Source organism: Colius striatus, chromosome 1, assembly GCF_028858725.1.
Source record: "Colius striatus isolate bColStr4 chromosome 1, bColStr4.1.hap1, whole genome shotgun sequence".
NCBI lineage: Eukaryota > Metazoa > Chordata > Aves > Coliiformes > Coliidae > Colius > Colius striatus.
Window position 1 is genome coordinate 160,736,198 of NC_084759.1, and position 72,089 is coordinate 160,808,286.

General features: G+C 35.1%; 2 protein-coding genes across 2 annotated transcripts; both read left to right on the forward strand.

Moving 5' to 3' along the window:
• The first annotated feature begins 4,716 nt into the window (after window positions 1–4,716).
• On the forward strand, window positions 4,717–12,432 carry KERA (keratocan). The gene is made up of 3 exons (XM_010203299.2): window positions 4,717–4,761; window positions 6,220–7,112; window positions 12,260–12,432. Exons 2-3 carry the CDS (start codon window positions 6,227–6,229, stop codon window positions 12,430–12,432), a joined length of 1,059 nt encoding a protein of 352 aa, XP_010201601.1. The 5' UTR covers window positions 4,717–4,761; window positions 6,220–6,226.
• A 22,059-nt stretch (window positions 12,433–34,491) lies between these two features.
• EPYC (epiphycan) lies at window positions 34,492–58,390 on the forward strand. Its single transcript, XM_061991685.1, has 7 exons — window positions 34,492–34,554; window positions 36,638–36,818; window positions 50,614–50,767; window positions 53,147–53,305; window positions 54,780–54,982; window positions 56,414–56,509; window positions 58,100–58,390. Exons 2-7 carry the CDS (start codon window positions 36,651–36,653, stop codon window positions 58,268–58,270), a joined length of 951 nt encoding a protein of 316 aa, XP_061847669.1. The 5' UTR covers window positions 34,492–34,554; window positions 36,638–36,650; the 3' UTR covers window positions 58,271–58,390.
• Window positions 58,391–72,089: the final 13,699 nt, after the last annotated feature.

The window sequence follows — 72,089 nt, forward strand, 5'->3', positions numbered from 1 at the left end:
TGTTGTTTAAATAGCCACATGTAGACACAGGTACTCAATGTATGTGTGTCATTGCTAAATGCATATTAGGTATATAATTTAAGATACATGTAGCATATATGGCTGTACATCTATGATTTTTAAAAATTGGATCTCTGAATAAGATTTTTTGATAGATTTGTTTCAGAGTTCAAGTTGTTGAAAGCATGAAAACAAATTAAGGTAAGAAACTGACAGCCACATATATATGGTAGGTAAACTAAAGTTAGATAGCCAAGAGAAATGGCAGATCTTGGTATTATGTTGTGGAATGTTTATGCTGTCACTATGCTAAAGATCTCAAATTAGAGAAGGAAAGGGAATAGACATCCAAAAAATTCATTAATAAACCATATTCAGGAGAGCACCATATTTTCTGTAGAAGCTGAACCCTTTTCCATAGCTAATCTGTTCTGAAATGTGTTGCTCTTCAAGGATCAATTTAAGCTGAGCTACTCAATTCTTGCTGTGGTTTTTACAAGGGAACAAAGGTGTGCAGAAAGCAAACTGCTAGAATTTTGTTTCTGGAATATTAGGATAGGATTTCATCTTCCCAAATCTTATAACAAGTGGTCAGATTATATTTACATTTCACAAATTAAGCCAGCCCAACTACTTTCCAGGCTTTCTTTAAACAATGTCTACTAATCTAACCTCAAAGCTCCCCAGGTAAACTTTCTATACTTTAGCTGCCTGTATATGCACAGAAATGTGTATTTAAAGAAGTACAGTTTCTCTAATTGAGAGGTCTAGTCAGGCAATTCTAGGCTTCTGAGAGAGAGGTTCAGAGTTTCTGCTACTATGCCCATTTCAGTTTTGTTTTATTTTCACCAAAAATTATGTAGAGTAAAATGTGCCCATAGGAACAGGGCCTGGAACATCTGTGCTGGCCCCTTTGATCTCTCTGCAGTGTTCCTTAGGCTATCTTGAAGGGCTCACTCATCCGGTTTATTTTAGACCTTGGTCTTGCCAACCTAGTGTGGCTGTTTTCTGAAAGGAAAAGCAGATCTTCTTAGTTGGATATATAATTGTCTGGTGATTAGGGAACAGTTTGGAAATAGATTTGTCTTTCTGATTCTATGTAAAACTCAGAGCTTCCTAATCTCTATTCCAGGCAGCAATGAAAAAAAGAGAGATCACCCTTACATGCCAATCTTCAGAAGTGGTAGAGGCAGACTGAAACCTGAGTAAATGTAAACACCTGCCTGAAGTGGTCTGCATGGCTGTCCGAAGCCACCAACACCTTGTAAGGTGCATAAACTGCACTTATTGCCTTCTTCAGGTTTTGAAGCACCACTTTTCTCTAGTTATCATGAAGGGAATTTAAGGGTATGTTTCAGATAAAGTGATTGTCTTTTGGAACAAGACAACTAGCATTTTAGTAAAGTAATACCCAAATTGGGCATACTGGATTGCTGCTTTTGCTAAGTGAAGCAATCCAGACAGCTGGTGAATTAGCTCTTTTTGCAGGACACTCCTGGGTTTTGCTGGTGATGAACTGTACACATGCTTGATGGTTAACAGACCTTGCTTCCTATTAAATATGAGACATATGGCAGCCATTACTAAAAGAAATCAATGCATTTTTTCACTCTCAGGAACTTGGATGCTGAAATAGAACAACATCTCTTACAGTACTCTGAGTTGTCCATATCTTCTCCCAATGGGTCTTTCTAGATCATCTTTTTAGCTCTTGTAGACTTTCTGAAGCTTGTGGGCTATTCTAGTCTGCATGTACATCAAGGAGTGTTTGTTGGTGCTCCTCACTTTTGGTTGGTTTTTTTTTTGTTGTTGTTTTTAATACAATTTCTCTTGTTACATTCAGTATCAATGTGGATTACCAGGAGATACAATGGAGTAAAGTTTGAGATATCTTCCTCAAGCTAGAATGCTCTCAACAGTATCTTTTTAGAGGTCTCAAAAAATTCACAGAGGGGGCATTCACCATATTTTTACTGTAATAGCTTTTCCACTTCCTTTTATTTTCATGCTTTTTTCTTGCATACTGTTACTTTTTGGGATATGATCTCTGGAGCAGTTTGTGTTTCATTGATATTTGCCTTTGAATACTCAACTTCACAAGTTTAAAATATCCTCATTAACACAAAATTCTTAGCCCCCTCTTACTGAAAGTAAGGCCCTGGAAAGTGTCTCAGATTGGATACTCAAAATAAAAAGCCTCCTAAACCATTAGTAATTTTTTTAGAATCTTGGCCATGGCCTTTTATTAGTCTGTAAAACTTTATCGCCATATATTGCACCCTTTAAATTGTAAAATAGTAACACCAGATGATGGAGGACTGAACAAAACAAATGCATGACAGAGAATAAGTACGTAATCTTAAAGGTTTCATGGAGAGCCTTTCTGCAAAGTCTGCATGGGCACTCAAACAACTACTTCTTCCTGCAGAGATCTTTCAAAAATTTTTAAGTACACATGACAATACATATTACAGTTATCATAGTCTTATTTCTGAATTTGAGGATGTTTCTTGTCATATTTTTCTATTCCTTGTTTGAGTCAGAAGAAATGAAAATTAATGTTATTGAGAAAATCTTAGCAAATGTTTTCCTAGTGAAGAACTGCTTCTTTGAATGGATGGCAGCATATATCTTTGATAAGATTCAAATACCTGTCCTCCAAATCTAAAAAGGGCAGACTCTTTCTTCTTTGCTAAACAGTAGTTCACACATAGTCCAATGGTCTGTCACAAGGTAACCAGCAAGTCCCTCTACCAGTGACTTCTGTGATGACATAATTAACATCTGTACATGATTATCAGGTCAAAGGGTAAATTCATACCCTCTTGAAGAATAACATAAATCAATCTTTTATTTTTAAATGTTCTGAATCTAGCAAGTTGCATTTAAGTGTGTCACAACAGATATCTCTACCGGGACTCATTACTTTAAACCCTTCAGTTTAACATTCATGAAGGTCTTGGTTTGTTCAATGGTGAATGGCATCTTCAATGTCTCCCTATCCTCTCTACACATTGTGAAGATTTAGCACAAATGCAAACAACTTTCTTGTTGCACTGGTTTTTACAAGAATTACAGATGTACTTTTTATAGTGAAGCCTCCTTAAATCATTTCCAAATGAACAAATAACTATTTTAACCTGCATTCAGTGGTGCCTCTTCCTCTCCTCACCTCTCTTCCGTGGACTCTAGCTGATAAACCTCCTTGTCATTGATGTATGGTACCATGTCTGCTGCAGGATGTTGAAATATTTTAATGCCTTGGTGTTTAAAGTGACACTCATAATCAACACATCTAAATTTGTGCCTATACTTAGTACATTTGCTTAAATATAGAACTTTTCTTTTAGGTTTAGATGTAATTTAATGTTATCTAATTTAACCCTTTGAAGAAAACAGCTTAGTATACATAAAGGAATCAATTTTATACCTGTCTTGTAAGAAAGCTATAAACATCTGTAAGAGATGTTGAAGGGTCTGGCGTTCTATCAGACTGAAATACTTAAGCACTTGAGGGGTTTTTTTAGGCACACACTTAAGCCATCTAAAATTTACTGAGAGTAATTTTTTTTTCCTAAGCAAAAAACAAAGTAGTACACACATGCCTATGAAAAAAAATTATGACATGTTTAACATTAACTTAGCTGAAGTCAGTGGAAGCTGCCCATTTATTTAAGAGATGTTTGGCCTTTTTTTATTTGCTTTTTGTCTGCTTCTAAACTTCTTTTGAGACATTCTTAGTTTAGGAAGCAAAGTGTTAAACATTATGAATTAAGTGATTAGAGACTTTATTGTTAAAACTAATTAAACAAAATGGAATTAAAACAATTATATAAATGAGTTTTAAAACTAATATAAATTTACAAAAAGGTATCAGAATATATTTTATGTTTTCAATGTTTTCATTATCTCCTCGCTTAAAATACTTATGACATTGTTCTGTCACTGAACATGGTTAGTTTGTCTGATATTAAGTTGTTACTTTAAATTTGGACTACAAAAGAAAACAAAACCTTCCAAAATACTTAATGTGAGAAATATGTCTCTATGCCTTGGATAGCAAATTGGCTACAAAGTGTTTACTTTAAGTCAATGATAAAACAAGATAATTATTTGGTGACTTGATAATTGAAACCAGACTTCTCTGCAGGAGACACTGGAGAGTACGATAACTTTGAAGAAATATATGTAAATATCTCTTTGAACAAAAAGAAAAAGGTATGGTTCAATGTCTAAAGAAATGAAAATATGTTATTAAAAAATTCTTTTCAAATGCTTTAGCTCTTTTCTTCTTCTAATCAGGAATTATATCTTTAAATGTCATGGCAGCATCTGCATTTGATAAAAATCAAATAAAATATTTCCTTAGAAACAGATGGCACTGTTTTTAATTTTTTGTGGTTAGTCCAGGTATTATGAGAATGAATTATGATGTAAGTGAGCTTTGCATGTAAAGTATCTACTAGCAAAAAATTTGAATAAAGGTATCTTTTCTATTACCTGTTTCATCTAGACCAACTCTCCTCATCTGCTAAAATGTAAAAATCAAATGTCTTCAGCTCTGTTACTGTATATATTAGTCAGGATTTCTTGCCTTTTCTTGCCTAGGTGCTGAGGTGCCTTAGCTATTTTAGGGGTTAAAAGCTGTAGCCACTGATGCGTATATATTAGGCTGTATTCATAGAACACGGCTTGTAGCCTGACTCAAGCTATTACAGTCTAACAGGGACCAATAGAAAGAGAAGATCCAAGAAAGCTGAGGTAAGTCCAAACTCTGAAGCAGTGTTAAATTAGAAACAATAGCTAATAAGGTGTGTATGGTGATACATTTAGGAATACTAGCATATGCTTTAAGTTTTATATGCTGTTGATTCTTAGGAAGACAGGAAGAAAAAACAGTAGTTTGCAGCCAAAGGCTGTGAATTTACAGTGATTTTTAACTGGTTTCAGATAGCTCCAAGAACTTGACTAAAAAGGTAAATTACTTTCTATTTCTTTTTTAAAATGTTATTAAGTTTATGAATATTTACATAATGAGAAGGCGCCATTTCACTGTGTAAATTAGAGATCTTATTTTCTAGAATTATTTAATCATTTTTTGGAATGATTCCAGATAGCAGTTTCTGAAGCTGGAAGTTCTATAGTGTACTGCACTTGCTAGTGCTAATAACATTACTAAAAGACTACGTATCATGTAAAACAACCTGTCTGAACTCTTAACTTCTGGTGCGTTAACCCTAAGACAGAATTTACTTTCTATTTAAATACTAGTTTTGCCAAAACTAATCTCCTAATTTTGACCAGAAAATTCTGCTATCAATCTCCTGTCTCTGCATTGTAAAACGCTTGCTAATGTTCATCAGAACAGTATGTGAAGCACTGTTTTTGAGCTTCCTTTTGGAGTAAATCATAATGGATCATTATGTTAATTGTTCCACAGTGGAAAAGTAAACAAAGTAAATGATTGACTAGGTAAAACAGATACAGGATGCAGAGTGTGTATTATATAATTTGGTTTGGATTTATGGTTTTGTGTCTTTTAAATCAGGCATTTGTTTTGTCTATTTGCTTTAGAGAAGGAAATTCGTATCTTTGTATATGAGAGAGTGAATGAGGGGAATGTATTACTCAAACATATTCCCTCCAAGCTCTTTAAGAACATGCCCAACAAACAGCTGTTAAAACACTCTTTGATCTTTAACTATTCCGTGATGAGAAAAGATCCTGGAAAATCAGATCCAGATGCCATTATAATTTGAGAGAGAGCAAAAATAGAAAACAGGGTATGATTAATTTTAAAAGGAGGAACATGGAGTATTTATATGGTCATGGTATTGATAGCTTACTGAAGATGGTACATTATATAGTTTATAGCTCTGCACAGGGAAATTTAAACAAATTTGTTAAAGTTTATAAGAAGCACTCATTTAATGCCTGCATTTTCAGATTCTTTGCACTGACACTTGCACGAATGTCATTTAAACTAGTAGCCAATGTAGAGTCCAAGTTGAATCAGGAAATTGCTCTTCAACATATACCTCTGAATTGTTTATAACTCTTATATTATTGTTTATTTTTTAGCATGCCATAGGTAATAAAACAGAGAAGAGAATATTGCTGTTTAAAAAGGAAATATTATTTTCTATGTAATACTTTGTTGATCTAATACGCTGTTATCGAGTTCTGTTGAGAGAGCTAATTGTTTTTCTCCCCTCTAAGGCAAACAATGACTCTAAAAGTCTATACAAGCCTTTTGCTCTTATTCTTGGTCAATTCTGTGTGGACTCGAACTGTGAGACAAGTTTATGATGAGCTGGATCCTGAGCATTGGTCTCACTACACTTCTGAGTGTCCACAAGAGTGCTTTTGTCCTCCTAGTTTCCCCAATGCATTATACTGCGATAACAAAGGACTTAAAGAAATACCTGCAATCCCAGCAAGAATTTGGTATCTCTATCTTCAAAACAATCTAATTGAAACAGTTTCAGAGAAGCCTTTTGTGAATGCCACACATCTGAGATGGATAAATCTGAACAAAAACAAGATCACCAACAGCGGAATTGAGGCTGGTGTGCTGAGCAAGCTGAAAAGGCTGCTTTACTTATTCCTTGAAGATAACGAATTGGAAGAGGTACCTGCTCCATTACCAGTGGGCCTGGAACAACTAAGATTGGCTAGAAACAAAATCTCCAGAATCCCAGAAGGAGTCTTCAGCAACTTGGAGAACCTTACTATGTTAGATCTGCACCAGAACAGCTTGCTGGACAGCGCTCTTCAAAGTGACACCTTCCAAGGGCTCAACAATCTTATGCAACTGAACATAGCAAAAAATTCACTCAAGAAAATGCCTTTAAGCATTCCAGCTAACACATTGCAGCTGTTTTTGGACAACAACTCCATTGAAGTGATACCAGAAAACTACTTCAGTGCAATTCCGAAAGTGACTTTCCTCAGGCTGAATTACAATAAATTATCTGATGACGGCATTCCCCCAAATGGGTTTAATGTTTCATCTATTCTAGATTTACAGCTCTCTCACAACCTGCTCACTAAAATTCCACCGATCAATGCACAACTTGAACACCTTCACCTTGACCACAACAGAATCAAAAGTAAGTGTGTACTGTCAGTGTGGGACCCTACCAAGATGTAATTATTTTAAAATGTCTGCCTAAGTACAAAAAAAAAAAGAGGTCTTTGAATTTAAAATGGGATTAAAAAATGTACTGTAGATTATATGGAGATGAGAAAGAGGACCTCCCAGAGGACAGTTTGCAAGTAAAATCTACAATCTGACAACCAAATCCATACATGAAAGCAATATCATATGTGACAAATATCCATGTGCATACAGGAAAAACACTTTGTCAGCAGATCATGAATATGAGTGTATTGAGGAGAATTTCTGCATTCCTATTTCACTGTTTATGTGCCAGTAGTCATTTTGTGGGGACTAACTAAGCTTCTGACAGAAAGATTAAGAGTAAATAAGCAGGAAACAACAATAAAAAGTGGGTACAACAAGCTAGATGTATGACTGTTGTATTTTCTAAGTTGTCATGCACCTTAGGGACTTCAATAAAGTAATGGAATTGCTGTATGCTCAGTTCTTCTGAATATCTATCTCTCTGTCCACCTAAATTATGTAGCAGAAACTTAAGGTGAGGCATAAATGGTGGCTGCACTCAACATAACTAATTTCAAATACGACTGATTTAACATGTGGATAGTGAATATTTCAGGCTCAAATATAAATCCCATTGTTTGTTTACTGTGCACAAAATGCTGACACTTGGGTTTAGTCTTCATAAAAAAATCTTTTCACATCCTGTATAGAAGATTTGTTCTACTAAGGTTTATCACCTCAAATGTCTCTAATATTTTACAGTTTGTATAAATGAGATAAGGTTTTGTACCCAAGGAAACAAAAGCTTGTTGTCATGTTGTAGCTCCACTTCAGGCCTTGTTTATCCAGATACAGCAGGGACATGACAGTTAGAGACACTGGGTAGGGTATCTGTTCATAAAGGCCTCAGACCTTAAATCCTTTGTTTCATGCCAAAAGCCAAAATAAATACTATGATTTTCTATTTCTCACTGCACAGAAGTCTCTCCATTTCTCTTCCTGTCATGATGATTTAATTAAATAAATGATTCCTCACTCCTGTTTTGTGTCTGTAGTTCACAAATGCACTTTAAAAAGTGTCTTGGCTTCTGAATGAAACAAAGACATCTCAAAAGAAGACATATATTAATAACTTAGACTCATTCACTGCATTTTCCAAAGCAATATATGTAATCTTGTAACGAAATACCAATTTTTCACAACTGGTCAGTAAGAATTGTAATAATCAAAGTTAAAGCTTATGATATATGTTGTTATTTAACGTATTTTGCTGCTCCTTAGTTACAAAGGGAATTATTTTAATTGGTTCACTACAGGGCCTAAGCTGCAGATTTTTATCTTCTGTCACTTTAAGTAGACTCTAAGTTGACATCAATGGAATGTAACCTGTTCAGTTTAAGAAGTCTTTTGTGTCTAAGTAGAGACAGCTGCCAAATTATCTTCCTTTCCAAAAAGAAGTTCAAAAAAGGTTAAAATCATTAAAATCAATCTATACAGTATTTGCACTCTCAAGTCCTATTTTCCAGTGACACGAGTACCCATGAGCTTAAATCACAGTGGTTTTCCACAAGCCTTAAATTCCTTAACGCCTTTACCACTTTTAAAAGTTCATTACTAAGTTAAGCATAACACTATTCTTAATTAAAAAAATGTTTTTTATTAACTACATATAATAGTTAAAAACATTTCAAAAGATCATCTGACCTTAAATGAAATGCAGGTATTAAGGCACATTCTACCACATAAATAACTGTTCAAGTGGTAAGTGATAATGACATAGTCTTCATGAGACATTGCTCTAATAGATAATATCTCAAGGGGCAAAGGGTATTTAGAATCACGAACAAGGAATGTAATTCTATCAGGCAGGAGTCATAAGGTGTAGAATTGATTCTGCACTCATTGTTTTCATCTTTTTAAACCCACGAAGCCAATGATCAGTCATTAAAGATGAACAACGTAAAAGATTTGAAAGAAAAAGAACTGTAAAAGTCTGAATCTGGATTTTCTACAAAATTCCCTTGAAAGTATGCTTTGAGTGCAAGTGTACAGTATATTAATATTAATATTAATATTAATTTTCAGATACCCCTGCATGCCTGCTAATTGCTGCTTCATTTTCTTTTCATGATTCACAGTTACATTGCTGGAATTGCAAGAGCACAGACATCAAAATTTCTATGTAAATATTTTTTGCCTACTTTTTATTGTATATTATGTTCTAACATCAATTCTTTATATACAAGTCCAAGAACTTATTTTTCCAGATAGCATTTATGAAGATATGACAAAATCCTAAAAGATGGTGAAGTCAATGGTAGCCTCGTTATTGGTCTCAGTGGAACCACGCTTTTGCCTGTTATCTCTTCCCCAAGGATCTCAATGCACAGAGGAAAAAGAGTACTTGAAAGTTGGAAGCAAAAATAGCCCAAATGTAAGGTATATCTGCTAGAGCAGATATACATTAAACTTGTTCCATTACATTATAAAACACCAATGTTTACATATATATTTAAGAGACAAGAGACTCTGGAGAGATGTCAAGTGATGGAAAGGGAAATATTAGAGGAAAGAAAAAGAGGAGAAGGCATGAAACAATGATGTAGGGAGTGAACCAATGTGAGTAAGTTTAAGCAAGTGGTATTGCAGTGCTATCAAAGGAGCAATAAAAGGGAGCAAACAGTAAATTCCTCTAGAGGACACCAGAAGACTGGGATACCTCCTCTGAGCAAATATTATTCCATCCTTAAAGAGAGAAGGTCTTCTGTAAGAAGGTACAGTTTTCCAGGCTAAACCATGGTCACTGCAGTTAAATATTATGTGATGAGGATAAAGGAAGTCCAGCTATTTGAGATGTACTACAATGAGTGGAGCTAAAGATTTCAAGAATAGAACAGAAATACCCTTACACTCATGTGTCAGGACATATCTATCTTCCAGATCAAGTTTCTTTTTGAATGTTTCTAAATTATGAGTTCTACTGGAAAATAAACAATATCTTCTATTGTTCTTCAGCAGACATACAGTATTAGCCATTAATGAGAACTTCTTCTGCAATTTTCTCGACAGCAGTTCCAGAGAGTGATACGCCACAATATTGTTGACAACAGGTGGAATTCATCATAGTTGAATTAAGCACTCTAGATTTTGCATGTAGTTTAGGTTAGTCACACAGATGGCCTGCCCAGTTAATAGAAAGATAAACAATTGCAGAAACAAAATAATCACATCTTAAAGGGTTATGAATCACTTTTTTGTAAATGGTCTTCTCTCTCTAAGTTAAAGTTTGTAAATAGAGTCTAAATGGTTTGTAAGGACTTACACTATACTTACTCTCTACATAGATCAGTTTAGTTAGGGTGACTAGTACTCATGTAGATGGATTTTCCTGTCCCTCCATCTTAAACAAAATTCAGAAATATACCAATGAACAGGACTATAAAAGAAGAGGATTACAATCCTCTGGGTAGGATTTAGGCTCCTGAGAAGAGAACAATAAAACACCAAATCACATCATCAGGAAATAATTTCTGCATAGGTGGTCTGTGGTTAGATAACTGCTGCTTCACTTTAAGGTTGGAGTAATTAACCTAGTGAAAACTAGTGTAGCGGGCTAATTTGTAGGTTTGTCAATACAGAGATTTAGAACACATTTGAAGCCATTTGTCTCCTATGGACAGTAGTACTGACTTGAAAAGGCAGATATTTTCTTCTACGTAATGTTGATTCACTCATAAACCTTTAAACATTTTCATAGTAAAACCTCACTCTAAAGCTTCCTGCTTCATACCTTCATATATAAAAGTATGTTGTAGTTTGTTTCCTCCAAGGATATCAAATGCTTTACAAATATTAATCAAATTTCCTAACACAAGTAAAGATATTTTGATGTCATAGATATGACACGAGTTTTAGGCCTTGGCTGACTGGATGTATTTATCTAGTTTCCATGACAAAGATAAAGTCCATTTCTAGGATATTGCAAACATCTTGGCACTTTTGCAAAGTAGGATAAGCTTTTTTCTTTATGGGAAAAATGGTTTTATTTTCATCATAGTATTTGACCAATTTGGGGGGATTCTAATCTGAAGATGTGTACATATTATCATTCCTAAATATAAGAGGAGAAAAATTTTGGTAGAAAGCTTTTCTTATTTCTTTGCTGCTAAAAAACTGTTGAAAAATCTGTTACACACAGATCCTTCATTCAACCATTTTTTGCAGATGGTTTGGGGCCAATAAGATCCTCAAGCAGTCAGACCAACCATTAAATACTGTGGTTTGGTCAAAGGAGTTTGTCATCTTTAATTAACAAGTACCGTTTTGATGTTTTCTAGAATAAAGCCTTTTGAGGTTGAAATATGGCAGGCCTCACTATTCAACAACTAAAGACAAAACATGAAAAACATTTTAGCAAAGTGATTAGAGTAGAGATAACTTAGAGGAGACAATGTAAAGAACCAAATCTATATAAATCTTATGAAAATTGGTAATAACTTTAGTTTCAAATCTTATCTGAACTGAAACAAGCTATGTGTAGTTTTCAGATAAGGAAGAAAAGTATTCCATTGCACAAGTTAAATTCCTGCAGTTAAAACCAAATGCATTGAAGAATTTGAGAGAACAGGAAAGTACAGATGTTAAAAGTTGCAGATATTATACAAAAAGCTCCTCTGATTCCATATTGCTATAACTTTGAATGCAAAAGTGTCATTGGGGAATATTATTTGTTAAAATTAATGTGTTGTCATTGCACTAAGATGTGCAAAATCCCTTAGCATTAACCTTGTTCTGCTTTCTTTGAGGGCAGAGAACTATTTCTCAATGAATATTTACCTAGTCATTTCCTAAATTTGTTTCTTCTCTGTCCAATATGAAATTACGCATCTAGTGGCCTTAATCTGTAATTGCAGTACATTAAATTCGCGATTTGCTGGTATAGATTACATATGTTAAGATGCTTCTTTATTGCATCAAAAAAGCAGTTAATTGTTAATTCAGCATTTTCCAATTCTGATGGGAGCAAGTGTATCCCATTTAACTCGAATATTGTTTCATTTGTTTTCTAAATTAATTTTAACTTCATGAACCTTTCCCATGGAAATTATCTAACATGTTGATATACATTTTCAGGTGTCAATGGTACTCAGATATGTCCAGTCTCAATTGCCATAGCAGAAGATTATGGTATTTATGGCAACACCCCTCGCCTCCGATACCTTCGCCTGGATGGAAATGAAATTCAGCCTCCAATCCCACTAGACATCATGATATGTTTTCGACTACTTCAAGCTGTTGTCATATAAAAATACTGTGAGAGTGCTAAAATACAAGTTTTGCTGGAATTAAACTTGTTCTAACTCATAAAGCAAGAGATTACAGCTCTATTTTGACTTTTAAGTATTTTCTTTTCTTGCATTTATTTTCTACATCAGAATAGATTTTTCTTCTTTCAGAAGAGATTTTGGATGGACATGAAATATGTGCCTAACACTTTACCTAAGAATTCTTAATGCAAATATATTGAAAATCATCTGAAATCTAAAGTAAATCTTGTCTAGTCTTATAAAATGCTACAATGTCTATCCTGTGAATATCATTGCTATAGACAAATTATATTTCTTTCTTTTTGTTACATAGTTACTAACACAATGCATTTGAATACATTTGGCTAAATATAAACGTTAGAAAAATCATGAGTTGCATGACTACTAGTTATCAGAACTGCCGATCTTTAAGACTGACTAATGGTGAATAACCACTTAACATGTTAATAACTCATTAATTACTGTCATCCTTTGAAGACTGATACTTTTAAGGCATGAAGTGTATAAGGCTCAGAATCCAAAGCAATATACTGCATACATATTGTATGGAGCCATTCAGTGTGTGATTTCAGAATTATAGTACACTGATCTCACTCAAATCCAGAGATAAGGGAATACGAGATGAAATCTTGGTCTCTCAAAGTGCCAGTTTTCTGCTGTTTCATTCTTCAGTATTCCATTTCTAGTTTCAACATTCTTTCTTTCTGTAACTTTGGGATACTCATTGAATATTTGATTTATTTTAATTTCCATAGAGATAAAACCAAAACCAATAATGATTACAAATTTCACAGACTAGGTACTTCACAAAAATTGGAGTGGCTAGTTAACGTAATGGTGATAAAGGGAAAATTAAGAAATTAAGAGATAAGTCTCCTCTCAGTTGTTACTGAACTAGCCAAATATCTTTGTAGGAATTGTATCAGTTTAAGCAAATATAATGAACTCATAGCAATATTTAGTATCTGCTAACTCATATACATGGACATAATACTGGATTTTGGAGAAGTCCAGGTATTTAGAACATTCACAATTTGCTAACAAGGGACATATTAGCTGACATCTTTATTTGAAATCTGGTTGATTGAAGGTTTTTTCCTACTTTTATAAAATAATATTGTGATTTTAACTTGAATATTAGAATCAACCTATTCACTGTGAGATTTTGTCTTGTTTTATTTCTGATAGCCAACACAACAGACTATCCATCAATATTATTATTTTAGTCTTATACTTGTAGATAGAAGCAATTAGTTGTTTCATAGCATTTGTTTCTAACATTTTAAGACTGACTTCAGTAACAAGCCTTTAAATTCTATGCATGTGGAATAACTTTTTCTTTGAAGATGAAGCATTTTCAAAAAGATTGAGAACTGCAATTTCTAGTGCACTTGTAGAAATAACTCAATATAGAAACACAGGATAGAAATAACCCATTCAGAAATCCTATCACAAAAACCATTTCTATTTACAGTTCTTTTCAAGTGATTGCTGAGAAACTCCTGCCCTTCCAGCAAAATGTTTTCGGTACTTCTGTGTTCTCCTTATATGAAAAAATATAGATTTAAAAATTCTTTGCAATATGTATGCATGATTATTTATGTTCTTAATAACAGCATAGTAATTTATTTTTTGAGAAAAAAGTGACAATGCTACTAATTAAATTAGAACCAGAGTTATATGTTTGTATTGAAAATTAATTTCTACTTTAAACAAAGAAAAAATATACAGACTCCAAAATGAGTATTCAAAGGCATGTATGCATATTATAATTTTTTACAGTTCTAATTGATTGTACACCAAAGCATCTTAAAGTTATAGCCAAAACTTAGATGCATTTTAGACACTATATACATTTTAACCAGAGAAGACTAATCCTTCCCCAAAGAGATATCAAGCTTACATATGAGAAGGGATGCTATGTAAAATCATACAAGGCATCTGGAGTATCAAAGTACCCAGTGTTCTTGATAGAGACATTATGTGATGAAATCAGGGACACAATCTGATGAAATAATTTTTTAACAGTTCTCCAGCAGCAGATCTAATTTTAGTCCACTTTTTCCAGTTCATTGTGGAAAGTCTTAAAAATTAGTTCTTTAATGGTCAGTATTATCTTATGGAACAATCTTTGGACACATGCAGTATAATGTTCAATACTTATCTCTGTCAAATCTTGAGTGACTAATTCCTTTTGTTGAGCTGAAGAGTTGCTGCTTCCAAGTGCTCTGTGTTCCACATCTTTGGTGTAACCTGCTGATTCTGCATCTGGGAACTGTTTAACAAAGAGAAAATCCTAAGTATCCTCATTTATATTATTCTTTTTCTATCTTGATTCCCTCTCCCAGAATCAGTAGTATAAATTAGAATTAAAAATAGTTATGTTACTGCAGTGACTTTCATAAGATAAATCAGTCCTCACTGGGGTTTGAACTGCTTTACTGCATATGTGTCTAGTCTATTTGCAATGGTCTTAATGTTCTTAAACATTCCAAAAAAGTTGGTGAAATTTCCCTCAGATTGCAACAGCAGACTTAAATTTCATTATTGTGCAGAACTGAACAATGTAGGCCTTCAGCCACACATCATTTAATCCATTCATTATGCCAAAAGACTATAAAGGAAAATGTAAAACACAGTGTCCTTTTCCTCTGAAGAGGGTCCTTAAAACAACGTAAAAAGTACCACTGTCTGAAAGTCTGATGTTAATTCTTCCTAATCTAAGACTCCTCACTGATATTTCCTGGTTCAGAAAAAATGCAATCTCTTTCACCATAAGGAGAGAGGAGCAGACCTCTCAGCTGTCCTTTCTGAACCCACAGCACCCTTCATAAAGCCAACATTTTTCTCACTTAATTGTCAGAGCACATAGCAAACAGTTGTGAATGGAACATCATGTAATAAAAGAAAGACATTTACAAGTATGAGAAGCTGAGAACAAAGCAAATAACCTTAGGCAAGCTGCAGTTTGCGGTCAATCGCTAACCAAACCACAAACACCTATGGCTTTGCCAGAAATGTGCATTATACACGAGTTAAGTTTAAAATTATGGTTAACATAGATATGCTATCACCTCAACCCAGGCTGTAGACAGCTGCTCTGTAAAGAAAAACATTAAAGAAAATGAAAGGCTCAAGAACTCTGAAATACCCAGACATTTCTGACATATCTGCCAGTGTAAGTGGAGACTGGATGCCGGGTCTATCCAAAAACTGTGTTTTTTATAATGCATTTGGCTCTGCTGGAAGAAAGTCCTTTACAGATGCTACCAGTATAGTTAAAAATTCAGCCATATGAACAAATCTCCCCATTCCATACTCTTGTCTGGAATTTTCTCTTTCATTCTCAATATTCCATTTTTTTTCCAAAAATTTTAATGAAAAACACCACCACAACAATTCTCTGCAGAGACAATGGTAACCACAGCAGCTTGTATGACACTTGAAGAAACACAAACACTAAGAGGTAAAATTTTGGAAGATAACAAGAAAGTCAATTTGCATGCTTATAATTACCAACTACCATGCAACGCCCATGTCACTGAAGGAATTTCCATTCACTGCATGCAAGTGATTTCGAAATTTGCCAAAAATACTTGCTGTCATTTTTCCAGTGTAAGAAAACTTTATTGATATTATATTGCAGATAGTTTAATTATATATCTGGAATTAGATTACTGTTTACACTTAAACTTCTGTGTTGATTGTTGAACAGCTAATATGCCATTTCTACTGTGTGTGTCAGAGAAGCTTTGGCATTGTTGTCATCAAGTAAACATCTTCCCCTTGACTGAAAGTCTCCTCCATAATTGCATTTATTTTTCCCCAGAATTTCTTATCCATTTAAACATAAAAGGTAGCTCTACAAGGCATCACACTCTCTGTGTAATGATACTCAGGAGTAGCATTAACCACCTTAGGTCAAGCGTATGAAGCAATATGCATCATTTGCATCATGTTCTGCCTTAGCTAATTTACTTTCTACCTCATTAGTAGCAGTAATACTGCTTCTCAGTCCTGTGCTTGCTCTGTCAGTGCTAGTTCAAAGTAATCTATACTGTAAGGAATTTGAACCTTTCCCAATGCAGCAGTTTCTTACATCCCTTGCACTGTTGCCAACAGCATGGGTATTACTGTTTTCATCTTGTTTCCTTTAACATGTGCATTTGACCAACAAATCTGCCTATCAGCTTGCTATAGTTTTATTTCTTCAGTGTTTTTTAGCTTAAGAATGTTTGTGCATGCTGTCTCCTGTTCAGCTGCAACTGAGTTTCTCTAGGGGAAGCACTGTCTCGACTACTGCAGACGTACTGTCGCAGAACAGCGTGCCCCATGGCCCACAGCACTCACACGTCCTCTTACGCATGTGTGTGAACCCAGGCTGATGCTGTCATGTAAGTGGAAATTTCTTCTCCAAGGCTTCCCCTCCCTGCCCCCAGTCTTTTTTTTCCTTTTTTGTCTTTTTTTTTTGTAGGAAAATTACAGAAGAAACTGGAATCACATCTTCCATAAACAAAATCTGTTCCTAATTATGGGCTGGGCAATGAAAGTTACACATGAAATCAGCAGCTCTTAGTGAAACTAGGCTTTCTCCATAAATTGTTTGCTCATTAAGATGCTCTATAACGGTTTTTAGGAATTATTGGAAAATTCAGAAAAAAAAAAATGCAAGTAGTTGCAGACACAGGAAAGAAAAAAATGTAAACAATGTTCACACTTCTCCTTTGATAATCCTGTTGCTAAAACATCCACGTAGCATGGTATGCCCTTCTCCAGGTAATGGGACCATCAAATTTGTCTAAAAAACACTCCTGCAGCTCGGAAGCCTATTTCAAGGAGAATAATCTTGTGATGCTTGGCTTTGTTTCAGGACCTGAAATTATCACTGGTGAGGACAGCCTTCATGATGTTACAGAATCTAGGTTGAAATCCTTGCCTGAGTGGAGTGTAGATTTTCTGTGAGTGGGCTGTTTTAAGCATGAGGCTAGAAATTCACACTACTTTGTGAATCTCTTATTTTAAGGATTGGAACTGTTTCAAATGTAAAAGACTGATAATAACCCATCTCAACAGTACTTAACAGGAAGGAATTGCATCAAAAATGTCTTCTCTGAGAAAGGTGTTGGGCACAGACCCTCAAATTGTCTGTCTCTGAATTGCTGGTCAAAAGGGGAAATGAAAGTTGCTGGTGAATATTTTTTTTTTATGAATGTCATGATGTTTTGGATCTTTTAAAAAGCTAGTCATGTAGGTGTTTGTTTTTGTTTGATATAAGTTCTTAACAGTCAATTTAAAATGCAACATATAAACATGGTGTGAGGTTTATTTTCCATTTCAATAAGAAAAGAAGATGAAAATATTTAATTCCTAGTGAAACAAATGTAAATATTTTCATATTGGTCTGACCATCAAAGATATAAACAAACAGAAAAGCCAATTTTCTGTTCTTGAGACAAGATTTCCATGCTTTCCTTTTTTCCTCTGTTGTTCTTTTTTTATATTTACATCCTGTCTGGGATCATGCAACAGACTTATCCGATATTGAAGAACATTGGAAATTGTTTCAGCTGCAATAATATGCATGCTTCTTATTCTTCTCAAAGCATTAATAAGACTTGTGTCTGTATATTCCTACTTTTGCAAGCTCTGTTTACAACCCCCCCTTTTTTTATGCTGTTTCAACTGCAGTTGTTGTCAATGTTTGTTTGATGCCTATACACAAAATACATCACTCCCAGGGATTCAAAGCTTTCTGTGGTGCATATTTTCCTAATATTTAGATATCCACTACCCGCCTCCTGAAGTTCTCATGCGGGCTTACTCTTAGTGGTTTAACATTATCTCAATGTTGGAATTTTTTGCAAAGTTGGTGCTGTGAAAGACAGATCAGGATCAATCCCGTTAGTGTTAGGTTGTTTCTAGCGCGGGGTATCTGGGCTGATAGAGGAATGACAACCTGTGAGCTGTGTGTCTGAAGAGCTGAAGAAGGTGACCAGCAGCTCAGGCTTATGAGGAGGTTAAATTGGGTGGTAGATATCAAGGCAAGAAGGGGATTCAAGGATTAAATAACATCTCCTGTACCACAAACATGTAGTGCAGGAAATCATCCAGCATGAGACAGATGGAGATGAGATGCAATTTGTGCAAACTGTCAGATTTACAAGTCCCTGCAAATACTTACATAGGTGAGAAACATAGAAAGAGGTAAAAATTAGCTGTGTCTGTCTGAGGATCAACAACGACGAAAAAAAAGTTTTGCAAATTTGTTTAAAGTTTGGAAGATCCTAATATGAATTGATGTCTGCACACCTACCTGATGCATTCTGCTTGGGATATTAGACCCCAAACAGAATTCTATGAAATTTAGGAAAAGCACTTAAATCCTTGCTGTATCAGCCATGGCTTCTGTCAGTTTATAAGAGGGGGTTCTTCTTAACTAACTTTTTTATTTTAAGCATTCATAGAATTTATAACTCAACTCATTGGTGTAGCTGGGAGAGAGATCATTGGAAATTCGTGTGTGAAACTTGGGCAGTTCACTACTAAGGCATAAAACCAGAGGGACTTCAAAGAGCAGAAATTATGGAAAGCTGTGAATGCAGAAATGGATTTTTTTTTCTAAAAAAATGTCTCTCTTTACCACATTGACTGACAACATTTACAGAATTTTCTGATAATGTGTAATGATTTGTTCCTTCTTCTCCAAGGTAAACAGTAGTCTATTGGCAGGGATGGGTTTGTGACCTTTTTTCCCATAATGACCATTGTGATTAGATCTAAATAGTCATTGGTCAGCTCTGGTAATCTCCAAAAACTGTTTAAACACACCAGTTCAGGCACAGTCCAGCAGTTATAAATGCGGTTGAAAGCTTATGTAAACATATCCTTTGTTTAAAAATAATAATTAAAAAAAACCCAGCTCCTTTGAAATCTGTGTATGTTTTCAGGGAGAATGTGTCAAATTCTCCTACAGTTTTCAATATTTTTTTTCATCGTTTCAGAAATCATTTCCATAACACTTTAGATAAATTCATGTACTTTATTTAAAAGAAAATAAACATTGAACAAGCCTATCTTATTGTTAGCAGACAATTTGAAATGCTTTAGATAAATCTTTTCACATTAAAGTGCTAAAAGACACAATGGGTATTGAATATTTGCATCCCATTGAAGTGAAAACATTTCACATTTCTCAATTGTCTCTACTCTCTGTGTGTGTAGGAATACATTTTTAGTTTTGCCTGGAGAACTAGAAATCATCTGAGCTGTTGACTGTAGTCTACTTGTGTGTTGAGAATGTAAATTCCTATTCTCTCAAGAGAGTAAACCTTCAGACCAAAGCCTCCTAACTTGACTAAAAATGAGTTGGACATGCTGAAGCTCTGTGCTTTCTACATCAGAAAAAAAAAAAAGAAGATGAAAGCACTGAAAATTGGCTGGCTTATACAGTCCTTCACTAAGATTAGGTGGTGTCAGTTGTGGAATTGTGTGCAAATAAAACCAATGTGGAAAAGGAAGTGATATGATAAAGTCAGATCCTACAAGCAAAAGGGAAATCAGTTCAGTAGATTAGAGTCAAAGTGCCTGTGGATGGTATTCCTTACTTAGAAAGGTGTATTAGTGTTGTCACATTGGTAGTCTTTTCCACTCTAAAAACAAATGTCTTTTTCAGTATTATAGTTGTGGAAATACTGCGGGGTAACAAACAACTCTTAGAGATCTCAAAAAAATCTGTGCAGGAGCTTCAGTTGTAGTTGGTATCAATTTTATGCAGTGCTCCCAGATACATGAAAGGCTTTTGTTCCAGTTTCAATACCTGGCCAAGTAACAAAACAACTGTATTTTCATGTATCATGTCACTAATATAATAAAAATTTTATAAGGAAGGAGACAAGGTCAAATAGTAGAAGAGATGTGAAAAAGATTAAGGAGGGGAAAGAAAGAAGGGAAAAAAAAAGGAAGAGGAAAAATGAAAGAAGGAAAATAAGACTAATTTGGAAAAAAGAAAGCTTAAGAGGTGCCTTTTTGGGCAACCCTTTGTATGAGAGTAGAAGGAGGGGGAAGGAGACACAAAAAGTTCAGATACTTTTTGGGAAGAAAACTGAGAGCCTGAAAGCTTGGAAAATACTGGTCTGTAATGTTGCAGTGTTGTCTTTCCTAAAATCTAAGGCTTATAACCCTCAGACTACTCTAGCATTACTTCTTTTGGGAACTGGCAGGACAGCAACAGCTAATGCTAAATGTTTAATATTTGTAATGCTGTCTAAAGTGCTGTGATTAATACATAATCCAACATTTGGACCCTGTCCAAATGCAAAGAATCCGTGCCAATGTGAAAATAAAACCCATGAGGACTCAAAACACTCATTACTATATTCTGCGTACTGTTTCATGCCTATGTGGAGTTGCCTTTTAGAGTGAATTTCAGAAGGAATATGGTAATATGCCATGAGTTTTGTTAAGGTTTTGTTTGAAACCACATGAAGAGGCGTCAACTCTGGCAAATCAGCTCTGCAGTGTTCTTGAGCTTAACCTTCATCCTCTAAACCATATGCTTCTCCATGTGCTTAGTTTCATCAGCTAATGTTTCAAACACCAGCTAACACAAGATCCATATCCTTCTAATTTTCAGTGACACACTAACCTTGTTGGATTTTTACAGAAGTGCTATGGTCTCTTAAATACTTTCAGGTATTTAATCATGCTTCAGATATACTACAAGCTCAAAAGCAAAGTTCTTCTTGCTAGCCTCCACTTAACACCAAACAATGAAAAAATCCTCATTTTTTCAAGAAATTTCAGGAAAAAATAATGTGTTCATTCTAGAGGAGACAAATCAACAGTGAATGGTTACAGAAACAATGTTTAAAGAGGTTCTAACTGCAATCCTGACACTGATTAATCATAAATTGACATTACTACTCTTGTCAATGGGATGTCTTTGTAAATTCATCTTATTCATGACCGATAGAATCCTGGACACTTAATCCTTATTAATATGGACTGAATTAAAATTTAAATTAATATTGCAGAATATCAGAAGTCCAACTCATAGTAATTATTTTCACTGGAGAACAGATCTCTTTCCAGACAAACATTTTTAATTTTTTTTTTATTTTTAATGGCTGATGAACATCTGATCACACATGAATTTGGTTTCTAGTGATTTGCTTGTTGCATGGTTTGATTTGGTTACTTTAGTCCCAATGGATTCCAGTGAACAGTGAAAACAGCAGCACTGTTTTGAAACAGCCATGACAGCAACAGCAACAAAATTCAGCTGTTCTCTCACCCTGGACAAAGTCAGTGAAGCAGTCATTCCCAGACAGTGAGAGTGACCTTACAGGCTCCTATTCAAAAATTAAGGGAGAAGAAAGGGGTAGAGGAAAACTGAACTTCCTTAAGTCTTTTTTCTAATTTAGTAATTATCCAGAACAGTGTAAAAGGAGACTAACGTTGAAGGCTGAATTTGAAGGGCAAACAGGAGGCAAAGCTGAGAAGTAAGGACTCAGTAGCTCTCATATCAAACCCTTCTACCCAACCCTCCTACCCACAGTATTGCTTTTTGGATCAGCTTTAACACAACAGCATTTTTATTTCAACACATAATCTAGTTAAGGAAAAAAAATGTTGTTCTGGATTATGCATTCCCTCTCCACATTTACACATCGTCTTGCCAGAATCCCACAGTGGTAAGGTTGTTTATGTCACTAGCACATGATTGAGTGATATGTATACTCATTTGATGATGTTGTTTTCCAATTAAACATACGTGTAGCACACAAAAGAAACATACTGCATACACATAAGACACAGGGTACAGGAATAAGCACAAGAGTGAATAAAAGATATAAAATTAAGACTTTTGTAAAACTGGTTTTAGTTAGAGAAAAATTAAGCTTTTAACCAATGCTTCAAGCTATTCCAGAAATAATCCAAGGGAAATGAAATGAGAATGAGTTACATGAATGTTTCTGGGTTTGAAATAGTAACAGCTGTGTCTAAAGAACCTAGGCAAGGTGATTTGTTATTGAAATATGTCTGTTTTAAAGAGTATTTTCAATTCAAGCACACATCTCTGTCCATTAAAACAAAGAAAAACATCCATGGCTAAGCACACAGGACAAACACCAAATGATCTTCACTAAACAGTCTCATAATTGAATACCATGTAATTAGTGCAAGAATTGAACACCAAAGAGATATTGTGATTCCAAGAAACGTACCCTTAAGGATTGGTGAAAAAGAATAGATATTCTAGGACGTGTGCCCATTTATCCCATTCTGTTACACATTAAAGAAATTATATTAAATCAACTGAATATCTGGAAAGAATTAAATCCTCTCTCATTGGCAAGTCTAAAGGAAAAATTCAGAAGAAAGTACAGTTTTATATAATAAAAGTTCTCATTTTTCATGGAGTAAAAGGAAAAAAATAACTGCCAAAGGGAAAGGTTTTTTTGCTTTGGTGGTTATTCTCAGACAATATATTATGGAGCTCTCCTCTACTCCCTTTGATTATCTTTATTCAATGATCTAAAATTGCAGACATAGTACACAAAGTTATTTAAATGAAGTCATTTCAAACTCTATCACTGAAAGTCCTACAAAACTTTTCTTTCCAACAGCTGATACAATGACAATCATTGGCACTACACAGCAGCAACCAAAACAGACAGATCTCCTCAGCAGGATTCTTTTTAATGATAGAATGCCTGGCTTTTTTACTGCCATCGAGTTCTGTTTAAAGTAGCATGTGGGCCAAAATCTGCCTTTGTTAATGATGCTATAGAGGTGTAAATGAAAGCAAGGGTTTTCTGCAGCAAACTAAGCTCACCATGGGCTCCAAATGACTTACCTCAGAAATGGTTTTAGTACACTAATGGAGTTTTACAAGTTATGCTGCAATTGTTCTGCAATTTATAGTTTTGGCATATCATGTTTGTTTATTAGCTATTATTAATACATAATAAAATGTTCAGGGCTCAAGTTTCATTTCTTCTGCACTGTGACATGAAAATCTGATGATTTTCAATAACTGAAACAGTGGCCCTCACTTTACTAAGCAGAAGACATAATCTATGAATAGTAGAGATAACAAATGAGATGCACATTTACATGTCTGCATAAGAGAAATAAACTGGAATTTCTATTTTTCTTCCAGAAAATCATGATGTGAGCAACTAGTGGTCCAGCATCTTATTTAGCAACAACATCTGTTCTTGAGTGTCCTTTTACATCTCAGGCTCTTACATTCTTCAGTAGGTCTTAGTCCTTCTCTCTCTTCTATGACCTGCTTGATCCTGATTGCTCATTTTCCTTAGACAGTCAATTTATTCACACTACTTGATCTTTAACCTTTGTGGAGAAAAAGATTCCTCAATCTCTAGCCGAAGGCTATAATAAAGAAATTAGAATTTAGAATGGAAAACATGGAGTTTACATTTTTTTATTCTGTAATACCTCATGATGATATCTATGTGTCTTCCTTACTGCTATGAATTTCTCAACCACTCTTCTTTCAGATCTCTCCTTCTTCCTGCTGTCATCTGGATTTTGTCACTACATGCTATACTGTTTCTTATGCCTGAGTTATTACTCGTATGCACGGCTACTGTCAGTATTTTTATAAAGCTCAGTAATTAGAATCTCTTATGTCTGGTCATTGGTATAGTAATCCTTTTTTTTTTTCCTTTTCCTTCCTCATATGTGATCATTCAGATATGAAATGCATTAAAAATTAAACAATTTAAATGATTTTCCTTGCCTAACATGTTGACAACATTAGACTGTAATTGAACATTTCCATATATTTCCTTTCCACATCTGATGAAATTCAAGCTTCCAATCTTGGTGTAGGACTTGCTCATTTGAAGCAGAATTCCGTTACTTGCTATCATATAGTTCAATTCATATCTTTCTGTGACTTTACACTAAAACTACTAAAGGTTTCTCACCATCACTGAATGTTTTTTCCAGTTTATTTCTCTTATAGCTAGAAAATTTTTAATATCCCACCTGAGTTTATGCATGGCTGATGCAGGCATTTTTGCCATGGTGCCAGCAGATTTTTATATTTTTTCTGGGTACTCACAGTGGCTCCACTGTAATCAGCAAAATCAGCAAAATAACTGTGGGCACCTTGGCAAACAGCACTATAATCACCACATTGCTCATCAAAGGACAGAAACAGGAAGAAAGCACCATTTATACAATGAAATTTAACACTGTTTCCCTTGTGCTTGGAAGGAGAATTTTCCTCTGAACCAGAGGTAGAGTAATTCCCTCAGTCTAAAGCTAGATGAAACTGGATTAATCTGCATTTCCCTATTTCAGGAAACTTTCACAAGCTGAAACGTCTCCATTAATGATTCCCTCATATTTTCATCAGTACAACTTTATGTGAAAACATGATGTTGAATATTGAAATAGCACCGAGTCACAATACATCTGCAGTTACTTTGAAGCCTAAAACATTCCTTTTCCATTCCATCTCTTTTACAGTCCTTTTGTATTTTACCAACATCTGCATTTATCTGATGCCTAAGTTTTAGTTTGTCTCTTCAGGATGATACTCAGTACTGAAATTTCACACAATTTTACCTGTATCTTAGCTATATTGACTGCGCTAGATAAAAGGTCTTTTATCAGATAATTCTGATGCTGTTTTTGTTAATGGCAACAGAGAGATGACAAGGCTCATGGAACAGAGACTACATGGTAACTCATTGCAGATGGTGAGCTGAGCTAATGCTGATCGCAATTTAATTTTAAGCAGTGAGAGTCAATGACACATTGTGCAGGCAATGAAGAAAAACAAACAAACCCACTTAAAAGACAATCTTGCTATTTAGATGTTTTAAGGTTATTTGATTACACTATCTTGAGGTTCTGTGAAGCTACCTGGATCTGTACGTGAGTCAGTGTGTATGTGCATAAGCTAGAAAAATACTTTGGAAAACACCACATACATTTCAAATAGAAACTGAAATAAATATTTTAACTCTTCAGTTCAACCAAAGCTCAAGTTACTTGCATGCATCTGTGAAGCAGGATAATCCTTCCTCTGTCACATGAACTAATGTGTGAAAGTTGTCTTGCTAGGAGGAGCAGTAAGGTAAGATACTAACACTGGTGTACATCCTCACTTCCCCTCTTCCCACTCTCTAGGGCCATGAGTCATCCCATGGGTCACAGTGCTGAAGCTGCTCAGCTCCTCTACAGCTTGTTTTAGTTTGAGGGATTTTTTTTTAATAGTTAACTTTTTAAAGTCATAAATAACTAGTTAACATAAAACAAAACTTCCTGTATAATGGAAACTATTATGAAAAAAATACCCAAAAACTTTTTCTAAAAAAAATCCAACAATTTACTCTATGTAAACATATGCAATTTCAAAAATTCACTTCCATGTCATTAAAGGGAAGAAAAAGAATTGTAGACACTCAATTGGACTGGCAACAGCAATCCTGTTGAAGTTCAGCTCAGCTCTGGATATAGTAACAGATTTATTTTGCTACAGTCATTTTCTATTATTCCTGTATCTCTATTTTATAGGATATTTACTTCAACCACATTAATTAGATAAAAAAGCTGCTTTGCAGACCTGTATGTTTTAAAAACTCAAAATGCAGTTACAATTTTTTATAAAATGCTACAAAATACATATGTTTTCTTCTTGTCTTTTGCAATGAAATAAACCCAATTTTGATTGAAAAAAGACTTCTAAGATGAACCCCCTTTTTTTTTTTTTTTAATATCTGTAAAAACAGTTAAGGAGGAAAAAAGGAGTTATTTTACTATTTGTATCCCAGCTTTATTACAGTATTTCTCTAGTTTTGGTTGTTTTGTTGTTTTTTTTTTCTTTCAGGGAAAGACACTCTATATTCAATCTTTGCTTCTGTTAAGATATTAAGGGAAAGAATATTTTTCCCAAATATCAGACCAGAGAAAAGAAGGTTAATTTCAGCAGACCTTCCCTTGAGATTAATGCCTTCAGAGTCACTCTACTTGGCTACTATTAGAAATCAAAGCAAGACAATGTATAAATGCGATTGAAGGATGCAGCTAATATTATGATAACACGAAGGCCAATTGCATTTCTGAGACACTAATGTCAGAGTAAATAGTAATAATGGCAGATTTATATCCTGCACTAATAATTCCCATATTATGTTCTGCAGATTGGTGTAATTGGAACTTCTTTGGATCACTGTAGGTGAGAATTACTTGCTAGTGACTTTTACTGACATTGTAAAAATTAGGATACTACAAGTAATTAATATTCATGCAATTTGAAATAAATTCAATGAAAGCAGTGATCATCTTTATGTTACAACTGTAGGATTACATGAAGGTATTCAAAGGTAAACAGTTGTGCTATCTTCTTTACAAGCATTTTTTAACATTTTAGAAGTTTATAAGGAAGGTATAAAATACTTCAACATATGCTGTACAAAATGTAAACAATGTATTTTTTCTATTGTAGTACCCTTTTTTCTATTGAAGCTAGCAACAGGACAAGGAGTAATGGGATGAAACTGGAACACAAGAAGTTCCACTTAAATATAAGAAAAAACTATTTTACTGTGAGGGTGACAGAGCACTGCCCAGGAAGGCTGTGGACTCTCCCTCCTTGGAGGTCTTCAAGACCTGCCTGGACATGTTCCTATGCAAATCTGATCTGCTTCTGCAGGGGGGTTGGACTAGATGATCTCTAAAGGTCCCTTCTAACCGCTACCATTCTATGATTCTATGAATGTATACAATTTAATACTCAAATGTCACAGGAAACTGGGTAAAATTTATTGCCTAATGAGGAAAAATCCTTTAATTCATGATCTCAATTTCAAATTTATTCAGGATATTGAAGACTTTATGACCCTTATTATACTACATAGAGTATTTTACAGCCTCTTTTCACGAAGCCAGTATAACCGTCTTCACCATTTCTTTTGACTAAACGAATATATCAACATACAAGACACAAGGACTGTGTACTAGTGAATTTCAAATCCTTGTCTTACTGAACCTTGTTTCTAGTTTATTTTTCCATCCCAAGATAAACATTATACATGTTTTAGTGATAACTATGATAACACAGCTCTGAACTGTACTTGTTTAGCTAAGCAAAAACGCTCTGAAGTTTTCCATCTCTAAGGCCAGGAACTGCATTTTCCTGAAAGCATCTAACATCACCAGTCCACAGACTGGGCTGAAACAGAAGACAATAACTCTGGATGTTAATAAAAACCATAAAGAGCTATTATGGCTTCTCCAGTAAAATTTTCAGGAAGTATATTTCTCCATCTCTCCTGACTTTCAGATAAAACAAGGAAAAATGTTATCCTAATCACTAACCTCAAATTAGATTATATTTAGTATTATCTGCCGGTTGTGTCCAAATCAAAATTACTAAAAAAAATATATTATATTGAGACTTTTGAATCAAACAAAAAGAAATGTAAGGAATATAATTTATTATAAAGGCTATTTATTATAAAGGTCTAGGCATGTTCCTATGTGACCTGATGTAGGTGAACCTGCTTCTGCAGGGGAGTTTGGACTAGATGATCTCTAAAGGTCCCTTCCAATCCCTATCATTCTATGATTCTATGATTCTATTTCAGAGCTGTTGTAGAAGAGTTTGAATAGTCAGAGTTTCCTGATTTTTTAACTGCAAAGGCAACTATATGGTTTATTAATATGTAATATATAGTAATAATCTGACAGGCTTTTAATCTGCTTGAAAATTTATAACAAAGAGCATTTTATGATAAATTTGGCTAATGGGCTGATTACCCGAACAAATGTTAAAGAGGTAAAAATAGAAATATATTTAAGGAAGATTTTTGAATTTTACAGGACAATCATGATAGCAAGCCTGGTTAAAGATAATCAAAATTATTAGCTTCTGGATCGTGCTTATAGTTTGTGATAAAGTTTAATTAAATTTCAGAAGCAAATATGTGTTCTAAATCATTCTTTCCAAAAGAAAAGTGGGAGACATCCATTCTTGTTACAACTATGGATTTGCTGTTTGATTTTACTTTAAATGTGCATGGTCCCTGTTAAAGATAATGCTTTATTCTTATCTAAGAAATTCCAAGTATACTGAATGCAATGATGAATCAGAGTCTAGACAGATACTGGCTTTACATATACAAGACAACAATATTCTGGGTGTTCATTTAGAAAAGCATCAGAGTTTAGTAGACCAGATTGCATAAAAATATTCTGAGATTTTACTGTTAATAATCAGTATTAAGCTGATTCAGCATACATTTGAAAAAATTTAAATAAGTTATGTTTATTTTGTGGATTTTTTAAATTTTTTTAAAAGAAGCTGGAGAAGCAGTACAAAAGAAAAATAAACTAATAATAAATTGCATGAAAAAAGTATTATACTACGAGACATTTCATTCTGCCTACATCAACCATGGAAGTAAGATGTGACAGTAAAAGTATCTAAAAGAAAAGAATAGCAGTATGTAAGAGTATGTGAATTAAAAGGGAATTCACCACTGAGAACCAAAAATCAGACAAAGTGAGGTGAGAAATAAGACACTGGATTTGATCCATACATAATGAGGTTTTAGTTCTTTCTGTGACTCATTAAAAACCCTTTTCTTACTTGCATTCACTGTTTATGGAGAAATAATTAAACCTAAACAAGACTTTACTAGTAAAAACAATTGTAGCTACCTCACATATTCTGTTTAACTCTCTTTTTGTCCTGTTTATGGTGATTTGCACAAGGGATGGAATAGTTGGAGCACTCTAAATCCTTCTTTTGTACTTTGTTTAACTTTGATGAGCAAAATGGAAATGCTAATCCCTTCTCAGACGCATGATTTCCTTCCTTTCTCCTTCTCTCTGAGACCTTTGATTTATGGCTCGCCAGTCTTTGTTCCCTAGTCCCCATGCTGTTCATATGATCCCTTTCTTTTACCAGGATCCAGGGATTCACAATCCAGCAATTCATAAAATGCAAGTGATACTAAGTCAGGAGAGAGATATATCAAAGCATCTTCCCGACACTCTATCCTCTCACTATGCCTTTAAAATAAACAAACAAACACAAGAGTTGGAGTGTTCAGTATCTCAGGAGATATTCTCAAATATTGGCCTGAATTTATGAAAACTGACTGAAGCTAATTTAAATCATTCTAGGATTTCACATCATTGTTTCTATTTGATATAATTCTGAACACATATTTAAAATTGGAAAAAAACATAATGATTAAGGATTCAGAAACCAATAATGTCACATGCTAAGAATAAGTTGAGAAAAACATTTGTTTGGATGTAACTCTGATTCTAGTACAGTATAAAATATTACCAAATTGTTCAAGGAGTCTAGCATTAAAGGACTAAGGGAATTAGGATGTCAAGAAAGATGGGTCCACATACAAAAAAGGAAAACTTTGCAATACACCTTAGTAAAGATCATCATGACCATTCTGTAGATGTTCTTAGAAATACTAAATACTACTTTTATTCAGAAAACTAAAAACTATTCACTTGGATTAGGTTGAGGTACATTTATGCAATTTAAATTTGGTACAGGTTGAAAAATCAAATTTTAAATTTTAAAATATTTTTTTTACAATTTCTTAATAACAAATGTCTTTCCAAATAGTTTAGAATTTCTACAGAAATAGTTTAATCTACTTTGTGGTCTCTTTTCTACAGTAAAGTAAAAAAAAAAACCAAGCAATTATTGGGGGCATTTTCTTAATAAAGGGTACATTTGTGCCAACAAATAATCTGAAACCTGATCTAAATAGAAAACATAGTAATTGTAAAAGGAGGAGAAATTAAAAAAAAAACAATAGTATACACAGATCAGCAATGAATGTATTACATTTTATTACTTCAACCATGAATTCTCTCTCAGTGCATTAAAAATAAACATCATATTATACAGGGCTTTTAGAGAAATGGTATCAATTTCCTTTTTATAGAAATAATCTTTACATAGATTTAACTATATAATGAATTTACCAAAAGTATATTTTTTTGAAGTTAAAAACAAAATGTTTTCTATACCCAATGAGGTGACATTCTCATACCAGATTTCTTCAGAATAGTTGGCTTTGACCCTGCTTGGTGAGTGTATCCTAAGTCTGACTTATACCCTGTGCTTTATTCAATCAATACTTTGTAAGTGCCTCACATTCACTTCCTCATACTAACAATACTAACAAGCTAATGCTAGCCTTAACATGTTATTGCTACTTGCATTTTGGTTATGAGACAGAGTATATCTTGAGAAACTGGTATATAATCAAAACACTATTGTCTCCATGACATAATGCAAGTGACCCCCTTTTTTTTCATTTAGTAGAGTCATTTCTGGTTGCAGAATGTGGGAAAGAGTTAGAGGAAAGCTGATGTATCTTTATAAGAAACTGTAGCCCAAGCAGCTGAACTTACTGTCACTAGTACTGGAACACCCATATATTTCCTCTCTCTTATGTATTCTAGTCCCTGGCACAGGAGAAAGTGAACTTTCACCTTGTTACAACTGTTTTATATGGAAATACACCAACATCTTCATTTATTGTTCTTACTCTATAGTTTCAGTCTGGGAACATCTTTTAGCCAGTTGCCAAGTAGAAAAAACCAAATGAATGACTCATTTTGGGCTCCCTGTCACCCATTTCTAGAGTTGATTCTGTAGATTAGAGATCTGCACTTCTGTTCAGGCTGACAGACTGAGAAGGTGCCAAGAGGAAAACAGTACCATACACAAACACTGTCTGAGAGAGGATTTTTCATTTTATGGCAAAACTAGTATTTTTCCCACACATTCTTTCTTATCACAAGTTTCTGTGTGAGGCCCAAAAGAAAACAAAGCAATGAAAGACTTATATTTATATCAAGTGGATGCTGACAGTCTGAATCAAAGGCTCAGTGCTTTATAATCAAAGTTTTGGAAAAACAAGAATAGGACAACACTGAGGCTCTGGCATCAAGTTCAAGAACACAGTTAGAAGTCATTGCAGCTCCAAGAACTGAGAGAACTGAAATGGAAACAAAGTCCTCTCAAAAACCAGGGGAATAAATTAATTCATTTAGCACTGCCAGCAATTATACAATGAGAATGCCTTTTAGCTAGGAATGTGTTAGTCAATGACCACAGATGGACATTTTCCATCTGAAATGCTTCAAAATCCCATGAATGTGATGGAACTATCCATCAACTTTGGTGACCTTTTAATCAAAATAATGTTAGTTAAGTCAGACAGTAAGATTTAGAGACAACTGAGGAGGTTTTCAAGATAGTAACTTCAACTGCACAAGGTTAGAGGATCTGGAAGAAAACTAATTGTCAGTGAAAGGACAAATTAGAAGACATGAAAAGTTTGCTCACAAACATCTTTTGGTCAGACTATGAAATTTCATTATATTCTGTGATAACAGGATTCAGAAACCACAAGACAGTAATCTGCATCAGTTCCTAGCTCAAGCACAACTGTTTTGCTAGCCTTAAATGTTTATCTTTCTGCTCAGCAACACAAGGGCTATAAGTATTCTTTCTTTTGTCTTTGTTTTTAATGGCATAATATTCTCAAGCTTCTTAAATGTTGGGTATCTTGTGTTTCTAGTTAGTCTAGGATTGCTAGCATCAGGACTTCCAGCATCTAAGCTCAAATAAAATGCCAAACATTAATTCTAGCATCAACTAAGCATGTCCCCTACAGATATACTACTCAATCCCAAGGTCTTGTTCTTTAAAGCAAAAATTGAGGCAACCAAATCTGTTTTCTTTCTTTTACCTTTATTGGTAAAATTTGTGTGCCATATGAAACATCACGCTCATAAGCTTGTAAAATGCTTTCTATAAAATATATCCCTTTTCACATAAATTCTAACAAAAAAAACCCCAACAACAACAAAAAAAACCTACAAAACAAAAAAAAAATAGAAGTAATTTCAATGTTTGTAAGTTAACATTTAACTTCAATTTTATTTTACTTACTTAGTATTTCTGGAAAACAAGACCAGCAAAGGACATTGTAGTCTGTCAAGATTACACTAAATCACTTAAATCGAGATTAAGATCCAGAGCCAAAGTGGTTTGAAATTCATTGTTCTTAATTAAAAAAAAATCCAAAACCCTACAGAGCAAAAGATATAAAAGTTTCAGGCCATAGGTAACAATATCTCTAAATCAATTTAGTTGTGCATAAATGAAGACAAAAACATTCATATACATATGAATACTTTGTTTTAGATAAAAGTTCTCTTTCAGTAACGAGTACAAGTGTTTTGCACAAATGAAAGCAATGAACACTGGGCCTGTCTGCAGAGAACATACTTTGCAAATAAAAAAGACATATAAGGAGTGAGGACTGAGTAGAGCAAATCTTAAAGGATCAAGCACAGCAGTAAGTAACATATTTATATATGAAAAAATGTTAGTTACTTAAACACATGAAGAAGCGTAAAAATCACCAGTAGCAATTAGAAAGTGAAATGATACTTTTTTTGCTGCAGAAGATATAGCTATTTGCTTTGTTGCCAGAAAGGAACACATGTAGGCATTGAGAGCAAATAGACCACAAACTTAAGGAGTAAACTGAGGCCAGAGCTATTGACCTGAAGAAAAAGAATGGCAACAGGACACTGTAGTGTGGTGCTCCCACTGTACTTATTGCCCTGATTCTTCGTGAAAGAAACTGTTATTACAATGGGAAGGGACTGTGAATAACGAAATTAAAAATATATGATTTGATGACTCAAAACTCCCTGTTTTCATAGAAAGAAATCTTGCTGAACCTTTCTTAGAAATAATCTGTTATTCAGGAGTAGTCATATTACTTCAAGGCATTACAGACTTGATTCTGTCACCAAAATGGCACATAATACCTAGTGCTATTTGGTATGTCCCACAATATCCTATCCTCTACCTATCCACTAACAGAAACAATGCTCATCTACCATTTGACCTATGTGTCTGTCAAATCCTTTTAAATTTCTTGGTTTATCTAGGCTAGTATTAGAAGTTTGATGTTGGACTTTCAAATTATTGAAACCTGGCTTAAAATTCTTAAATTTTTTTCAGTGCCTCTCACAAATTTTGCCTTCTAGGGTGGTCTTCTTATCTGAAAATTTTGGTGTGGAAATCAAATAAAGCAAAGAAATTCAGATTTGCTTAGCACATTGGAATTGTCTACATAAATCTTTACCTTTTCCACAGATAAGGAATGGGTTTATGTTTTCCTAATCGTTAATGTAGGACACTGAAAGTATTAGGAGGTATATTTCATTAAAGAATTTGAGGAATGATAAAAATTTCAGAGGAATTATTGCATGTTGTACAGTATACAATAGGAACTGAGAAGAAATAAAGTGCCATCAATAAGGAAAAGAGATAGTTTGATTTCTGCTTAAAATCTATTTCTGGTGTAATAAAGTACAATACTGCAGTGTATGTCTATCATTTGCATCGTGTTATAGCAATTCATATCTATTAAGGAAGTGGTATTTCCCCTTCAGAAGGAAAACATATTGGAAAGAATAAATCATATGAGTATTATCTCACAAGTAATCTCAGAAAAGTGAAGGGAAAAAAATGTATCTCTAAATATATACTAGATAATACCCACAATACATGGAAATTCATTAAACATTACATACAATGAGCACCAGAATAGAATTGTTACATACACAAAAAGATATTCATATATCATCCAATTTCCCTGATATTAGATAGTGGAAAATATGCATTTCTAGATTATCAGGATACTCAAAAGACTGTTTCCAGAATGTGACTGAGAATGTAATTGGTACATAGGTATATTGGTAGGAGCAGTAAGAAATTTGAAGGGAAGGTGTAAAAAGCTGTGACTTGAAATAAATGTCACTTGCTTATAACAAAACTTTGTTTGACCTTGCTAAAATTGTGTTAATCAGAATTAAATATGAAGGTGTTGGAAGTCCAAGATACTCCCTAGGCTGAGGTCTCCAGTAGAGAGTAGAAGCTGCACCACCTCCCACAGCCCCAGAATGCCACTGCCATTGGTCAGGGTCTAATACCACTGGCTCTGCATTCTGAGTAACACATCCCACTTGAGAGATTGGAAGCTAAAGGTAAGTTTTGATATTTCTCTATTAGAACGCTTAGTTTGATTTTAACACTGGAAATATTTTGATAGTATTTGTTTTATTTTATTGCACATAATACTGATTCAAAGACTGCAGATTGAGAAGACTATTTATTTTTCCCTGGATATATCTTATTTCCTTCCTCTGAGAGGAGTACATAATCAAAATATTTGATCTTACAGCTACTGCAGATGCCAATGTCATTACAGTGTGTTCCAGTATATTACACGTAAGGGAAGTAGATAGACATGCAAACTCTGCAAGTTACTGCAGATACTATAGTCATAAGTATTTTGTTTTTCCACAGATGTTATATTAATTATATTTACAAAATTAAATTATTATCAAGCCCTGTATGCTTTAGAAATCTTTTCTTTCTAGGCAATGTGAAATGGAAACAATTTTATGTAATGAGTATTTTTTTATTTAAGAATTGTTTATTCAGAGGAAAAATTACACCTTTTATATTAATATTACATTTTGGGTTAATATATCACATACTTTACACCGAATCTTTTGGGAAAGTGACATGCAAAAGAAAAACAAGACTAAAAACAGTCCTGTCAAAAATAAGCAATAGAAAACTTAGACACAAAACCCCAAAGCTCCAGTATACTTCAGTTTAATTACAGAGATTGGCTGCATTGATGTTTTTTCAGATTTGGGGGTCTTTTTGGTTTTGGGTTTTTTTGTTGTTTTTGTTGGGTTTTTTTAACATAGCAGATTACCTTTACTGATATTGGAAACTAACACTGAAAGATACAATTCAACTACATATTCTCAAAGACAAGAACAAGTGACTCTGGCTTCTGCCAGCAGCAGCTGAAAAGTCTTTTTGAATAAAGTAAATGAAGGAAAAATGAATACCTTGTGTTGCTAACCATCCCCAGAGGAACTTCATATTCCCATGCCTAAACTAGCTTCATAAAGGCTTCTTTTCATGAAGCTAAAATTCAGCTTGCTGCCCAGCACACACATTCAAAAAAAATTCATGCATTTCTTAAACTTAATTTATTTTAAGCAATTACAGTTTAAAAAAAAAATGAACTATTTAAATATGTATATTATGGCAGCACATCAGGAGTACAATTTATTAGACTTATGCACTGTTCATTATCACTGTGCTTTTGGTGAAATTAGTGGGAACTTTAGCAAGATTAAGGTATAAAAATGCTGAATAGAGTCTTCTGTCAGGCATCTTATACATTAAAAGTGATTATTTCACTTAAAAGGAACAGGGAATGCATAAACACTAATACTCAAGTCTAGCAAGAATTTTCTACTGTTTTACTAAAATATGGAATTTTTAAATGAGGGATAATTTGATTTTACCATTCTATTATCTGAGGAGAACAGGTGACTATATCATGTTATAATTTCTCACTACTTTAAAGATGGTGTTGACTGAATAATGAAGGAATGCAGAGTCCTGTCACTTTTAGGGCTATGGAGGACACAGACCTTTTCAGAAGTGATGGTCCAAACATGCTACACAATACAACCAATTAAAATTCTATTCTGACAAAATGATGACTGGGTGAAAAGTGTTTTGATTATTCTCATCCAGAGACAACTAATGTAGAGGTCCAAATGTTTTCCATTTTTTTTAATAGTGGAGTTCAAAGACAAAATTACATTATTGTACATTTCAAAAGATTATTTCTAGTGAGAGATGTAAATAATATAATAATTTAACTTTTGGCTAATTTTTCCAAGTCTCTTTTCTAATGATGTAGTGGAAATAGAAGTTAGAGGAAAGGTAAAAAAAAAGAATATACATTTTTCACCTTTTCATTTACTTTCTCATTGATTACAATTATTTTTATACCAATTAAACTCAATAGATCTCTCTTGAATGATTTAAAAGTTAGTATGGCCAAATCAGTCTGCATAAATTCTCAAATTCAGGGAGTCTTCATGAAGCAAAAGGAATAAACCATTGAGTCATTATTAATAAATACGATATGAATCAGAAATAGTGTTGTATATATACATTTTTATATTAATTTTTCTTAGGTTCCTTGCAAATACTAGTTATCTACATTTTTTCCATTTTCTTCTCTTTTAGAAAAGAAAGCAGAATGCAGAATTTTGTAAATTTTTTTCTGGGGTTTTTTATCTTCAAGTCTGTTGGAGCTGCATCCATCACTGATACTGTAATTTATGATTCTGAGTTCTATGACATACCACTTGGAGAGCTGCCTCAGCCATTTGTCTATGATGAAAATGAGCAGTCTGATCAACTAAAGGTAATCAGATCATCATTCATTCTACCTTTCCAAAGTACACAAATGCAGTGGCTATTGATGAGTTTTCGTTAGCTCTGAAAACATTTATCAAACAAATCTACTCATGTAATTGCTATTGCCTTGGGTTGATCAAGAGTTTTATGTAATAATAACTTCTGTGGTTCATTCACATTTTTGCTAACTACAAATGTAGCTAAAATACTTCATGCTTATCATTTTTTTGTGTGTTAATCTTTGAGAGCTAGCGAAAGATACTATGCTTCCCTCAGTTGTCCTTGCATTGCCACAAATTCTGCTGGAGATTGTCCTTATCATTTATCTGTAAGGATGAGACATGAAGGCAGTTAGATAAGATATCTATCAGTCCCCATTAAAGCAGGTTGTAAAATGCTGTTTTCTGAGATTATTTCTTACGTAATAATTATATTCAATAAACTAGTTCAGGCTTTCAATTTCTGTCAGGAAAGTGGGTAGAAGGAATTTGAAAAGGAATGCACTTGAATTGAAAAACAGGAAAGAATGATTACTGAAGAAAAAAATGTTGAAATTCTGATATAGTATGATATAGTAACATGTTTTGCCGGCATAGGTAAGAGTCTCCATTTGTTGACCTAAATACCTCTTTTGACTTCTACATTTACCTACAGTATTACTATATTTCCCTACAGTAATATTGTATTTCCCTACAGTATTAGAGGCTACATTAATTTTAATCTCGCTATGCTTGCTTAGACATGACCACAACTTCCCTGATGGTGACAAATGCACTGTGTGATTCAGTATTGAGTGCTACAGAAGTTGCATAAAAACCACAATACACATAATAACATTGGGTTTTTACTGTTACACATAGTGTTTTAGTACTTTTTCACATAACAATACATAAATCATGAAAATATGCTCATTTGAATGATTCATGATTGCAGTAGAAGGCGTAGGAAGTAGTCTTTAAGCAATGTGAGATTGAAATTGGATAGCAGCCTTGAAATCAAAGGATAGAAATAATTCAAGAATAAATATCTTGCCAAAGTGAAGAACTAAAGAAACAAAAATTGTCTCAAAGTTTGCACTAAGATTAGAATCTTACAGTTTGGAGGAAGTAAATTTTCTTATCTAAGAAGGGCTGAGAAGAACTTTTCTTAAGAAACTTCTTAAGAAATTACTTTGCCTTTGGCCTGCTCGACTGTGTCACAGAGATCCAAAGCTCTTTACATACTCATGAACTTGAGCTTTCTTCCCTGATTAAGTCGTCCTTTTTAAACACTAGATACATGTGTTCTTTCTGTTCCTAGAGAAACAACTTCCTTCCCAGAAATGGGAAAGGCTATTTCAATATGTGTCTCACCACAGAGATTTTCTCATTTGAACGATAGTAACACGCTGAATGGTAGGTGAGACTCTCCTGTGCTGTTATCTCTCTGTGAGATCATATGACACTGAAGCATGCAGTGGCTACTTTCCAAGTTCCGAAGTGAAGAAAAAGACAAGACAAAGTGCCTGTGGTTCAAGGAAATTCAGGATGATCAATATTGCACCCAACTGGAAAAGATATAAAAGACCCTATCACAGCTTACTTTTTTTAGGGAAGCACGGAATAAGCAGAGTCTCGTAATTTGCTTTTCCAGAGAAGGATAGTCTCCCACCACTGAGCTCTTCAGACAGTCTTAAAATTCACCAAGTGAAGGTCATCCATCATAGTAGTTGGAAGGAATGTTACTCTGCATATGGATGGACCTCCCTGTGTAAACATTTTTTTCCTAAATATCCAGCCAAAATATTTTTTGGCTTTCATTCCTTTTACCATGTACCACTCAAAAGAAACCTAAGCATTCACAGTTCCCCTAAACCCAGGAGAGTTGAGAGTGGTCAGTCCTGCAGAAATCAAGCAGCTTTTGTAGACATACAGATCAGTCTTGCAAGTCATGTTGCAGACACTGAATATTATTGATGTCACTCAAGTTTTAAAAAGAACACATTTGATTTCTTGATTGTGGTTATGACTTTCCTCCTTACAACCACGTTATCGTAAAGATGAGAGCTACACAGGTGACTCTGTGTGTAAAACCCAATATTTATTCAAGCTCACAAGTTAGTTTTTATTATGCATAGCCCAATTGATGTGCAAACAGTAGACCTTCATTAGATCTATCCTGTGTACAGTAACTCTTTAGGGCCCAATTTAAGGCATTAATTTCCTTTTAGAGAACTCTGAAATATATCTTTAGTCTTCTGAGTGGAGGGGAAAAAAATAGTACTTTCTGTTGTTGCTGCCTTCAATTTCAGATTTTAAAATTCATTTATGTGTAAAGATAAATCATTCTCTTTAACACATTTTCAGACTCAATGGAGAAATGCAGACTCTATCAAGGTTGTGCATCTAACTGACTTCTAGGATTTCAGGTGTGGTCAGTGTTTTACTCATGTCAATTTCAATGAGAATTAGGCACCTGTCCACCTTAAGGAATTGAAGTAAAACCCTGTGTCTGTAATTCCTTCCTAGAATGTTATCTATTGGGTACTGTAACCACTCATTTGATGTGTAACCACTAAAGTGAGGAAAGATCTAGAGGTAGTTATGCAGGGCTTCTTGCCATTCATTCTATCCATCTAAAATTATGCATTGCATTTCAAGATCATCCTCCAAGACAAGTATGAATCATTCTCTAAAGATCTATTGTAGTGAGTTGACCTTGTCTGACTACCAGACGTCCATCAGGCCACCTACTCACTCCTTATCCTCAGAGATAAGGAGTTTCTCCCCTCAGAGGGGGAGAAATTAAGATGAAAAACTAACGAGTTGTCATAAAAACAATTTAAGGAAGAAAAGAAAAGGTTGTGTAAAAAAGCAAAACCATGTAAAAGGACTTGTTCTCTACTTCCCATCAGCAAGTGATGTACAAACACTTCCCGAGAAATAGTGCCTCAACACATATAGTGGTTGCTACAGAAGGCAATAATGAAGACTGGGCCCTGCTTCTCTTCTCTTAGATTTTACTCCTGATCATGATGCTCATATGGAATGAAATCCTCTTTTGGTCAATTTGTGTCAGTTGTCCTAGCTATATCCCATCCCAACCACCTGCCCACCATCAGCCTATCAGCCTTGATGCTATGTGAACATTGCTCAGCAGTAAGCAAAGCACTGGTGTGTTATCAACACTGTTCTAGCTAAAAGTACAGCGCTATGAGGGCTGCTATGGGGTCCATCCCTGTAAGACCAAATACATCTATCTTTCTCAAATAACTTTAGATGGATCCCAGACACCTGTCTTGGGATTAGCATCAAAATAATAATAATATAATATAATAATAATAATATTAAAGAGGAACTGAATTTGAACTCATGACTTCTTGTCTACTTCTCATACTCTGAAAGTATTTTTCCTTGTCAAGTATCTGTGCCAAAGATGAAGTGTATGATTTTATATACACACACACTTCATTTGCTTGCAAACAATTTTCTGAAAATGTTTTATCTAGACAGTGGCAGTTGATATTTTTACAGTTGAAATTTGTCTAAACCTATTACCAAGTAAGAAATCCCAAGATCCTAAAGGAGAAAGAGATTATAAAGGAATGTGTTTGTAAGATAGTGTATAAACTTTGTCTTCTAAGACAGATAGTTACAACAATATAAACATGGGCTGCTGTATCGCTCCTTCTTTTCACAGAAAGTTTCATTATTATTCTCAATGACTATTTTTATCACAATAGAATCCAGAGGCTTCAGTCAAGACTGGGTCTTCATTGTCCCAGCTTCTCTACAAACATACAAAGACAGATTTCCTTCTTCAAAATGGATATAATCAAGTCAGACTGTCAAAGACGTTCTTGTGTAAGCTCACTGGTAAAACAGAAGGCTGATAGTTTTTCTTTCTTTGAAATTAAAGCTTTGTTTGGACAGTATATGAGAAAAACAGATTGTGAAGAAAGATTTATATGAATGTTGGCTACTAATGTCTAACAAAATCACATTGCTTATTTTTGACTACAATGCCTATTAAACATAACCAGTCCATTTTCCTTCAGGCAAGAAAGCTATGTTAGAAAAATAAGAAGTGAAAATATAAAGGTATCTCAAAAATATTTTGATCAATAAGACAAACTGCAAAGCAAGGGAGCTACCCAAGTACCAAATAAGAAGCCAAACAAGACAGTTGAACACTCTCAGTGTGTCAGTGTTTATGTATATGAAAGAGTTGAGCTGAAAAGTGAGATCCACAAAATAATCAGAGATAAGCACTGTAAAAACCTGTATTTGAATCTACATTAGTTTCTTGCATTTGAATCAAATTAATAAGATATTTAGGTGCCTTCACAAAGCACAGGATCAAATAATCATAGAAATATTGTGGTTGGAAAAGACCTTTATGATCATCAAGTCCAACCACCAACCTAACACTGCCAAGCCCGTCACTAAATGATGTCTCTCAGAACCTCATCTATGTGTCTTTTGAATATCTCCAGGGATGATGACTCAACCACCTCCCTGGGCAGCCTGTGCCAATGTTTAATCACCGTCTCAGTGAAAAAATTAATTCTAATCTCCAATCTAAACCTCTCCTGGTACAACTTGAGTCCATTTCCTCTTGTCTTATTATTCATTACTGGGGAGAAGAAACTGACCCCCACCTCACCAGAGTCTCCTTTCAGGTAGTTGTAGGGAGTGACCTTGTTTCCCCTCAGCCTCCTTTTCTCCAGCATCAGTTCCCTTAGTAGCTCTTCAGAAGGCTTGTTCTCCAGACCCTTCATCAGCTTTGTTGCCCATCCCTGGACAGGCTCTAGCACCTCAATGCCTTTCTTGCACTGAGGGGCCCAAATCTGGATGCAGTATTTGAGGTGCAACCTCATCATCACAGAGTTCAAGGGGACAATTACTTCCTTGGTCCTGCTGTGTACGCTATTTCTGATACAAGTCAGGATGTCATTGGCCTTCTTGGCCTTCTTGGCCATGTTTTTTTAAAAACTATGAATTGGTACAAGGAATGTGAGAGTCAGATAACTGCACAGTGTATAAGACACCTAAATTTATCATTTGAAGCTTTATCCCTGAATAGGAAATTTTCTATTTTTTCAAAAAAGCTTTGACTACAGCTCTTACAGTCACTGGACTGTTCATAACTTATACAATATGCCTCTGTACAGATGCAAATGATGAACGTTTCTGTGGATTAAAAAGCAGTCACAAAATATCTGAGTGGTTTAAAGTATTTTGTCATATAGCAAAAACAAACACCACAGACATAAAGGAAGGATGTTAGTACCTTATTTCTAGTATAGGAATCCAAGACGAGCTCGTCTCACCCACTTAGCTATCTGACATATTATAAAGACTAAGTGTACTGGCTAAGACATTGTAAAGCATCTAAAATTCTGATACTGGGTGCACCATTAGTTACCTCTGTCTCAACAGAACAGAGTAACTACATCCTTCCTCTTGCCTCAGACTGGGTGAGATTCTCTTAAGTAGCTGTGCTGTTCAGAAAACACCTAAACTGGTCCATCTAGGGCTCATTAATTAAGAGTAACTATTACCATATTTGAAATTTCTGTGAAAGTGGTGCCAGTTGAAACTCTACAGTGAGACTGCAGACACTTTTTACAGAAGATGCTTTCTACCTCAGTTTCCTTGGTCACTTAAACTTCCCTCTCTACTACTCAACTTCCAGTTTTGTGACTTCTTCCAGAAAGCAGAGTGCACCATCCTTGGTGATGTGGGATATGAAAAAAGGATACAGATATTTTAGAAAATTACTCTAAACTCCTAAATTGTAACTATGGCCATATATTTTTTTTTTCTGAACATCATTAAGTTAAATAACATGTACATTTCTATCTCATTTAAAAATCATATTAGATAAGAATCATTTTAGAGTAAATCAAAATAGAATTCCGAGAATCTTTTACCATATAGCTCAGAGGCGAGAGTGTTATATATCTGTTCTGAGTCTGCTCTGAGTCATTTCTGTCCCTGTTCACATTTAGCTATTATCTAATACATGATACATTAATAATCTTTTGAAAAATGTCCCAGGTCTCAGTTCCTTTCATATTAGCCTACATAATCATGTTTCTTTTGCCATGTTCTCTTTCTCCTGCCATGATTTTGCCTCTTTGGATGTATTTTTTGAGGTTTTTTGATGTGTCAGTCTCAACTTTTTTGCTTGGATGAATGAAGAACCAGCTGAAGTGAAATGGAATAAAGCAGTTGTGCAAATTTGGTAGATGGGTTTTGTGGATTACACAGGTTCAGGAATGCCTAATTTCCTACACAATTAGCTTTAAATGTGAGACACGTAGCAGATAGCTCAATAAATTCTTTGGAATATGCACAACTGTAAAGTACTAATGAAATTTCTGTCTGAATCCTTAGCTGCACGATATGTATCAGACATCAGAGTTATCTAAGTAAAAATTCATTGAACTTCCTTTTGTAGATTCCTCACTGCAACTTAAGATCTTATAAGATGCTTAAAGACCTGGTGACTTCCACCAGTGTCAGCAGAGCTGTTGTTTTTAATGACTTGTACTATCTCTGTTTTGTTCTGTTTAAAAAAAAAACAAACAAAAAAGGTGCAGAAATTCTATTGCAGTAATTGTAAATATTTCATAGCAACACAATCCCTATTGTGACATCACATAAATCCAGGGACTGAAAGTTTACTTTGAATGTTGTTTCTTAATAGTGGTTTTGGCTCTGGTTTTCTTTATGGGCCATCTAAGCTTAAACCAGTTTCCCATGTTCTGCTTTTCAGCTTACACTCCTGACTTTGCTCTTATTCATAGAAGGGGAAGTAGTAGCTGGGGATAAAATAGCTGGACTATCCATCCTGAACAAGATCTTGAGAAGGAGAGCAGGTCTGATATCAGATTTCAGCCTTGATGTGTGGTAAAAGTATAGTCTCTTTCACAGCCAAAGGAAGACTGACAGGCACCTCAGAGAGCTGACTCATGACATATTTGTGCTGAATCTCCCTCAGAAGATAATTTTTTCTACACTGCCTGCACCAGGAGTGGAAGGAGACTAAGCTGCTAAATAAGCCACTTAAATTCAATGTCTGAATATAACTGGAGTGAATCTAGTCCTTTTTGTTCATGTTTCTAAAGCTATTTGGCTGAAGTTTGAATTCAAAGCAAGCACAATCCATTTAGGAAAACCCAGGCTGGTGAACAAAGCATTTTCAGCTCCAGTAATACCATGTCTGCCTGGACTGCATGAAGAAATATGCTTGAGAACCTTTCTTTACAGTGAGCTCTGGAAGTCCAGCTGTGGTAGCTCCTTACCACATATCTGTGGACTGAAAATGTTTCTGGTAGATACTCTGGTTATTAGAGTGATACTTTGCCTGGCTGTGCATATCTGTTTCGTGTCTTGGATTAGCAGGAACTCCTGTGGAAATCTTAAATAGCTGGGAGCAGTTTTCAGTCCTTTTGTGCTTTGTAATAGTGCAAAGAGCTCTGTTCTGATTTCTAAACTTGGCAAAGAAAAACATCTGTTGTAGGCTAACTTAGTTATTACATAACCCTCAAAGCAGAATGTTAGAAATAAAATCTGTAATTTCAAATACAGTGCTGGAACGAGACTTTGACTTCATTTGTACTCATGAAAATACAGATTATTTACATTTACATTTAATTTCTTCATTCTTAGACAAGAGAATTAGTAAGTAATTTCTCTGTGACAATGCTGTGCAACATAGATGTTTTTACTCAGCTAAAATCAGATATGACATCGATACACCTGCTTTTGAGGCAAAAATTTTTAGGTTTTTCTGTGGTCAAGGTGCTAAAAAGACTACTTATCTTAGACTAATTTATAGAACCTCAGAGTTTACATATATTTTCAAGACAGAAGCCACAGATACTGTTTTCTACAGAACTGAATAACAACTCTAGAGCTCTGTGACTTAAATATTAAGATCAATCAGACTGTAGGGAATGTTATGCCTGTAAGTGTGTGTAAGACTCATCAGAAACAGTAAAATAATTTAAAACAATTAAAAGACTTAAAAGATTAAAAGAACTGACTGCATTGATAATGGACATAGCATCTGACTGCACCACTTCCATAAAACCATTTCTAGAAGTAAAACTGAGGAACATGTTGTTTGTGCCAAAATCAAACGTCCTGCATCATGATAACATTGCAGCACAGATGACTTCTTGGTGAAGACCCTTCATCCTACCACAAATAGACAGGAAATAGATTTATAGTCTATGATATCCACCTTTCCTTTCCATGTTAGCCATCATGAAATCACATTCCCAAGTAGGAGAAGATAATGGATAGCAACCTGGTGTAAGATTTATGGATGCTGGAGTATCCAAGACTCTGAGAAAAAAGACTATCCTATAGCCCTGGACCTCAGAAGTAACAACGCTATGTACCAGTACAGACTGGCAATTGATCAGCTGGAAGTCCTGGTTGATAATAAAGTGAATGTGAGACAGCAATGTGCCCTCATGGCCAAGAAAGCCAATGGTGTCCTGGGATACATCAAGAAGTGTGTGGTCAGCATGTGAAGGGAGGTTCTGCGCCCCCTCTACTCTGCCCTGGTGAGGCCTCATCTGGAGTACTGTATCCAATTCTGGGCTCCTTAGCTCAAGAGGGACAGAGAACTTCTGGACAGAGTCCAGCACAGGGCCACCAAGATGATCAGGAGACTGGAGAATCTTCCTTATGCGGAAAGGCTGTGAGATATTAGGCTGTTCAGCCTGGAGAAGAGGAAACTGAGGGGGGATCTCATTAATATTTATAATTATATAAATGGTGGGTGCCAGAAGGTTAGGGCATTTCTTTTTTTTCTATTGTATCTAGTGACAGGACAAGGGGTAATGGTATGAAGCTGGAACACAAAAAGTTCCATTTAAACATAAGAAAAAACTATTTCACTGTGAAGGTGAAGGAGCCCTGACACAGGCTGCCCAGGGAGGGTGTGAAGTCTCATTCTCTGGAGGTTTTCACAACTCTCCTGGATACGTTCCTGTGTGACTTGATCTAGGTGGACCTGCTTTGGACTAGATGATCCCTCAAGGTCCCTTCCAACTCCTACCATTTGTGATTCTGTGATTCTATGATTCTATAACAGCTGGTTAGTCTTAGATAAGATAAAAAACTGTCCAAAGTTTAGTTTTTAATGCTTGTCAGAAAGAAACCTAGAGGTATTAAAAGGACCCAGTAACTTTTGTCCCTTGTCTTCTATGTTGAACATAGGTGATTCAGGTCAGAGCATTCGGGCATATATATTTAGATATGATGGAATCTCTGGGTTTAAATGTTTTATTAGATACAAACAGTTTACACAGAAATTTTGTAACAGAAAACAACAATTTGTCTGAGCTGCATAATTTACAAAGTGGTTATTGCGCTAACATTTAATAGATCACAGACCTACTTAAGATAGAACAATAGGAGAAAAGAAGATTTTATGTGCAAAATTCAAGAAGAAGAAAGTATGAGCCACTTTTGGAAAGGAAAACAAACCAAAAAACCTCTACCATAATTAGACATTTTCTTGTAAGCTTTTGGTAGTTTCAGAAAGCTATGGGGGAAACTAGTTCTTTTTGATGGGTCAGTGTGTGGTAAAACAGTTGATAACGTCTCTTTTTAAGTTCTGAACTTTTTTGTGTGTATTTAAGTATATTTTTGAAGCACTGAAACAGGACACATTTCAGATTTTCCTGTGGATTTAAATCTGCTACATGTAATATATCTACTTTGATCCTAAAAGATGTAGACATAAAACAATAGACAAAACATCTGCCACTGGAATTACATCACCTCAGAAAAAACATGTGGCTTCTAGCCTTGCTGTTTACTGCTTTAAATCTATTTTCTGCATTTTAGTTCTTTTCATATGTTATTTGGGTTCATAATCCTCATATAGGTTACTCTTATCTGCATTTCTATTCTGTTCCACCCCTACTGACTCTAAGACCATAGATATCCTTTCATCTTACTTTTTTTTTTTTTTCACCACTCAGCCTCCTGAGACGCTTCAAATTAAACCTTTTAATTTGTCTCATCTCCTTTTTGGCCAATGGCAAGAGACAGATAATTAAAGAGCTCACCCTAAAAGAAACATCTGTGGTCAGTGGCTGGAGCTGCTTTTCAGAAGTTTCATCTCATTCACTCCTGACTGTGAAAAGATGTTAGCATAGACTCAGTGTCAAGCTTATGGATGACTGAAGTTGCAAGTGGATTTTTACCAATTGTATTTTGTTGCTCATTGATATGTTCAGATTTCTATGTGCTTGACTTTTGTAACTTCCTGGTCTGAAAGTGCTTCTAAACTGGTCAACCACAATAAGCATTTTTTTTGTAAATGTAGTGACATTGGATAAATTCAGGAGAGGGAAAGACACATATTCCATGTAGTCTTATGAGAGACATCTGTCTCCTTTGTCATGTGGCTAGTACTCTGCACTGATATTGCCTAAACCTCTTGATTAATTCCAAAATATATTTGGTTAACTATCAACCACACAGTTAGATGGCTGAAGGGAGGTGATGTGATCCCTTTTCAGTGTTTCCTTAGGCCATATATTAAATCTGTCTTGGAAGGCTGATTAGAACTTGAAGGCTTGGAAATGTCTGCAAAGAAAAACATGCTTTATTGTATTTCTCTACAATATTCTTGCCATTTTGTGTTTTTTCATAAATAATATTATTTAGAGTAGCAAAAGAAATACAATCCCCACTCTCACAGCCCCCCAAAACCCTATGGAGAATAATATCATTAAGTGATATAGAATTATTTCTATTTCAATTATTTAGTAAAGTACATATTGCCAAAAATAAACAAACATCTGGAGGATGAAGGATCACTCTGTACGGCACATAGTCCAAGAAACATCTCTGTCTTGTTACAGTCTTGCATGATTTATCAAATATGTAAAGGATAGAAAGCTGCATGGATCAGATGACTAATAATGAAAATCAGACCCTATGTTACTGGTTCAAGTTCAATCTATATACAGCAAGCAAATACTGGTCATGCCCTGGGTCTGATATATAATACACATGTATCACTGAACTGCTACTCCATTACCAGTGTAGAAAAGGTAAGATCATCAAATTCACTGTAGTAACTGGTATTTTTTATGGCAGTCACAACTGGTGCAAGAGACTAAATAGATAATGCTAACTGCTGGGAATAGTTTATCTAGAACTCAGATTTAGCATGTTGGTAAGTAATCTATCGTGAAGCTTTCGACTGTGCATCCTCAAAACCAAAAAAACATCCTACAATAAGAGAGAGAACAGTTTAGAAATGGAATTACTAGAGTTTAATACTTCTGTTATGGTACTTAAGAACTACAGTGATTAATCAACTAAGAACACCTGAGAAGGCATAAGGCAAACCACAAACTTGAATCTAGTAAGATCTATAAAGCATGTCCTCAAATGTTCAGAGAAGTGTCAGTCTAGATGACTCAAATTCCATGACAAGTAAAAGGAATATTATCTTAGGTCTGAAGCCTATTTACAAACTGTATCTTCAAAAATGCTTTTCTCCAGAATGTTATTTTCAGTAGAACTCCCACAAAAGAGCTATACAAAGTTGCTAACAGGTCTCAAAATCTCTGGATTTTGTCACTGAGTTCAGGACACAGACTCTTATCTGATTTACCCAAAACTGGTCAAGTAGAGAGCATGTGTAAGCACTTTAGTGCACTACTACCCTGGGTCAATAAAAGTCTGGAATGCATCTCTCCCTTTAGACTTCCTCCATTCGGAGAACATCTGTCCCATTTCCTTTGTTCTCAAAGTCTTTTGATTTGTCCCCAAGTCCAATCCTGGTTAAGCTGTCTTACTGTTAGTGCTACAGATGGGAACATTGTGTATTTGTCTGCACAAACCAACGAGGTACATTCTTACTCTTACCCCAACAGGTTACTCAGTCATAGTTCAGCTCGAGTTCATTTTGCAAACTTGATGAGCAAAAAACCTATCTTGCAAGGTTGTGATCTGTAACTATATCAGGACATTTTTATCCCTACCTAGTAATAGTATTCATGTCTTATTGGAATCAAATTAAAGAATATGCAGGGTATCTGAATTGTGCTCAGTCAAAATCTGAGTCTGTGAGGTTCAGAGTGCTTCCTTTTTTTTCCATTTTTTCCTCATCCTTTGTCTTCATTGAAACTAACTGATGCAAAATATTTGATCCATGGACACTATATAACTTTTAAAAAATATATTTTTTCCAAAAAGTAGATTTTAAATGGTTATTTAGATGTTCTCAGGCAGTCCTGGATCATAACGTTTAATACTGCTAGTAATGATGTATAGCTCTATTGCAAGATCTAGACTCCATTATTAAGTGTAAAGTGTTTTCTTGTGGAATTGTGCTAAAAATATATTCACATACAAATGTATGTAGGTATTTATAGATAAATGTACATGTATATAAATATATTTAAAATCTTCCCTATCTAGGAGTAATACGACAAATACAAATCCACTTGTGGAATATTAAGAGATTTGAATAGGGATCAGAATATAGGAAAAACTTTTCTTGTGCTTGAGAATCAGATCTCGGATGTGGTGGTTCCTTTAAGTTGTATAGTCTACATAGAAAGCCTAATTTAAAAAGTCATGAATGCTTGTCCAGCCATGATACCTGTCTTTTAAAACTAGAATTTATGACCACTAGTGTGAGTGATTTCAACAACTGGTTCTGCATAGAGACAGCAAAACCAGTAGTACTTGGGCAATAATTTAAAAAAAAGATATTTGGTTAGATGAAAAACTCAGGTTTCAATAATTTTAATGGCTTAGTACTAGAAGACTGCAGTAGAGGAAGATCTTTATTAAAGCTTAATTTTAGACTTCATTGCCTTCACACTTGGATAAAGATTCTGTGACAATAATTCTACTTTTGGCCACTCCTTAGACAAAGAAGTGTCAACTGTAGCACAGGAGTACAGCACCCACAGAGGTGAGTGCATTACCTAACTTTTAACCAGTATCTCAGATATGTTATGCTGTATAAGAACACTATTTCATTGTCAGATATGTAAAAACTAGTGTGTTTTCAAAGGAAGCCATGGCATGATCAAACAATATTGCACATGGGGAAATGAAGATATAGTGATAAAGCAACTTGCAAAGGTCACACAGCTAGAGTGGATTCTTAGTGTCTGAGTGATTGCAGTAAACCATTTCGCCTCTTTACTGAGAGCCCTCTACAACAAACCTGGCAAGTCTGCAATACTCTTTCTATGAGGGGTGATAAAATGCAAGAAATTTGCTACATCTTAATTTTTATCTTGATGTTGTCATATAACAAAATCAACAGAACTCATCTTTGTAATTAAAGTTAACACAATAAAATTTACTGGTTTGACTAATTATGTTGAGTGGACAAGAAAAAATAAGTTTCTAGTTTCATGAAAGGATCTCTCAAATCTTATTGGATTTTTATAAATCAAGATTTTATCTAATACTTTTAATTTTTGGTGCTTCACAGCAGATTTTCATTCAAATTTTATCACAAATATAGCTTAAAGAAAGGTGGAGAAAACCATTTTGTTACTACATATTCTCGCTAATTAAGTGTACACATGTGCATATAACAGAGCATTTAAAACAGAGATAAAATGTATGTGAGCTTCATGAATTGTTTATGCATCATCAGAATTCATTATCACTGTCAGATAAAATGTAGCTCCAACTCAAAACCTCAGAACATATGTGACCTCTAGTGGGAGAATATGAATAACTTGTAGAGAAAGAGCTGCCAGTGGAAGTAATCAGTAACATTTCCTGTTCACTCTTAATTTTCCCTAGGCAGAGATTGGGACAGCACTACCTTCTATAATTCAAGAGAGTTATTCTTCTGCATCATTGACAGATGAACCTGAGGAGGAGGCATCAACGCCAAAATTGATTGATGGATCCTCAGCACAAGGATCTGGGGTTCTTGGACCTCAAACTCAAGATGGTTAGTAAGAAAGAGAAATGAGTCTTGTGTGTGTAATTTTGTTTTGAGTGAGCCTACTTTGCTTGCTTTTGAGCAGCTATAATAAATACATATACTATATTATATAATTATATAATTATATAATTATATAATTATATATTTTCTATATCTCTCTTACAGTAGGTATAGAGAGGTACAGTATGCATGTCTTGAATACTCTGAAGTCAGATAAGTGTCTAGTCAAAATATTCCCATACTATTTCACTCTGAAAATAACTGGACTCCCATAAAGGCTTTTCAAATAAAAATTTATTTTTACACTTAAATGCTTACAACTTTGCTAATTCTTATAAAAAGTTACCAGTAGTTTTTAATTGACTTACATTTGAGTTTAATTAAAAACTCCCTTTATTTTATAATGATTTATTCAATGATTTCTAGAAATGTGTTCATATGAAACATAATTCAAGAGTTTTTCACCATAAAAATTAGAAACCATGAAACTTAAGGAAAGTGAGGTATTAAAATTTTAGGGGAAACTGTTTTTCTGCTCTGTTCTTCTGAATAACTATAGTGAAAGAAGAATATTCTACATCTCACAGGGGAATTCAAATTTTAAAACAATACTATCCCTCTCCCACACAAACATTGTGATGTTAATAATCAGCATTTGTTAGTAGGTACTACAAACTCTTGTAATTGAATACTTCAGGATAACACTAGAGTTATCCACTGCTGAGATGAGTGTTTGTGTTGCAAGGTAAACAATGTACAAGAATAGGAAACTAAGACTTTTTGCTATACTTAACTGTAATTGCATGCCATAGAAGACAAATTAAATGGGAGGGAAAAAAGCTTCAAAAACTGTATGTTTAGTGTAGAGAAGTTAATCATATCTAGTCTTTTTTTAATGGATATTACTAGTGAGACTTTACCAGGGAAAAAAAAGCAAATAAACAAACAAACCATACAGATGTCAAAACAAATACAAATAGAAATAACACATTCCCAGGAAAGTCTGAAATAACCCACATGATTTTCTAAAATTCTGAAAGCTGTAGGAAAAAAAATGAAAATTAAACTAAAAACCATTTCACATAAATATTACATATTATAAATTCCATATTTGTCAACACTTCTGATCACTGAATGTGAATGAACTAGTTCATCAACTAAAGATATGCATAGGAGCCTCAAGGCTGTAACATATCAAATTAGGTTTTTTTGTTGTCTTCTTTTCAGTAACATTTTTTTTTTCAGGAACATAATTTCCTGTCAAATGCTGCTGCTGTTCTTGGCTTGGTACTGAATAGAAGAATACAAGACTCAGGAACATCAAGCCAATTAATTTTTCTTGTTGATATTTTTTTGAATCCTTCCCATAACTCTGTCCTTTTTCAGTTTACATCACCCACAGGTGACAAATACCACTCCCCCAAGATAAAAAATAGGACAGAAGGGGAAACTGTCTTCCTGTCCTGTGTTGCAATGTTTTGAAAAAATGTCAGTCATCTTAAACTCTACATTCATGTAGGGCTGGATTTGCTGAAATGGATCAAGATGTGACCATTTATTTTTCCCCTGTGTCAGGCTTGTTCCCTGTAGTTAACTTAAACTGTCCTGTGGAGGAAGCTAGGGAAAGTGTAAAATATCTCTTCAGAAATGTTACTCTGGATTGCTCAAGTAGAGATTCTCATATGGCATTCAAACAAACCAGTCAGTGCTGTAATTCTCACCAAATTTGAATGGTACCATCAAAAGGAACTTCTGAATTAATGATATTCATGTAGTTTTATGACTGAGGTGAAATGGTTTAATTTCTCATTTTCATAAGCTTCTAGCAACCAAATGTTTTGTTAACATGGTCTCCAAGTTACTTAGAATGATTGAGAAATTTTTCCTAATGCTGAATTTCTGAATCAGAAAGTATAATTAAAAAATATGCAAAAGTACTTCTACAGAGACATACAGGAAAAAATTAATTTCCCTACAAATTACTCAGAAGTACTGTTTACAGAACCAAACTAGGAAAAACATAACAAGTTTCAGTCATTAGCTGTTTTTCCTCCATCTAGATAGAAGTGTATACTTGCCAGCTTAGGGGAAAATTTATCTCTGGTTAGCTGCTGTTATATAATATTCTATTGTTATACTCTGATAAAAACTGTACCAGAACAAGTTAAATTACTTTCCAATTGCCTCATAAATCTAGTTTTAAGCAGAATGTAATCACTTTCTTTTTGCAATTATATGATGTGATGATCAAAACAGAATAGGAGAAAAATTATCATCTACAATATCTTATCATTATGTGCTTAGATGAACATTTCACTGTAGTAATTTACATACAATTTTTGTACTTTTTCGTAACAAATTATTTTCTTTTAAATTCTTTGGTAGGTCTTTCCACTTGTCTTTTATGCACATGCCTAGGAACAACAGTCTATTGTGATGACCACGAGCTTGTTGCCATTCCACCGTTGCCTAAGAAAACCACACATTTCTACTCACGCTACAATAGAATCAGGAAGATCAACAGAAATGACTTTGCTAACTTAAGTATGGATAATAGTATTGTTTCAATCCGCTTTAATTTCTATTATTTCTTGCTCATACAAGTGTAACACATAGTGATTCATTTTATGCAATGTTTGATGATAGTGAATTACACATAGATAGAAGTGGTTTACTACTTCCGAACTTCAAATGCAGATTCTCTGACAAATTTTTGAATTGTTATAAATAGCAATGTTCATCTGTCTTTTTGCTGTTACTTTCAATCAGCTTTAGAAGGGTGACAAAAACTCCAAACTAGAAACATTGGTAGAATATTAGAAACTACTGTTTTCTTAAACAAGACAACTTCTCAGCTAGACATTCAAATGTTTGCAAAGTATCGGTGTGAAAACAATTCTACATTTAAAGTATACGTTCAATAGTTCCCTCCAGAATCACCCAGAAAAATATTCAGTAAATAAAAACTGGTAATCCAAAATAAGTTGTGGCCTGAAACCAGTCAAAACTGATGTTTTAGGAAGTTTATCTTTTCACATTTCTGATTGATATTCTCAAAGATACTTGATTTTTTTAGTAAATATTAAGAATCTGTTTAGGGATAAGGATTGCTATACACTCACCAGCTTAAGTATCAAACCACATTCTTTGATCTTTGGTTTAAATGTAATTTTGTGTACCTAATGCTTATTGATTTCATGAGGAGAAGTATTGAATCATTGCCAAGAGAGGATACGACAATAATTCAGGAGAGAGCAAAGGTCCTCTATGAAAGAAAATTGTAAGGATTTGGTTTGCTCAAACCAAGATGAAATTTGGGAATGAACACAATTGATACGTAGAAAAACAAGGAGAACAAATACTGAGAAGAGAGACATTTATTTAGGCCAAAATATGCTGTTAGTATAAGAATAAAATAATACTATAATCATGAAAAACATTCTGGGTGGAAAATAAAAGTAAGCTGCAGAATACTGTAGTTAAAATTAATGCCTATTAATTAACTCAGACATGATTCTCTTTTGATAAAAATAAGTTTTTTTCTTTTTTTAATTGGAAAAAGTGTATTTTAGAAAAATATCGATATATCTAATTTCTCACACATAGCAAAATGTTGAAAATAAATAAACATGTGGAACAAGGTAGCAGAAAATATATTTATATCCCTTTAAATGCTACTTTTCCAAAATATAAGTATTTAAAAGAGTCCCAGAATACACAAAAAAAAATTAAATTATTAAGTTTTAAATCTTCCACTGAAATATGTATGAGGAATGACATAGGTGACTCTAAACAGGATGAGAATGAGGTATTGGTCCCCTTCCTTAGGAGAACTGTTCAAATAGAGATTATTCTATAATATACAGAGAGAGAGAAATGCCACATAGTGGGTCAGGAATGGATTTGATTCAAGACACTTCACTTGTAATTTAAACAACCCATTTGCCCTTTTGTTTAAAAAAAAAAAAAATCAGGAAGTACCTTCTTAATTGTTTGTTGCCTTTTATTTCTCTGACAGACAATTTAAAGAGGATTGACTTGACTGCAAACTTTATATCAGAGATCCATGAAGATGCCTTCTGGAGACTGCCCCAACTTGAGGAACTGGTGCTTCGTGATAATAGGATAAGGCAACTCCCTGAGTTACCATCAACTTTAACATTCATTGATGTTAGTAAGAACAGGCTTGGTCGCAAAGGAATACGTAATGAGGCATTTAAAGTAAGTCTGAGTTTGGTAGGAAAATCTTTTCTCTCCAAAGGATGGGATCAGAAGAACAGCTTAAGTGTCCCTCTAAAGCAGTAGAACTATTAAGATTATAGGTACCATGATTGTGCTGGCTAATAGGTAAATCAATAAAGATGCAGAAAGGTATATGAGGATTATCATCTGAAGACCACTTTTTATTCTTCTTCACAAAGATCTGCACAAGACATGTGATGGCAAACAATGTTTGTATTTATAAACCAACTACTCACATGACTTGCAAGTCTTCAGGAAGCTCACTGATGTTTCTGTACAACTAGGCAATAAAGAAGGGCAAAGCTATGGATGATGCTGCTTCAAACTTACTCTGCCATATATCCACATGGGAACTTGCTAGAGTATCAATTAAATGTATATGCTTTCTTTCCACTTTGAAAATCAGGGAAATTTGAACCTGAGAATGATCATCCTTCTTCCAGAATTTTGGTGGGGAAAAGCAACCGTGTGCTGCTCATAATTACATGTGAAATCTGAAGTCATTATAGAATACAGGCTAGCTTCATATGTTAGGCCTGGCTCACGTGAACTATTCAACTGCATGTAAGAAAGTAGTTGGAACCAGCCATCTCCGAATTCCTCCTTTGGAAGACAAGTTCTTCTTGAACTGACTAACAGAAATCAGATATTTTGTCCTAGTCCAACATAGGGCAGGTGTTGGGAATAAGAATGACGGGCAAAAAACAGTCTCCCAAATTGAAAGTCCAGTCTAACACCCTTTTCTTCTCGCACTCTCCTGATTTTAGCCATGATAGAGTCTCAGCTTTTAACTTCCATACTTGCCAGGAATCTTTATAATTAAAAGTCAAAGTTCTGTCAGTAATAATTAAACTAGGACACTGCACTCAAAGATGTAGCTAAGTACCATGATAACTTCAGGGGGGGGCGGGGGGGGGAAAGACGTCAAAATGAGAGTATTCTGCTCAAGTCTATAGATTTCTACTGTTATAATTACCAGATGAAGCTCCTTTCTCCACAAGGCCAAGGGAGAAAATTATTTACCTTTTCAAACGGAATGAGAAATTTATTTTTAGCAGAGACATTTCTTGTGAAGTTATAATTTGCTTCAAAAGCAATACGCTTCTGCAAACTTGAGTAAGCCTGTCACAAAAGCAAGAACATAGACAGAATATTAATCTTTTCTGCATAATGACTGAGAAAGGCAATATTGCACTTTAGAACAACATCACTGACAGTGTAACAGCAACAGTTCTCAGGCTGTGCAAAAGAGAGTTCATGACTATCTTTGAATTTCTGCCTTTTCAAGCACACCATTTTGAAACACAATGTGTTAGTATACAGCAGTACTCATTGCAGCGACAGATTTCCAACTTATTTGCTACAGATTTTTAAAAAACGTTTCCCTTGCCCTTTTCTTTCATCCTCTAGGATCTGCATGAACTACAGCATCTTTACATTACTGACAATAACTTGGATCATATTCCATTGCCACTCCCTGAAAGTCTCCAAGCTCTTCATCTTCAGGTAGGCTATAAATGTAATGTTCAAGTAGTAAAAGCTGGAAATGGTTACTATGGTAATATTTTGTTACTTCCATTTTTCCAAAATTGTATTTATTTGACTAACCAGACTATTGGAAACATAAAAGTAGCTAGTGAATGCAGTATTTGAAAGAAGTAAAATTTAGCTCAGCTAAGCATTAATATTTAAATTTTGTAATATATTTTAAACATAAAATTCTAGATTTAATATTGGTATAGATTAACGATAGGTTCATAGCTGTCAGGAGCAACATTAGCCTAAAAGACTTCAAAGACAGAAATCCTTCACACCACTCATACAAATCTTCCAACAGGAATACTTTTAGACATCCAAAGAAAGTTGCTTCTCATATTGTTTGTATCTGTACACAGTGCACTTCATTCTCCTAATAAAGATCATTCCAAGTTGCTCACATTTTTTCAAACTTTTCCATTTGACTATGTTGACATTTGACTATGTTGACTATGTTCCATCCATCATCTTTCTGTAATCTTTTTTTGGTTTTGCTTTTGAATTTGCTTTTACTTAAATCTTTTTTTTCCTGAATTCTTCAGATTTTTGCATCTCAGCTTCTTTCCCTTCATATTCTCTTGTACCAAGGCCGATCTTAGTTATCAAAAGTTATTTTAATTTATTATATAATACATCCAAAACCCTTTTACTAAATAAAATGATGTAACTTACATCTTTTGACCTCTATCTTTCAATAAATATAGAAATACTCTGTGTACTAGCTGACTATTTTTCACTTCATGTATCCATGTCTGTAAATTAAATATTGAGTAATATGTGCTACAGAACAAAGCTAATGAGATGGATTTTTTCCATACCACTTTCTGACTAGCAAGGAAATGAGGAATGTAAAAATTTTCAGATGGCCCTTCTTTTAAGAGATGACCTTCATAGTCTCAATTTCCAGCTAATTTTTTGTTTTGTTTATTTTTATTTATTTATCATTAATTACAATATTTTTAGAATATTATATTCTAGCAATTCACTGTTGAAAATTATTCACTTAAAAGCTCATTGAAGATAAGGTATAAAAGAGGATTTTAAATCAAAGGAGTAAAACCCAAAGTATTCAATTTCTCTGTACATATACAGATGCAGGTTAAGGTAATATGAGAGGTCTTAGGGGAAAAAAATTGTCACAGATCAAATTGCAGATTTGTGTCCTTTCAGACTGAGGTATATCAAGCTGTTAGAATGATAATTATGATTCTATGATTTTTAGACTGGTCTATGCTGGTTCCCACTTGTGTTAATAAGACTCTTCACTATGATCCTGAAAATTAAAATGTTCTATACTTCTACTATGTTTCTCCTGGAAAGCCTGCCTCTGTTACATGGGTTTTTATTATTTTATTTGGTTTTGAAGCTTTGCATGGTTCAAGACAATTTCCTCACACTTAGAAGATTTCTCTGTTGACATATTGGAGCCACAAACTGGTCTCTTGGGTTCAAACAAGTGTGTTTCTAAGCACTGAAAATGCACCCATAAATTCTTCTTCAAAGTGCAAGATTTAACATTCGAGCAGCTGTTTTGATAGCTTTTTTTTTAATTGTTTTTAGAACAACAATATTCAAGAGATGCATGAAGACACTTTCTGCAAAATGAAAGACTTTACCTATGTGCGTAAGGCTCTTGAGGACATCAGATTGGATGGTAATCCCATCAACCTGAGTAAAACACCATATGCATACATGTGTCTACCCCGTTTGCCCATTGGAAACCTCATCTAAGCTCTGACAGAAGCCAATACTATTGTTATTAACTCACTGCTACACAAAGCAAGATGTATTTTTTCAATTCTCATTAACTTGGGAAATATTTCTATTAATAATAAAAATGATTACTGAGATACAAAGAAGAATATGGAATGCTAAAAGACAACTCCATTATCTACCCAACTGTAAGCAGTATAATAATATCAGGAAAAATATTTTACTACAAAAACTGTACTGAACACAATAAAATATCAATGTAAATGACAAATTTTATGCTCAATTATTCTGATATAATGCATTAGTTTTAAAGAATTTTCTATATTAAAATCTAACTATTACACAATAAATAAAGTACAAAAATAAAATATGTGTATACAATAGCATATTTATCTTCTTTTAATTTAATTAAATATTTTTCTCTCTGAGACACATTCATTTTTCTACTTCTTTCCCTAAAAGCCTCTTCATTAACAGACTGGATTGATAAACCAAGGCCAATTGTATGAGGTTTAAGAAAGTCAAGTGATGGGTCCTGCACTTGAACCACAACAACCCCATTCAACACTACAGGCTTGGGGATGTGTGATTGGAAAACTTCTTGGTCAAAAAGGACCTGGGTGTGTTGGTTGCCAGATGCTGAATATGAGCCAACCATGTGTCCAGACAGCCGAGAAGGCCAATGGCATCCTGGCTTGTAGCACAATGTGGCCAGTGGGACCAGAAAAGTAATCATTGTCCTGTACTCGGCTCTGGTGAGGCCACATCTGTGTCCAGTTCTGGGCCCCTCACTACAAGGACATTGAGGTGTGGAGTGTGTCCAGAGACAGGCAATGAAGTTGGTGAAGGGTCTAGAGAACAGGTCTTATGAAAAGCGTCTGAGTGAGCTGAAGATGTTTAGTCTGAAGAAGAGGAGGCTGAGAAGAGACATGATCACTCCTACAACTACCTGAAAGGAGGTTGTAGTGAGGTGGGAGTCAGTCTCTTCTCTCAAGTAACAGGTGATAGAACAAGAGGAAATGGTTTCATATTGCGCCAGGGGAGGTTTAAACTAGATACAGGTTGGTACAGGCTGCCCAGGGAGGTGGCTGAGTTACCATCCCTGGAGATATTCAAAGGAGGAGTAGGTGTGGTGCTGAAGGACGTGGTTTAGGGGTGGACATGGAAGTGCTGGGTTAACGGCTGAAAGATTTTAACAATCTTTTCCAATCTAAGCAATTCAGTGATCCTGTGATTTTGGACAAGTACTAGCAATATTTCAAAACTCATATTTCATTTAGCAAATAAAATCTTTCCTTGAATGAATAATGAAATATAGAGATTAAACTTGTATGAGATCACCCCCCAAAAAGTACATATTTATACATTTGCAATACCAATTAGTCTTCATAATGTTGATGGGGTCCAAAGTTGCCTTCTGTATCTTTGCTAAACTTGCCAGTCAGATTATCTGGACAAAAAAACATTGTGTAAAATAGTCTATTTTAGAAATATTGAACTTTATTCTGCATAGGAAGTGGAAAAAACCTCTTTCTTTATGTATTTACAGTCACACAAAATATTACTGGGCAACATAGAAAGGATTAGAATTCAGAGACTCAAGTCACAAATATTCTCGCAGACCCATAGCTCAGTTTCCAATTATTTCAAACAATGTCCCTGATTTTTTTCTAGACATTAAAGATTAATCTTTCTTCGTATAGTTTAACAACTTTCTTCCCTTTGTACGGAAGATTTAACACATTTTTCTAGGGTGAAAGTCCCTAGGAAAGATCTAACAGATACAATACAGGTATTTGCTCCTTCTGTTCTCCAATGACAAGCAGCATATAACACTGGCACATCTTCAGTGCTAAAGCTTTGATGAAAGACTTCAGCCAAAAAATCCCAATAAAACATAACAAAACCTTCCACTTACACAAGCTGATGTTTGTTTAATGCCAAAGTTCCCTTTCCTCCAACTGAACATGCATACTTATTTAAAACCTAAGTACTAAATTTCTGTTAGGCCAGGAAGTAGAAACTCTGTCTTCATCCTCACTGTTATTTTCTAGAAGAAAATACATAGGGAACATTAACAGCAGGTTTGTACAACACAGCTTCAGCCTACCTAAAATCAGAGTTGAAGAAATACAGTGGGCTACAATGACCAGAACTTTGCTAACTTGGCAGTCATACTTGAAATCTGGATAGCAACAAAAACCGTAACCCAAATATAGCAGCTGGACACTTTTTCAGTTTCAAATATTTTTGCCTTTGTTTTCAGACACAAATACAGAATAAATAATAGAACAACAGCTATCTTCCTTTTAATATATACTTCCAAAGACATAAGTTACTTTTAGACACGTGGTCTTACACCTGAGACAATATTCTTCTTCTACCTTCTAATTGTCTTTCTAATATTAACTGAAAGATCAATGATTTTTTAAAAACCCTTCCATGCGTCAAACTTTGTTTCAGGCCTGAAGTCTGAACCTAAGGTGCTGTGTTTAGTGGTCAAAGGGACAATGTGGAATATATCCTTAAACATGCAGATTCTACAGTGCTTTATTTTGTAGCGATTTTTTCTTGCTTTCAAGACTCAGTTTCTTAGTCAAGTAAGCAGAGGTTCTCAGAATTGATTGTAGAGAAAAGTATCACATAAATTAAGGAAAGTCAGAAAACAACTAATCCTGAGGAGACATTAAAGAAATCCAACCCCAAAAACCCAGTACTGTATTGCAATATTTTATGGTAATTTAATCAGATTCCTACAGAGCAAGAACATTTTCATAACCAGATGTGTTTCATTACCTATAAAATATGACTGTCGGCATCCAGTTCTTACTTCACATCCTGCTTATGAAGCTCTTTCCTCTCCAGTAAATGGAAGTGTGAGCAAAAGAATTCATAGGTTTGAATGAGTGACTTGCCTACCAAGGGCAAGAAAATGGAGAAATAGCTTTCAAAGGGTCACAAAATATATTACGATAGAGGGAATTGTGCTGCCAAAGAACTTCTGGGAACTGAGTAGGAAATGGAGCTGGAAGGAAGAAGGTGAGGCAGAGAGATATGGAGTCTATATAGTGACATGAAGAAGCAAGAGAGGAATAGAAGAGGGCTGAGATCAGAAAGAGGTGATTCTTGCTCTCTCCTGTCTTGCTGAAAGGCAGAGAGAGAGCAGCAATATGCCAGAACTCTGATTTTAACTGCAATTATTTTTATTCTTAAGAAATTCTAGCCTTTCTTTTCCATTCACACCTCACTCCTCATGCTATTACTATGTCTTCATATTCCCAGTGGAACACATGTGCTCTGAGAAAGATAGAAATTCAAGGATTGAGGGGAAAGACAGTGAGAACACCAAAGCCCCTGTCCCTTTCATTCAGAAAGCTGAACCACATCTGTTTTGGATGAGATGCATATCAGTTGTAGGTGTCAAGCCTTGCTAATCACAGTGAGTATGGTGCACATAAAGCAATCTAGGTGTTCAGATATCTGGCCCCAAGTATATTCTATGTTGAATACCTGCAAAAAAAAAAAGGCTGTTTTGCATGCTACTGTCAGATCAAGGACAGTGCAGAAAGGGTAGGTTGCAAAAGCAAGTAGGAATTTCTGTGGTGGATAAAATCAACTACAGTACTCCATAAGTAAATATATAAACTCTGCCTTGGAAGAAATCTCCAAAACCACAGACCAGAAGTTCATCCCTTGTATAATGGTCAGCTGTACTAAACTAATGCAGACCTTATCTGGTTGTGGAAAGGTTCTCTGTATTTTTCCCTTTTTGTGTGGTTTCTCTGAGCTTCAGTTGTTCTTCCTTGTTATGTACTCCAACTGAGTCTCACTGAACTCAGTTGCAATGCTCAGACGAAGACCTGTGCCATGTGAACAAACCCTCTGAAACTCACTACCAAATTGCATTCTTCAGAGGTCTAGGAGAGGTGATCAGCATACATAGTGCACATGCTACCTGCTCTACTACTTTTCTCTGCCAGAGCCTTAGTTTTCCTTCCTGTGCAGTTCAGTATCCTGCAACAGCACTAGGTCTATTTTCTACCAAAGAGCTCATCCAAAAGAAAATCCATGCAGACATATTCTGCAGAAAGGTTGAAGCTCTCAGTGTTACACAAAAAGAGAAGTAATTGCATCAATTCAAAACAAACCGATCATCATATTAAGCTACTTTTGCATGTCTAAAAGAACTTTTCCTGATATATTGATGACAAAGTGACAATGCAGTTTGAAAAAGTTGTGGTTTCTTAGTCAATATGTCTCTCCAGCAAGCACCTTTGATATTCTTCTCAAAACTGATCACAGATAAGGGAGCATTATTACCTGGATGGGCTCTTTTCTTTTGATTGGAAAGGCCCCTGAAGTGCTACAATCTGACTGTGAGGTAAAGAAGGACTACAGAATCTACTATATTTCACATAGCAACACGAAGATAGCTTTCCAAAAAGTCACCATGGTTAATTATCTCATCAGACTGACACTTTATACATCTAGTTTGACATCATAGACTGTGTCTGAGATAAGAGTTAGGGATATTTTGATAAAGCACAGACTATGAACCTTCCTCTTTTTTTGTTGTGTGGTTAGTTTTTTGGGGAGTTTTTTTGGTTTGGATTTTTTTTTGGGGGGGGGAAATGTTTTTCCTTTTTCTCATTCCTCTGTGCATCTGAGCTTGATAACTATCAAGATTCATAAGCAAAAAATGTAGCTATCTGTAGGAAAAAAGATGCAAGAGATTTTGGTTTACTAACATGCAATATGAGTTAATCATTTCATGGACTCCTACTGCCATCGTGTGTTGTTAACTGGGAACACTTAACACCATACCCAAGCTTAACATTAAGGGTAGATGTGACTTGTGTTTGGGAAACTTGATCCTATGCATTTTTTTTTTCCCTTTGATCTTTAATAAAAGCTAAATGAATGAGAAACGCCTTCGACAGAAAAATAAAGGAACATTTTGTGGATTTATGGTTGGTTTTGTGGCGTTTTTTTTTAAATCAGCCCAGAAAATTTTCGACAGAGAACAGTGTTAAAACTATAAATCCACTTCTTCCTAGTTACACAAGCTTTGTGTAATTCTACAGAGATAAACACAGGCAGCAAACTCCCCACTTTTATCTTTGTATGGTAAGAATATAGACACACCACCTGTTTTTCAATAAATGAGTGGCATAGTGCCAGTATGCAACCTAGCTGTCTTTTCATAAAGCTTTTTCTCTCAACACAGTGATCAAAGTAATTCATTTATTTGTTCATTCTGTACCCCAGCACATCAATAAAATGCATACTACAAATAGCTCCTGGAGTGATGCAAATGTAGTGTGTATAGAAAATGAATCTTAAGATAGGTCTGGTATTCATCTTGCTTCCTCTCACAATAAAAGGACTGGAATGAATTTCAACAGGTGATATAAAGGACTTGATGCAAGATTTTGAGTCAGGAGAGAAAAAAAGGCTTTTTTGCAGAGCTGACTTTCTGTGTAAGCTTGTGAAAGTTATTTAGTCTCTTAGCATCTTTATTCACCACATGGTCAGGATAACATTCACTGATTTTTGCAAGGTGCTTTGAGGCAGGCAAAAATTGAGACTGAATAACATTATAGCTAGACTCGATCTGGGTCTGGGCTTATGTGGGAGGGAGGCACAGATGCTAAACATCCTCCATGGAGACAGAGATGATGGTCTCACTGCAGACAGACCCCCATCAGGAGAGCAGACCACTCCTGACAGAACCCACACAGTCATGTCACACTACTGGCTACAGTCAGTCCTGGGCAGCATAAAGAGTCATAGCAAAGCGAGGGCAGTGGCAATAGGTAAGGGCAGCAACAGCAGGTGCAGGTGGACGAAGTACCCTGCTTGCTTCAGTTGTGCCAGTGGCAGAGGGAGAAGACAACAGTAGCAATGGTAGCACAGAAGAATATATTTTAACTGAGATGATGAGCTAGGGAAATATGAAAGAGAAAAAGACCTCACGGAGCAGGACCCTGTGCATCTTCCTCAAATGACTGTGGGCAGCAGGATGGCCAGTGCAGGCCTCTTGTGCATGGACCACAGCACGAGCAGCCTGGAGAGACATTGGCAGAGTCATGACTGGAGGAGGAATCAAAAACAACAGCAATGCACTGAGGTTCTTCACCAAGAGCAGTGGTGGCCAAGAGCAAGTGCTGTTCTGGAAGGGGAAGGACTGCTGCTGGGTCACAACCTTGTGCATGCCAGTAGCCCCATTGTGAAAGGCAAGTATGTTCCTCTGCACCATGAATGTGTCAGGGTGCTGCCTGCCACAGATGTGTGTGCCCCACAACACCAGCTAGTATGATCAGCACAAGTACACGTGGAGCAACGAACAGGAAACATCAGCGGCAATGTCTGGAGGAAATGGCAATGGCAGAATCGTGACTTGCCTCTCACAGTATCTCTCCTTCAGGAGGCTGAGGGCATATCAACAGAAGAGCAAAGCGTACAGCTTGCCTGCCAAGGCTGGAAGTGCCAAGATGATATCTACTGTGAAACCTGAAACGGAGTGAAAGCACAAGGAAAGCATCTGACTTGTAAAATCATCAGCTCTTAAGAGCAGATGAGCTCTTGATATTCAGTTCCCTAAAGAAATAAATATCTGCACTTCTAGTCCTGCTGCCTACTGCCCAGTGATTTACATACAGTGAGATATGCTTGGCAGAATAAGAACTAGCAAAATAAAAAGGTTGGCATTGCATATGTCAAAGTGGTCAAAATCAATACCACAGAGATATATCTTTTAGAGCCCTTTCGTTCCCCTCGTAGGTATGTCTTATTCAGGAAGGCTTTTAAATTTATTACTATATTATACTGAAAATAGAAGGCTTTACTAGGTTATTAAAACAAAAAAAAACCAAACTGACACATATTTCAGCATGCATTAGAATGGAGGCTTTATTTGGACATTAAAAAAGAGGAAGTACATGTTAGATAAACATGATTTTTGCATGAAGCAGACACTATATCCTACTTATCCAAGGCCAAATTATGCATTTGCATATATATATATATATATGTAAGAAAAATTAATGCAGTACAAAAATAGGAGAAAAATAACAAAAAAATCTCATTGGGCCATAGCAGGCCAGTCACAGATCTTGTGCCTTGATCTGTCCCAAATCCTCATATTTTTTTCCTTTTACCCCGGGTTCAGAAGAGAAAAAGGCTTGGTAATATGCTCTAGCTTCATTTTTTAATGTGACTGAAACTATAGCTGTGGGAACTATCACAAATATATTAGTATTTCCATCTGAAGGTGAAAGAATCACATGTGTCTACCAGTCATCACAAGAGAAAGGCAATAGTCAAAAAACTCCTGGCTTAAGAGGCTACTTAAGAAAGAATGTCACTGACGTAGGCTATGGAATTAAAAGGGAGAAAAGGAAAAACTGAGTTAGTGGGAGAGGCTGTGTTTCTGACCTTTATATTTGTGGACAGGCAAAGATAAAATATAGTGTCATAAGCCTTTTCTGATTTGAGTCTAAACAAAGACAAGATAAAAAACTCAGCTAGTTACAGAAGTAATCAATTTTTCATTTTCTAATAAAATGACACACTAAAAAACCCCAAAGATAAAGTCAATATTAAATACAATTTTGCTATAGATGTTAACATGATTTCTGTGTAAAACAAAAATGTATAAGTATATAGTTGTATATATAAATATACATATTTAAATTTCTTGAATATTTTATGTAGAATTACATGGTCAAATAAATCTGTGGATCTATTTTTAACAAAGTAAAATAGTTTGCTCTAAAGTATTCTCACGGGTAAGAGGCTGAAGCAACACTAACTTTATGGCAACATTTTTAATTTATCTTGTTTTTCAAAACATATTTTATATATAAGTTCTCCAGATAACCAATTTTTATTAATTTCAAGCTGTTGTGTAAATTTTTTTCAATTATGTTCAAATATTTCCATCAATACAATGAGAATGTGAATTATTTATGTATAAGGATAACATTTCTTAAGTCTTCTAAATAATATTTCTTAGTACCTCCCAAAATACTTACTAAATCATGAATTTATTGTGAACTGTGTCGAATAAGTATTTCTAATGACATCTGAAGTCACATGAAGATTAACTTGGCACTGACTTTTACATTAAAAAGCTCATTACATAAAAATCTCAGTAATCAATATTTTTACTCTACACAATTGAATACATACTCAGTTTGGAAAACGAAGCCGACATGGTATTGCTATGATTGCCAATAATGACACTTGATAGACCTGACAATATAACTTTATTGTACATTAATGAAGCAGTAAGGCTATTTCTCCTATTTCTTATTTCCTGATAGTGCTGCTGGGAAACAAAGTCCTATTCTGAATGTGATATTGACAGAAGTAGTTATGACCTTCTGCTCCTTCTCCCTGGGAGTGTATGTACAAGAGCATAGCGAGGTGACCTCTTTTTGTTTCCATCACCTCTTGTGGCAGAAACAAGGTATCAGACTGATTGGTGTTTCATTTTAGGCTTTACATGCAAATAGTGACCTAAAACAAACTGAGAACAACCTTGCAGCCAATAGTTTAGTATATTACCTAGAGAAATAAGAGATACGGATTACTATCTGTGCTCCAGGGTGCAATTTATAGTACTACAAAATTTTACCCAGTCAACAGTCACTCCTGAAGACCAGTTCCTGATGTTGGCCTGATTTTTTGAACATCGCACCATGACAAATTAACGACTCTATGTTGGGTGTGAGGATGGATGTCTGGAGGATCCTTCAGGTCCCTTGAGAAAACTGCTAGAGAAAACTACTGAGACTACTGAGACAGTCTTTTAAAGAGAAGCAGTGAGATACACCCATCCTTATTCTACTTTCACATTACTCTGATACAAAAAAGCTATTGAAAGAAAGACTAAGCTAGATGTGGAGATATGAATATAACGGAGACAGTCCAGTGAAGGATCAGGAAGGTGATTAAGGGAGCATCTGATATACGGCAAGTGGCTGAAAGAGCTGGGACTCCAGCTCAGAGAAGAGATGGCTGATCAAGATCTTATGAATGTGTATAAATGCCTAATGAGGGCAGTAGGGAGGACAGTCAGACTCTTCTCAGTGGTGCCCAGTGAAGGGAAAAGAAATAATAGGCACAAATTGAAACAGAAGTAAATCCATTTAAACATTAGAAATACTGACCACCTCAATAAGAGAGGTTAAACACTGAGACACATTGGCCAGAGAGGCTGTGGTGTCTCCATCTCTGAATTGTCAATACCTGACTAGTCAGGTTCCTGGGCAATATATGCTAGTAGACCTTGTTCTTAGCAGAAGGGTTTGACTTTGCAGCCCCCAAGGGGACTTTTCAGCCTCAGAAAATTGTGTGATCAGTAAGTATTTAACCTTGGCTGTATTTTTCTCCTCTCACAATGTGAAGTAATTGTTAAATACTACTCTGATAAACTTGTGATTCTACTGAAAGCCCAGTAGCTTTTTCAGCTTTAATGATTGCACAATAATGCTCTTTTACATTTACCTTCCTAACAATCATGACTGACCTTTTGAGAAATAATAAAATTTCTACAGGAATTATAGTTTAAAAGGGAGGTGTGGCTTAGAATATACATCTGAAATGTAAACATTAAACAGTAATCTCAAGATTAAAGAGAAAGAAAAGAGAAGAAAAAAGAGGAGAGAAAGAAAGAAAGATAGATCTAGATGTGATGTAATTTTCCAAACAAGACATCTACATGATTTATGTTCTATTACATATTGATATCGTTACAAACATATAAGAATATAATATCCTTCAAAATCCATTAACTCTAATCTGGGACTGCAAAGCACGAGACTAATTATCATTCTGTGCTTACTGCTGTTATTGCTACACCAAACAGAGATTTGGACACCTTGTTTTGACAGATGTTAAGCAGATGAGTGTACAGCATTTGAAAATTATATAGTTGTTTACTAGGACTGCAATTAAATTATTCTCTGATCCCAGAATATTCCATATCCAGGAGTTCTTCATCCATGGTAAGCACTTTCTGTAAAGCCTGCTCTCTCTCAGTCTCCCATTTTTTATTTAGACCTCTTCTTCAGTCTTCTCCTCTATTACTCCCAGTCTGAGCAGCTGGATTTTACTGTTCCCTCCTTGCTACCATCATAAGCCTTCATTTATTCTAGAAAACTAAAACATTCAAGGCACTGTTGTGCAGCTCTCCAAATCACTAACATGGAGTCTGATATAATTTTGTCCTGAATGAAAAAATGCTCTTCCAGGCAACAGCTAGAGTTAGTATGGGGTGGAGATCACTGAAAGTCAGCAGTCTGGATGTGGTTGTACTATTTTGGATGAGAACTGAGCTATATAGAATTAAGTTATGCTGTGGGTCAGTTGGTCTCAGGGACAGAAAGGCCCATTTTACCCATTAATATAAATGCAGCTCCAGAGTCTTTGTTCAATCTGTATATCCTTCCTTTCTTTGTTTAATAGATCTTTTCTCTCCTCTAGTTCAAACTAAATATTTCCTCCTGGCAGAAGCATGAGGTCACATAGAATAGTAAAAATCTTTCTATTCTGAATTTAGTCCTAGCCCCAACTCAAACTGCAATAGATCAGAGCTGTCCAAATTCTTCTAAACCTTTTCCAACCATGAGCTGCAATATTGTCTTGTATGTGTGTCTGTATGGGTAGCATGTGTGTATACTCATAACTATATGTCACTTTCTTTAAAGACTCATTAACGGGGAAAAAAAAAAACCCAGAGATTGTCTTTTTTGCATTTGCAACAGAAGAAGAATGCCCTAAAACAAAAGTCATTCTTCAGTTCAACACTGAGCTCCTGCTCTAAAGCAGAGGAGGTTGAAAAAGAAGTATCATAAGATTTTTAACAGGGACATGACACTTTTTTCATAGTCTTTTTCTCAGAAACAGTTAAAATTTGACTAAACATTTCCCAAAATTTAGACTTCAAGAAGATATCCAACATGGGAAATTTCAGATTAAAAAATCAGAAGATGCAGTGTTAACAGTGAGAATTACCACCGATAATAGTGCTTAAAAATGCAAACTAGAGAACCATCAACAAAAACTGCACACACATTAAGTAACTGTTTCCCCATGAAATTACACTGGAACAAAACCTCATTCTGAAGAACACAACAGTATACTAGATGGAATAAACAACTTTGGTCTGTGCCAAAGTTTTCATTCCTAAATCTGAGATGGAAATCATCCCACATAGTTTTAGACATCTGCACTATCAGCTGTCCCCTACAGGGTTTTAAGAACAGGGTGCAGACACAAAAGAAAAGAAAGATTAATTTCAGTCCTGCAAATGCCAGATACATTTTCTAGGTCACGCTGACTTCAGCTCTATGTCTCATCCACAGCATACATAGTTTTACTGCCAAAAGCAAAAGGTGATTTCTGAGGCATTCCGCTGTTCAAATTGGTGCATTATTTTGGCAGACTAATGCACGTATTATGGAGAGATATTAGCAGTACACAGGATTTATGTATCCACTACTTAAGACGTGCATGGAAAGTTTTGGTCGCCTAGGTAAGAAGCTGTCAGAGACTCGTGATTTACGATGTTTTCTGCCAGAGGACTGGCCAGGTTGTGACAGTTAGGACAAATTTGGGATCCCAGTACTGCACCGTTCAAAACAGTGGCTTAAATTACCTACTTATGTTTTCAAATCCTTTTGAACGTGAAAAGTCTGTGTGGAAATCCGTCGACAGTTACAATGCCAGCATGACGACACAACAGACGAGGGTGCATTGTCGAAATTAAAGGTAGCAGGTTCCGGTTTTGCTTTTTTTCTTTTTCCTGTGTACGCACATTCCCCTTTCCAGCCTCCTACATTTTACCATTGAAGTTCAGAAGGAGTTGGTACTGATTCCCACGCGATGGGCTCCCTGTCCGCCCCGGGGCTGCTCCCAGACCGGGGCTACCGGGGAGCAGCGGTAGCCGCGCCGGGAGCCGGGCAGCGGGCACAGGGCGGGGAGATGGAGGCGGTGCTGGGGAGGAGATTATCCTTGCTCTTTCTCCCAACTGCGGCAGCTCCGCATCTTCCTGCCTTTTCCTTTCAGATCAGCTCCTTTTCTTATGGATCAGGGGCAATATTCGAGGGCGTTCAGAAAGCTGCAGAAGAGAGGTGCAGAGACATCTCAGCATTGTTAATTTGATAGGTGTTTTTCACAAAAAGGTGACAGACTTTTCACAGGAAAAGGTTTTGTGGTTGTAACTTTCAGATATAAGTTTTCATTATGTGCACTGGAACTCTTCTCTCTTCAGCAGAGCTTTTTGCACCAAGGGATAATAGCCTGAAAAGACCAGATTACAACTTCGAGATACCCTTTCAGGTTCCCTAGCATATGCACCTGGGCACAAAGACACTACACTTTTGGGACATCAAAGGGACAATCCTCTTAGGATAAGTCCTAAATATTTTAGTAGCCTTAATAGTTTGATAGTTAGAAGACACAGTAGCTCAGGAAAGCATGAATAATGTGTCCACAGCCATGTAGAACTTCAGTTTTCATCCATACTCCTGTCCCGGCATGCTGAACAATAATGAGTTGCCAAACTACTTTAACTTTTGATTTTTCCACAGGTAAAATGGTAATCTTTTATTTGATATTGCTAGATGTGTCAGTGTGTTTATTCTGGTCATAAACTGTTTAGAAGGCTTTGGATGCACACTGCAAACAAAACACAAGTGTCTGTCTATCTTGGGGTTATCCCAGCTCTTATTTCGGGTGGGAAGTATTTTTCACTGTTACTAAGAAACAAGAATTGAAAAATAGGAGAAAAGGCTCATTTCAGCCTCAAAGAGGATTGAAGATTGAGAGTGGGAGGAGAAAAATTTTAAGCCAGTAAAAATTCCTGGGATGCGAAAAGCATCAATCTCCTGAATCTCACTGCTGGTGGGAGTAGTGGAAAGAGCTTTCCATATGCTCAGCTCTGGTATGCAGAGCTAATCAGAATGTTCAACAGGACATTTACCTGCTTGAAAGCACAGTTTGTCAAAATTGAAACATAATTCAGGATCACACTGATAAATTGTTATTGTTTAAAAAAATAACAACGATGACAGAGAGGAGAATCTGCTAAAAGCAAATAAGAATATAGTTTGGTTTTATTTACAAATAATTTTTCATTTTTGTTAGCATGAGATTGAAGCGACCTATACATGATAAGACTAGTATCAAGTTGCATCACACATTCTAAAATATTGCTCAAAGTGACTATTATATTCCACTGCCTTGTTTTCTGAATATAATGCACACAAACTGCTTTAGAAATGTTTTAGAGAAAACATTACAGGGGGAAAAAAGAGCATACACTGATTTTTTTAAAGTCATTGCTTGTATAGAATAGAGCTTGAGAGGACAAAATCATCCTGAGTATGAAGTACAGTGATGATATTGTGCCCAGTAAACTGTAAAAGAACCTCAGAGATTTGTTTATAAAGGTGTCTATAGTTGATGTAATATGCCACTGAAACTGCAAAGCTGCATCAGAAACTGTTACCATTCTACGTCTGAATCTTCTTCCTTTTAGGCTCAGTGAAATACAGGCCCTATTATGAAATGTAGAAGAAAACCTACTTATAATAAATTATCTGAGGAGATAGAGGCATATTGAAATATAGCAGTAAATTTCAGGAAAAGGAGATACTTGTCCAGAAAACCTGCAAGGTTATGAAAGATTCATGATGACTCCATAACTAGCAGAGTGAATAAAAACCCTGTTCCTCTTAAGAAGTGCTTCTCTTCATAATTTTGCTTCTTTTGTAGGTAATCTGTCCCATGCAGACTTTTTAAAGGCTATCTAATTTTCCAGTTTGCT

What these genes read in the sequence shown, in the direction of transcription:
- EPYC (XM_061991685.1), top strand. Translation starts at nt 36,651, where the DNA reads ATGCAGAATTTTGTAAATTTTTTTCTGGGGTTTTTTATCTTCAAGTCT. An exon ending in AGCAGTCTGATCAACTAAAG is followed by an intron (nt 36,819 to 50,613) that starts GTAATCAGATCA and finishes AATTTTCCCTAG; the next exon opens with GCAGAGATTGGGACAGCACT. An exon ending in TCCAAGCTCTTCATCTTCAG is followed by an intron (nt 56,510 to 58,099) that starts GTAGGCTATAAA and finishes AATTGTTTTTAG; the next exon opens with AACAACAATATTCAAGAGAT.
- KERA (XM_010203299.2), top strand. Translation starts at nt 6,227, where the DNA reads ATGACTCTAAAAGTCTATACAAGCCTTTTGCTCTTATTCTTGGTCAAT. An exon ending in TGACCACAACAGAATCAAAA is followed by an intron (nt 7,113 to 12,259) that starts GTAAGTGTGTAC and finishes ATACATTTTCAG; the next exon opens with GTGTCAATGGTACTCAGATA.